Here is a 72,089-nt window from a genome sequence, read left to right as displayed (position 1 = left end):
GGAGACAAATCGTGACCAGTCATCGTCGGGTCTCCACAAATACATTCGGCTGGACGCGCTCAGCCAGGCTGGGACGGAACAGCGCTGCGCCGGCCTTGCAGTTAAGCAGCCATGAAAATCCAGTCTGCGCGTGCTTGGCAGGCGTACTGGGACAGTCGGTGTCTTCGGCTGCTGGACCACGGTGGCACGCTACAGGGCCCCCCTCTAGCGATGAAGCCATGCTCTAGCATATGCTCAAATTCCTGTTTGGCGACAGCGAGGCGACGAGCGCGAGCAAACACGGGAGGCCCAGTCGTCACAATATGGTGAGTCACGTTGTGAGCGACTGGCGCTTGGAGGGACTGGGGTCGGAAGTCATCTGGAAACTCAGCAAGGATGCTGGACCAAGGGTCGGAAACGGTGTTGTGCGCCTGGAAGAGCCGGAGTGGTGGAGCGCGGCAAGAGACACCTTGGACGACTAGGCTGAATCCAGTATTCTGTTTTGCCGCATGTCAACTAGGAGCCTGTAGGGTGGTGGTGGTGAAAACATTTATTAAATCATAGGGAGAGGTGTTGGGGGTCGTGACTTGAAGGGTCACGCCCTTACAACCACTAGGTGGGATGCCTAGTCAGGTACCCCATTGGCGTTTGCCGCAGCCCGGGCGCGCTGCGTTAAGGCCCTTTGGGCCTCGAGGGTGCAGCAACCAGACAGGGTCGCCTCCCAGTCCTCTCGGGTGGGGTTTGGGATAGGGGGTAGGGATGGGTTCTGCTGGCAGGCCCACACCATGTGGTAAGTGTCAGACACCTCCCCATAGTGTGAGCACCGCCCGTCGAATTGAGGATCGAAATGTTGCAGAGTTGCCGGGCACAACATCGTGTTGGTGAGCAGGCGCAGGAGTACCCGCTCGTTGACCTTCCCCAGCCCTTTGCACGGGGTGGGAAGAGTTTGGTGCGTGAATTTGTAATACTCGCATATTTCTTTAAAAGTATAAATCGGATTGAAATCAGTGTCCTGGTCGGCGTCGGGTCCCGTGGGAAATGCCCGGAGAGAGAGCGCGCGGGTGGCGGCGTCGGCTGCCTCATTTCCGTGGACGCCTTGGTGACCTGGAGCCCAAACGAGAGATCGGTGCGCGGGATCCGAGTCTCGGCTACAATTTTGGTAAATGCCATAAGCACCCTTGCGTGACGTTACGGGAAGCCCCTCGCGAGTCGGCGATTATGTATTTGGAAGAGGTGTAGGGCCATAGGAAGTCGGTGCCGATGATTGGCGTGCGCACGTCCGCGATAACAAATACCCAGCGAAAGGTACGGCGGAGTCCGAGGTCAAGCGTTACCGACTTCTGGCCGTATGTCCGTATGGTGGATCCGTTGAGTGCGGTCAGAGGAGGAGAGTCTAAAAGACGGCGCCGCTCAGCCAACGTAGGCGGAAGAACACAGATCTCGGCACCAGTGTCGACGAGGTAGCGGACTTTGGTTACACGGTCAATGACGTGGAAGAGGCGACTGGATCGCGGGCCGAGAACACCGGTCGCCTTCAGTGTTCGGCCGGACCGTTTCCCGCGAAGGAGCAGGGCTGGCGGCAGTGGCGTGCGCGAGAGCCGTATGGGCGGTGGAACCAGCAAAGGGTCGTCGGGGGCAGAGAACGATTGCCAGAAAAACTGGGGCTGCTATGGCGTGGTGGATACGACGAACGCGGCCGGCGAGCACAAAGGGCTGCAACTTCAGCTGTAAGTTGCGCCACCTGCCGGGCTAGCTCCTCTTGAGTAGCAGTGAGACGGGACAGCCAACTGCCAACTGGGACAGGTTCCGCTACCGCCTTGCGCCGACACTACGCTGCACCTGACGACGACGAAGTTATGCGCCGACACTACGCTGCGCCTGACGACGACGAAGTTGCCGCGCTCTCTTGGTGCTGGCTACGCCCGTCTACACTGCCAGATCCTGCACGGCGGTTCGGTCTCTTGAGGACGCCTAATAAACGCACCCCTACAACCGCAACACGCGACACATTGAAACTACAACTGAAACCCCTACCCTCGACACACGCCTAGCCCACCTCTGGCAGACTTATCACAGCCTCGTGGAACGCTGGAAAGGCAACAAACACAGCAGAACACTTAAAAAGCAGCTGGCCGCGCTGCAGACACAAATCCAACAGCATTCTGAGGAGCTCTGCCGATCCAACTGGGGATAGATATGTGACGGCATCGCCGGAAACCCGTCCAGCAAATACAATATACAATACAATACAATACAATACAATACAATACAATACAATACAATACATCTTTATTTTCCAGAAAACAACTGGATGGTCTCTTGGGCTAAAAGCTACACAAAAGCTTGACGAGGCCCAAGAGACCATTACAAGGCAGCAGCGTAATGAATAGATACATAATAGATGAATAGTACATAAGTAGACAGTAATAAGGAAATAATAAAACAGTTACTGTGACAAGTAATAATGATTTCAATCACATAAAGCAGCCAGTAATGAACTGAAACCAAAATAAAATAACTGAAAACCACATACGCGGAAACAACAAACAAAAATTAATGGATCGCAACAGCACGAAATAGGAATGTAATTGTTTTTTGTTCAAGCCCTATGTGTGTCCATATTTGTTCAGTATTGTAGGGAGGTTATGGGTAAGTGACTGATATTTATAAAATGTACGAAAATGAGGAACTGCCCACGCATCAATGCAATGCGCATGGCAACTTCTCCGACGCCTCACTGACCCAACACGCACCAAATCAGCAACACAGCACCACGTGACACACCCCACACATGAACACATTGACGATCCCGACACCCTTCTAGACACACTTCAAACCATGTACACATCTCCAGGCGCCCCCACACCACTGCCCTACCACACAGGACAAGCAAATCCCACACTCGACACCGGCATCACGGAGAGGGAAGTCAGTGTGGCCCTCCTGATTCTCCGCGCCAACTCCGCACATGGTGCAGACCAAATCACAAACTCCATGCTCCGTAATCTGGATGACCAATCGATCACCCACATTACGAAATAATGCAGGGGGCACTTTGGCTTTCTAAAGTGCTGGAAGGCGAAAGCGTTTCCTGGCGCACTGTTTGTTTTTATTTACTTTTTATTTTTCATATTTTGTTTTTCTTTATTTTCTATTCTTTCTCCTTTTCTTGTCTTTATTGTTTTTTATTTTTATCTTCTTATCTTGTTTTTGTTTTGTTTATATTTATGTTTGTTTTCTTATTTTTATTTTTTATTTTACCTTTTTCTTGACTTTATTCCTTTTATTTTATTTATGAAACCCATGCATTCATTAGATGCGCCTTTATTCATGCTCGAGCCTTGAGCCTTCGTAGCGGAGTGGTAGCGTCTCCGCTTCAAATGCCAAAGGCCCTGGTTCGATTGCCACCCTCAGCGCAGTTTCTTTTTAAGCACTGATGCCGAAAGGCGGACAAATCTGCCGACACGGCTGCCGACACGGCTGCCGACGCACCTGCTAACGACAGTATGAGGCATAAAGGCTTTCGCCTTAATACTCCAACCAGTGCTGGAGGGGGGGAGGGGTAACCTTCCGCAGTCTTGGCGCCAAGCGAAGGTAATATTTATACCTAAACCCATTTACACTCTAGAACCTTCGCACGATTTCGCTAACCTAATGCCTCGGGAAGTTCCTCGAGCATATTGTGTTAGCGAGACTCACAAGTCACATGGCGGACAACAATCTCTACCCGCATAGCATGGTGGGATTTCGCCCCCATCTATCCGCACAGGACGCCATGCTGCAACTCACACACATTTTCGACCGGCTTAGCTTTAGATCTCTCCAAAGCTTTTGATCGCATTGAACATCAGGCCATCATGACTCCTCTGTTCCCATTGAATATGGGTGTGCGCACGTACGCCTACATTCAAGCATTCCTCACTGACCGCACGGCTGAGATACACTTCGGCCGTCTGACCTCCCCCTCCTACACGCTTCAGAGTATCGGCACCCCTCAAGGGTCCGTCCTTCAGCCTTTTTGTTTAATATGACCCTCATTTCCCTAGCCGGAAAATTGGCCACTATTCCCCACCTGAAGCACACTCTTTATGCCGACGCTTGCACCCTGTGGAACACCCACGGCAGTGACGGTGGCATAGAGAACACCTTACAGAGAGCAGCCCTCCTCACCCAAAATTACGCACGGACCATCGGGCTGTCTTGCTTCCCAGAGAAGTCCGAACTGCTCCTCATCCGGCCTAAGAACCACCGCTCTCCCCGCTCTCCCATTGCCATTGAAATGAATGGTGACCCGGTACCTGAGATTGGCACCCTCCGTGTATAGGGACTGCACATTGAAAAACACCACCACCCTCAAGAAACTTAGCAGGTTGTAGGCGCGATATCGCACCTCATCCGCAGGGTTTTGGGACATCATAGAGGCATGAAGGAGCGCGACCTCTGTCGCCTCCTTCATGCCTTTGTCCTCAGCTGTGTGCTGTACACTACCCCATACCTAGAACTATCCAAACATGACATAAACACTTTGGATGCCTTCGCCCGCAAGGAATTCATGTTAGCACTTCATCTTTTCCTCAAACACCCACAGACAGATTACTATGCCTGGGCCTCCACAATACGATTGGGGAACTGGTGGAAGCACACCGACAGGCTCAATACATCAGTCTCACACAAACCTCCACAGGCCGGTATATTCTGGACTCCCTCGCAATCAGAATACCGGCCAACGAGACCCAACCCTCCTCGCCATCCCACGACCCCTTCACCGGGAGCTCCTCATCAGGCCGCTCCCGAGGAATATGCACCCGTCCCACCATGAGCAGCGCCGCAGAGCCCGTGCGAAGGCACTCCATCGAGCGTAAAGCCTCGAGCTGGACGCCGTATGGGTGGACGCTGCCTGCACGGGTGATGAAGCGACAGCAGCTGTGGTGGACTCCTCTGCATCCGCCCTCCTCACAGTACCTCTCCCTCCAGACACCTCCCCAGAGGCTGCAGAGGAAGCCGCCATTGCACTTGCTATCACCCGCACGGAAGCGCGGTACATTTTAACTGACTCTAAAACTGCGATTCTAAATTTTGCTCGAGGCCGAGTCTATGCCTCTGGTTTTGGCGTACTGGACTCGCCCGATGCACCCCTACCCCGCCGAGTGGAGCTGATATGGGTGCCTGCCCACTCCGGGAATCCCGGAAACGAGGCCGCCGACCTTTTAGCGCGAGGTTCTTTAAACCGGGCTCAGGTGGCCTCAGATTGGGGATTCCCGAAGGAGCGCATGCTCTCATTCAGCGAGCTGACCCAGGCATACAGAGCCTCACGCCAGCTCTACCCGCCGCCCCACCCCTCCCTAGATAACAAACACGCAACGATCTGGGGCAGACTACAGACAAACACTCTCCCCTCACCCCTTACCCTAGCCCACTATCATCCCTCCTTCCCCACTCCTGCTTGCGCGCTATGCCCAGAACCGTTCGCTTCTTCCCTCCACATCCTTTCCCTCTGCCCGGCGGACCCTCCCCGGCGGGACCTAGATAACCTCAAGACCTGGGAGGACTGGGAGACCCTGCTGCGCTCGGAGGACCCAGCCGTGCAGACCATCGCCACTGGGTGGGCTGCCAGTGTTATGGACCTTCGGAACATAAGTACTTGAGTGCAGTGGGGTCGTGCGGGGACCCTGGGGCGTGCCCTGAATTCCTGTTACAATAAAGTTTTTCTCTCTCTCTTCAAAACACGCCCAGAGCGTGTTCTAGACAAGCGTTTTGCCCTCTGTACATCTATTACTATCGTGACGTTACGTAGCTTAAAGCATGATTGAGGTGCCCGCTGTTCCAAGAGAACAGTTATGTGCCTTCCCTCTAGTTCAGGTGACCACCGCCATGTATGAGACAGATACTGCTCGATTTTCTTTGCTCAGAAACCAATTTACCAATTTTACCCTCTGCTTTACAAGCTCCCGCTCCGTTGGTTTCGCAGCTTAAAGCGCGGGTAAGGTATCCACTGCTGGTTACAACGGACAACAGCGTCGCCTCGAAACCAAGAAACGGGCGCCAATGAGCTACGCTCTAAAATCAGGGAAAATTGGGAAGTAATTAAACGATGCCACACCCCCGGCGTGTGAGACAACGTGACTGGATGATGAAAACTTTTAGATTAATGACGGCACACCCGAGCTGCGTGTCAATCGCTGCCACAAGCAGAGAGGACACACAAAAGTATCGTTACCCAGGCGCGGCGCAAAACCGCGTCCACCCTTTTAAGAGAATTTATTGTTTACCAAAAAATCTACAATTCAACAGATATGTTCAACAAGTTCACAATATGGACTGCGGTCAAAATCACATCACAAGTGTTCAATTTTTGCGGTTCAAGATAAGAAGAGCTGGTTTTGTGTAGCTCCATCGCGTACTTATGTACAAACAGGCAAGGGGGAAAAAGACAAACGAAAAACACAGTACTTGCCAACGTTCCTAGTATTGAATGGTGGTGGAAAACATTTATTTACAGATAAACTTCGGGAGGTGAGGTATGAGCTGACCCAGAGGGGGCCAGCCCTCACAAGTACTAGGTGGAGGTCCCTAGTTCGGGACCCACGTGGCGTCGGCCGCTGCCCGGGCTCGCGCGACCAGGGCGCGTTGGGCCTGCAGGTCAGAGCAGCCGAGCAGGGTCGCCTCCCAGTCCTCCCGGGATGGGTTAGGGTGAGGGGGGATAGCAGGGTTGGAAGGACAGGCCCACACCATGTGGTAGATGTCCGAAGACTTCTCCGCACAGTGCGGACAGCTGCCAGAGAAAGAAGGGTGGAAGTGTTTGAGAGCTGCAGGGCACAGCAAAGTATTTGTATATAGGCGAAGCAGAAGCCGCTCCTCCGCCTTTGAGAGACCTTTACACGGGCGGGGATAAAGACCATGGCCAGATTGATAAAGTAAAGAAATGTCTTTAAACGAGTAAGCGGGAGTGAATTCAGGTTCCTGATCGTCGGGGTCGGAGGGGAATGTGCGGTAAGAGAGCGCGCGGGCGGCTGCGTCAGCTGCCTCATTTCCCTCAAGGCCCATGTGAGCAGGAGCCCAAACGATACGCCGGTGAGCGGGGTCCCCGGTCTAGACGCTGTTTTGGAGAATGCGGTAGGCTAGATACGGTACCCAGCCCTGCTCGACGTTCCGACATGCCCCTCGCGAGTCGGAAATAATTGTTTTTGAAGTCGGATCAGATGCAGCCAACGCAATGGCGACCTCCTCCGCGTGTGTTATGTCACGGGCTCGGAAAGTAAGGCCGTTCACTGTTTTGGATTCGTGGACGACTGCGGCCGTGAACCATCCCCCATGGTGGGGGCCGGAGGCATGCACGTAGAATACGCCGGGTTTCGATCCATAGTGGCGGGCCAGGGCTTCCGCCCGTGCCAGGCGCCGGCCATTATGGTCCTCACGGTTTATGTTCGCGGGAAGAGGGCGCACGTGGAGGGCGCATCTCCATTGGGATGGAATACGTACGCGCTCTTCCATGAGAGTGGTGTGTTGGATGTGTAGTCGGGCAAGGAGGCGGCGACCCGGCGATGTCTTCGAGAGACGTGTTTATTGGTTGGTCAAGTGGGCTTCCCGGAGCTCCCAAAATGTGTTCACCATGCCCAGGCCCAGGAGGCGCTCGTTGGAGGTGTTCACGGGGAGGTCCAGAGCCCGTTTAATAATTTTGCGGAGGATGACTTCGAGTGAATTCTCGTCTTGCTGGCGCAGGTGGAGGTATGGAGTCGAATATAGAATTCGACTGGTTACAAATGCATGCGCCAGCCGCAAGGCGTCCTTACATGGTAACCCCCGGCGCTTGTTAGAAACCCGGCGGACTAAGCGGCCAACCTGGTCCCCAACTGACGGAGTTTTGCCGATGTTGTTTCTGACCGTGTGTCTTGATGTATAAAGAACCCCAGTACACGGACGTCGATTTTTTCAGGGATTGGACCTGTCTCAAGGGACAATGAAATTTTGGCCGTGCACTTTGGTGAGGGGCGTATGTGCACAAATTCAGACTTTTGGGTGGAGCATTGGAGGCCGCAGCGGCGAGCATAACGGTCCACTATGGTCGCCGCCTCCTGCAGGTTGGCCTCAATGTCTCCAAGGCAACCCTGTGTGGCCCACAGGGTGATGTCATCGGCGTACAGCGCATGCTGTAGACCGGCGACAGCGCCCAACTGGGCCGGTAGGTGCGTCACAGCCAGATTGAATAAAAGGGGAGAGAGCACCGCGCCCTGTGGTGTACCCCTGGTTCCTAAATGAAAAGGGCCATGTTCCTTATCCTGGATTCGAACGTAAGATTGTCTGTCTGTCAAAAATTGCCGAATGTATTGAAAGGTGTTTCTGCCACAGTTAGTTTGAGAGAGGTGGGTGAGAATGATCTCGTGGGTAACATTGTCGAATGCTCGCTTCAAATCCAAGGCGAGTACGACCTTGTCATTGTGAGGGCATTCGATGGGGTTGAGGACAGCCCGATTTAGTTGTAGCAGGACATCCTGTGCAGATCTGTGTGGGCGAAACCCGAACATGGTGTCTGCGAAAAGATGTTTGGATTCCATGAACTCGGACAACCTGTCGCGTACCATCGTCTCCATGAGTTTTCCCACACAGGAAGTCAGAGAGATGGGGCGGAGGTTGTCCGTGTTGGATCGGGGATTCGCGAAGGATCTCATGCACTCATTCAGTGAGCTGACCCAGGCATACAGAGCCTCTCGCCAGCTCTACCCCCCGCCCCACCCCTCCCTAGATAACAGACACGCAACACTCTGGCGCAGATTACAAACACATACTCTCCCCTCGTCCCTTAACCCACTATCATCCCTCCTTCCCCACTCCTGCTTGCGCGCTATGCCCATAACCCTTCGCTTCTTCCCTCCGCATCCTTTCCCTCTGCCCGGCGGACCCTCCCCCGCGGGACCTAGAGAACCTCAAGACCTGGGAGGACTGGGAGACCCTGCTGCGCTCGGAGGACCCGGCCGTGCAGGCCATCGCCACCGGCCGTGCTGCCAGTGTTATGAACCTTAGGAACATAAACACTTTAGTGCAGTGGGGTCGTGCGGGGACCCTGGGGCGAGCCCCGAATTCCTGTTAAATTAAAGTTTCTCTCTCTCTCTCTCTCTCTCTCCGTGTTGATGACCTTTCTAGCTTTAGGAATGAAGGTGACCAGGACGGTCTTCCAGTCGATGGGGAGTGGTACTTCCCCAAGCCAGATTGAGTTAATGTAATTCAGTGAAGACAAGTATGTCGGGTTTGGGAGGTTGGCTAACAATTTGACTGCAATTTAGTCCCGACCCGGAGCGGTGCCACGTTTCATTTTTGCCAGGGCCGCCCTCAGGTCATGGAGCTGGAGCAGTTGATCCAGCTCAACGTTCTCAGAGCCTGCATAAGAGTACGCCGGCCCGCGGGGGTCCTGGGTGGTGCACAAGCACTGATCCCGGAGCTTGTGCCCCAACTGAGTTGTGTTGCCCTGAACCTGTGTGTGGCTCTTTGGAGGTGTTTTTGAGTTTCTGTGCGTGTTTGCGTGGGGTCAATTAGGACGCGAAAAAGTCGCCACGTGTTCCGGCTTGACATTTGCCGCGCGGCCGTGTTGCATCGTGCCACCCAGTTGGAGTCGGCGAGTTGGGCCGCATACTCAGCCGCTCGTTGAGTGAGCTCGGCGATGCGAGCTTTCAGTTTCCGGTTGTGCTTCTGCCGACGCCACCGATGGACGAGGCGATGCCGAGCCTCCCAGAGGTGGAGCAGGTGGTTGTCCACATCAGAGACCGCCTCTGAGAGCTGAATTTGAGTTTCGGAGGAGCGAACGCTAGAGACCAATTGTTCTGACCAAGACTGGTAGCCTTGTTCATATATTGGTGTGGCAGTGTTATAATTTTGCCTGAACTTGGTCCAATCTGAGAGTCGGTTTTGCGTTGTTGGTCGCGCGAAAGCATAGGTACTAATCGTAATGTTCAGGAGGCAGTGGTCGCTGCCGAGGGTTTCCTCGGTGTTGACCCAGTCTGCATACTGATTGTTGTGGGTGAAGGTCAAGTCCGGACACGTATCCCTAGTCGCGGAGTTGCCTATACGAGTTGGATGGATGGGGTCAGTGTGAAGAGTGAGGCCCAGCGTTGACGCAAGCTCCGCCAACTTGCGTCCCCGCTCTTCTTCACGGCAGTAACCCCACATCCGAGAGGGAGCGTTGAAATCGCCCACAATCAGGAGGGGGTCCCGACCCGCAACTCTCAGCGCGCGGCTAAAGAGGTCCGCGAATGATACATTCGGCAATTTCGGATTGCAGTATATATTGAGTATGTGTAACGGTGGGTCCTGCTTGCGGAGTGGGAGGAGGGTCACCATTACATAGGATTATTCAAGTTGTATGTCTAAGTCGACCTGGTTGGCTGTATAATTTCTATGAACGCACAGACAAGACGAGGGGTCCTGCTGGAACGTCGTATAATTTGTTAGTGTGGCGCCTTTCCCTGGCTCTTGGAGGGCAACCACCGCTGGCAAATGCTCAAAGGTTGATAGAAAAAACCGGAGGTCGGCGCGCTTGGAACTGGACCGGAGCCCCCGACAGTTCCATTGAGTAATTGTAATGGGGGCAGCCGATTTGGAAAGGGGGGAGCGCCTACACCGAGGGTGTCCCGCCATGCTCAGATTTTGACGTGAGGTGGAAGTGAGGCTGCCCCTACAACACCGCTTTGCATCAGTCTCCCCTCGGGACCGATCTGGGAGTCCAAGGAGATCCGCGTCCTTGGTCTCTTCATACAACATCAACGCAGGGTCGACACTACCCTAGCCAAACTTCGCACAGTGGGAGATCAGGTGGGCCGCATGGTCCGCCGGGTCTCCAACAAGCGGGGCGGATTACGAAGCAAGGATGCACTGCGGCTTGCCCATGCTTTCGTGACGAGTAGAATCCTCTACTCAACCCCCTACTTGCACCTGCGCAAACATGATGATGACCAACTGGAGGTCATCCACCGGAAAGTCATCAAGCGGGCTCTCGACCTTCCGGTCACCACGTCCAACCAGCGACTTCTGGCCTTGGGCGTAGTAAACACATTCCGGGAGCTTCGAGAAGCCCACTTAGTCAACCAATACACGCGTCTTGCACAAACCACGTCCGGTCGCCGCCTCTTGGACCGGCTACACATCAAACAAGACTACCATATTGAGGAAAGGGAGAGAGTGCCAGAACCCTGGAGACGCGCCCTCCGGGTCCGACCCCTTCCCCGCAATATGTCCAGAGAAGACCATAGCGGTCGTCGCCAGGCGCGCGCGGAAGCGTTTGCGCGATACTATGGTAACCAACAACATGTGTATTACGTGGACGTTGCCGGCCCACACCACGGAATATGGCACACGGCCGCAGTCGTACATAACACAAACACAGTAAACGGGCTCACTTTCAAGGCCTACAGCGCAACACACGCGGATGAGATTGCCATTGCTCTGGCTCTCACTACTCCCAAGTCGAAACACATCATCACCGACTCGCGAGGGGCCTGTCGGAATTATGAGTTGGGCTGGGCTCCCCCGCTTGCCTGGCGCATATTGGAATATAGCTGCCGATGCGAAGATCCAACTCCACGCAACCTGATTTGGGCCCCCGGACACCAGGGCCTACAGGGAAACGAACAGGCCGATGAGGCCGCCCGCGCACTCTCTCCCCGGGCTATTTCCCTGTCCTTGGAAGCCTACTCCCAATCAGACAATCTGGCCCTTACATTCAAACACATCACCGATTACTACAAGGAGGAGCACCGGCGCTACCAGTCCCCTTGTAAGGGACTGGATCGCGCTGACGAGCGCCTCCTCATCAAAATTCTTACTAACACTGTACTGTGCCCGGCGGTACGTAAACATTTCAACGAATCCTTTGATGGCACGTGCCAGTTCTGTGGGGAGGTGGCTGACACCTTCCACATGGTTTGGGCGTGTCAGTCCAACCCATCTATCCCCCCCCCCCCAACCCCAACCCCACCAGAGAGGACTGGGAGGCGGCCCTGCTCGGCTGTCAGGACCTAAAGACCCAAAAGGCCTTGGTTCACCGGACGCGGGCGGCGTTGCTTGCCAATGGGGCCCCGGAATAAGGGCTCCACCTAGTATTGTTAGGGGAAAGGGCCAATAGGGCCTACCCCAATCACATCTCTGTAAATATTTATTGCACTATAAATGTTTTTCACCACCACCTACACCGAGGGTGTCCCGCCATGCGCAGATTTTGACGTGAGAGGTGGAAGTGAGGCTGCCCCCGGGCCATATACCAGGGGCTGAAGATCAGCACCTGGAAGGGGGCAGCTGTCTTCGTCATCGTCGAGGTCATTGACTCGGCGGGACAATATGGAGGGCCGACCAGATACGTCCTAAAGGGGACCGGCTCTGCGAGAAAGGCAGGTGTTAGTCACGACGTGTTAAGCGATCATAGAGGGGATAGCCTCCATGACTCGAGCGATGAGGCGTTCCATCGCTGTCTCCATCAAGTTCTCAAATTTGGCATTGAGACGTGCTTCGAGTTCGGCAAGGAAAGGTTCCAGAGCCGGTGTCGCCGCCGTCTCGCTCTCCATAGCCTCCGTGTCGGGGTTACTGGGGGGAGGGGGAGTTGTTCTAGCCTCGAAGGCTTCAATTTTGGCAAGTAGCATCTCGTTTTGGGCCCGGAGAGAAGCTACAAGGTTGTGTAGCTCAGCGTCAGCCGCCGAGCGAGGAGCAGGGGAGAGGGGGTGGGAGGAGGAGGCAACCCTGCCTGAACCGCTCACCTGTTTGCCATTTTTGACAGCGTTGGCCCAGGAACCGGCCGCGCCATTCTTGTCTTGGGAGCGGGCTTGCTTCTCCTGGCTGCCGTGTGGGGGCGGTGGTGGCACTTGACAGCCCTTGACGTTCTTCCCGCTAGTTGGCGTCTGTCGTTTTGAAGCGTCGCTGCCGACGTTCCCGGGGTGACGTGGCTGACTGCCCGTCACGCTGGATTTCCCGCCCTTAGGGGCGGCTGGCTTTTTGGGACAGTATTTTGCAGTGCACTCCCGCGAGTTCGTGGCATGGCCACCACCACAAACTGCACACTTGGGCATACACTGGTGAGGGGCCCGCACCCCCTCTTCTATGGGTGCCTGCTGTCCACACAGGCCAAACTTATCTTGTGCTGGGTTGGGGCAAGAGTCTGCCCGATGGCCGACAGTTCCACAAAAGCTGCAGGCCGGAATAGTGAGCAAATACGGCTGCACTGAAACGATTTCAGAGTTGTAGTGGACGTATTTCGGCTTCACCGTGCCGGCAAAGGTGAGCCGGGCCTTGTTGGAGTTGCCGAACTTGCGGATATCCAGTAGAGTGCCGCTCCTCCACTGCACGCTAGGTTGAAGAGATTCGGACGTCTCATGGTTGGCCACCGTAGTGACTCCATAGGAGACGTCCTATTCATGTTCTTTGAGATGGCCGGCGAGAGGCACATCTCCTTTGGTCGATTTGGTGGAAAAATCTCCCAGCAGACGGTCTGCGACGTGGGCGTTACGGGTGCTGGCGAGGATCAAATTTTGGTCCTTGCATAAAAGGAGGCTCAACTCGGACGCCTTAGGCGCCCCGAGGAAAGCGCCGAATGCGGCACCGAGCTCGCCGTATTGAAAGACGTCCCGGATGGCCAATGACTTCCGGGGCTTTATGACGATGACAAAGTCGTCTAGGTGAAATTTTGGTGAAGGCTTGGGCCTCCACTTGGTAATTGGGTTGCGGCTCTTTGGGCCGGCGTCTTTCGCCTTTTGCGAGGCGGGAGCTTGGCGGGTAGCAGCAGCCTTGTCGGTGGTTGGCGTGGCGTTCGCCGCTAACTTGGCCTCGCGTCTGGAGCGGCGCTCAAGCAGACGCAGAAGATTTGCATTGCGGATCCAGTCCGCGGGTGCCGATTTGAGTTCCACAGTGACGGGAACGGTCGACCAAGACATGGCGTCCGGATCATAACCACGTTGCAGATGCATTTCTGCCATCTTGCCGAAAGAAGCGGCTCCCTCGCAGCCGAACGCCGGCGCAGCGGTTAGACGGCGTGGGCGCCGGAGGTGGGAAGGAAAAACCGCTTTAAAATTTTTTTAATGGGGCCCACCTAAATGAATTTGATGTCCACGGCTGCCGATGAACTTGCCGAATCCAAAGGGAGCGGAATTGATGGGATCCGATGAATTGATTGGCGGCTCCTGTCAGAAAATGACGGAGCCGAAGCGCCACACGTCTTGCAGACGCGATACGCTGCCGCGTTTCTCCTAGTATGGAAGGATAGGAGTGGTCACTCTTTTGTTCACAACAACAATGAATCTGGTGGACCAACACAGGAGGAAGGCTTCCTTCCCCAGCACGACAAATTCCTCATTCAAATGTTTGAAAAGCAACGTTCGGAGGCGATGCAACAGAGGCAACATGGCTTTCTGCGGGCGTCCCCGCAAGAGAGCCAGTCCTCTCCGTTTCAAGAGCACATAGTTGCCGATGCCCATTATTAGATAAAGAAGCGTCACGGTTGCGCCTGTGCCACTGTACACGAATTTCAAACACGCGTGACACTAGTCTCCAAAAGTTTCGTGCGACTGGGCATTCATAAGTGGCATGATTTAAGGTTCCCGTTCGACCGCATTGCGGGCATGAGGCGGAGGGCGCCACGACCCACGTCGCAAGGCGGTCGGCTGTGGGCAACGCTTCCCATTTTTTAAGCCAGGGAAATTATGTACATCTGCAGGGAGGGAGGCAGCAACACTCTGTTTCCGCTTTCTTTTCCGTGCTTTCCTGCGCTGGTCTTCATTGAGAGTGAAAATTCAGGGGGCACTTTGGCTGTCTAAAGTGCGCAGAGGCGAAAGCGTTTTCCGCACCACTTTCGCTACTTCTGTGGCACTATAGTGGCGTCACATATAATTGAGTACTAATTACTAAGTGATGACAAATCACTAATTAAACACTAATTACTAATTCACTGCTAATTAATGACGCTTAAGTTTCGCCTTTACGAGTGGAACGCGACAGCGTGTTGTATCGCTGCCAGGGAGTCCACGGAACACCACCACCCGTTCGGCGCGATGCCTTGCCCTGTGAACGCAAGGCTTTTTGAGGAAAGGAAATGGCGCAGTAATTCTCTTTCATCTCGGTGGACACCTTAACCGCACCGTAGAGGAAGGGAGAAAGTGGGAGTGAAAGAAGACAAAGAGGGCCCGTAATGATGAAAATGAAAATTGTATTTGAGGAAAGGAATTTACGCAGTAACTGTCTCGCATATCTCGATGGACAGCCGTCAAAATTCAGGGGGGGGCACTTTTTTCACCTAAAGTGTGGTCACTGATGCGTGGTTAAGATTTTAAGCTTCTCCTCTAAGAGTGGAACGCGACAGCGTCTTGCAACGCTGTCCATCGAACGCCATCGCCCATTCGGTTCTACGCCTCACTCGTCGGTAAATTGGTTTTTGAGGAAAGGAAATGTATCTGGTTTGGTTTGGTTTGGTTTATGGGGTTTAACGTCCCAAAGCGACTAAGGCTATGAGAGACGCCATAGTGGAGGGCTCCGGAAATTTCGACCATCTGCCCTACTGAAATATCCGGTATGAATTTTAAACCGGAACCGCATACCGGGTTATTGTACAGGATTTGCGATACCGGATTACCGAAATATCCTGTATAAAACAGGACAGTCCTGTATAATACAGGACTCTCCTGTTTCGTACAGGATACTCCGGTAATCAGGTATCGCAAATCCTGTACAATAACCCGGTATGCGGTTCCGGTTTAAAATTCAGACCGGCATACAGGACAGTCCTGTATTCTACAGGCTAGGCCTGTATTATGCAGGAGGGCCCTGTATCACAGAAAAAAGGCAGGAATAAAATGCTTCAAATATATCCCACTTGGACTAAATCTGCCCGAAAACTGGGGCCATAAGTGTACATGCCAAATGCTGCAATATACAGAGCCTCAGAAACTGGTAATCTGCAATTATCAGCGACTCGTATTGCAGTCGATGTGCAATTGTGTTATTTGCTCCCAGCTTTTACCAAGTATTGGTAGCTTGGTGAGTATTATAATGCATCAAAAACTCCAAAAGATGTTTATTTTTTTCGCATGTCTTGAACCAGCTCATTGAGGTAATAATTTAACTCTTCGCGACGATCTACCGGCGCTGGGGTCTCTACAGGGTGCTGGCCAATGAAGTAGTCAAAAGCACCTGCAGAAAAGAAAATATGATTGGTAGTACATAACGCCCCCAGCTTATAATTTAATTGGGCACTGACACACAACATAATGCATTGAGCACTGCGGCATGCAACTTACGGCCAATGGCTTGTAGCTTTTCAGGGGTCATTGGCTTTCTGCTCACTGTGGAGGCTTCTGACTTCAGGTTGCGATGGCAAGCTTGCCCTGTAACGCTCCTTTCCAGGAGTTGTGGAGTCGTCCAAAGGCTGCGTCCTTGCAGAAACGCGAATCTTTGTGCCACCCTAACTGCTGCCCACGTTGCAGAAGGAATAAAAATCCCATTCCCGAGGTGGACCTGTATGCAATAATTACAAATGCATACCCCAGTAGCACAAACCATGCTCTGAATTGCGGGCCCTCGTGGGCCCAGACAAGCCACAGACAAGCCAGGCGTCTCCAGACGCCAGGGCCTGAGCATTGGCAATGCTCAGTATCGTGAATGCACCTCACGCCTTCCATATTTGAATCAATAATGTATTGCAAATCTGCGTCGTGACATCGTTGGTGTGTAAACAGGTTGCTCGGACGATTCCGGTGCTTGCGTGGTCATCCTCCATTATTTACGGCACATACCGCAGCATCGATGCGATGCGTGATGTTTTTTCAAGATCTTGAGCCGCTCCCCCCCAGGACGCTTATCGCTGATTGCTCTCGCACGTATACACGACATGCCTCTGTAAAGAAAGAATACAAACCATAAAACTAATTTTAGTCGCGTTATCATGAAGGACAAGCAATTTCGGTATGTAGCTGAAAGAAAATTTTGAGCTATTTCGTCCCTCTACGCTGTGCAATCCACAAATTGCTAGTTAAAAAGACACTGGACAGTTAGAACGTTTCTGTTGACGCCGAGCATATAACCGAGACGGAGGTAGTACTTAAAAAACAGGGTGATTTGAAATGCGTACTTACGTCCTAACAGCACGACGTCGCCGTCATAAAATCCGCCTTCACCGCCGTGGCCTCCACCGGTCAAATGTCTAAATGTCACGGTTCACCACTCAAGTCTTTCGGAGTGAAGTCATTCAACACTGAGAGAAGGACGATAGGGTTCCACCATATTTGCACTGGACGTAAGCATGGAAGGCGATGTCATCTTCGATCGTGGATTGATCAAGCAACACGATGAAAGGCACAAAAAACTGTATAACACAAATTCACCGAGGACTAGCGAGTGCCAGCGTGTTTTCGCAGCTACCTTCATCCCTTGACGCTCAACCCAACCGCAGGAAAGAAAAACCTGTTCCAAACAAATGCGACCCGACACAGTGAACAACAAGTAGAATCGGAGCCCCCTCTCCACTTCATGGAGCGTCGCGGGGAGTGTGGTAGGGAGGGCGGCTTAAAATGTTCGGTAGTGGGCTGTAGAGTGAGTGCCTCCTCGCCATTTCGGGAAAGGGGGCTGGGAGGGACAGGACAGACAAAAAGGAGACCTCGGGGAAGGAACAAAGGCAGACAGAAAAAAACAGGGTTGAGCAGGTTTTTTTTTTTTTTGAGAGTGGACCCAGGAAAAGCAGGGAAGGCGCTGGTGAGAGGAAAGAAAAAAACTTGAAAAAAAAAGTGCGCAAAGACAGGTTACTCGTGTGACGTTTCTATGGGAGTTTGTTTTTATTTTGTTCTCTCTAGCACTGTACCTTTTCACTAGCTAACCTTTTCTTGTTCGTCGATAGAAATGTTCTCGGCGATTTGTGTTTAGTATCTCTTCCTGATAGAGTGAAGGGTGGGGCCGCTCGCGATGGCGCTTGGACAAGTTGAGTTATCAATGGGCAATCACTTGACGAAGAAGAAGTGCAAAGAATTCCTGCACGAAAACGAAGAATTTTCTTTCTTCATCGATGCGTCGCTACAGACTGCCGCTAGCGAACAGCTGCTGCAATGAACGCGACAGTAACAGACCTTTTGGAGCCTCTGGCGCAGTCACCGGAGGCTCGCCATGTTTATCAGCCAGTCGTGAAGTTCTGCACTGTGAAATCCAGAGTAATCTGCGCAGGACTTAGGAAGGCTGCTGGCGGATGTATACTAGCCGTTTGCCCGCACACAGCCGCCCTGGCTTTGTCAGGGTGCTGCACGGGAAGCCAATATGGCGGTTTCCCGCAAAACCCCTTCATGCAGCCCCCGCCTTTCATGAACAAACTGCATGTTTTGCCACTGAGAAGCTCACGCTTAGCCCTTTTCTTTTCCTAGCCCTTTCTACAAAACCGTGTATGTGTTGATTATCGCACTTATGCGCACGCTGACCCCCCCCCCCCTTCCCCTAAAAAACATCTGCTGGCGTACAACAGTCAATCTGCAGACCAAGCACCAAAACCGCAGCACATATCGCTCTGAATACAGGCTGGTATGTCCGGTTTAAGCTTCGAACCGGGAATGGACTGTCCGGTATGAGCTCCGTACCGGAGCGGTCTGTCCGGTTTGGGATCGATACCGGACCGGTATGAACCGGTATAGCCATCAAACCGGACGGGTCTCGCCGGTATGAGAGTGATACCGGACCGGTATGAAACCGATATGTTCCGGTAAAATCCGGTTTGCCGCGATACCGGATTTTTCAATAGGGTGGGGTTCATTAACGTGCATTGACATCGCACACTACACGGGCCTCCAATTTCTCCTCCGAAGAAATTCAGCCGCCGCGGCCGGGATCGAACCCGCGTCTTTCGGGCCAGCAGCCGAGCACCATAGCCACTGAGCCACCGCGGCGGCGGAAATGTATCTGTCTCTCATACCTGCATGTACACCTTGCAGGTATGCCGCAAGGGGAGGGAGGAGGATGCGAGTGAGTGAAGACACCGTATTCACAAGACGCGCCTTTGTTCATTCCAAACCATCGCGCTGGCGTGGCGGAGTGGATAGCACGCTCGTCCCGCACGCCGAAGACCGGGGTTCGATTCCCGAGGTCGACCAATTTCCTACTCGGTTTTATTTATTTATACGGCCTGACTAAAAAGTTAATTAGGCTAATTGGGTAATTAAGCAATTAACTAATCCTTCAATTGGTTGCATGGTTACTAGCCAAAGTACAATTGGCCCCGTTTGAAATTCGCGCACGGTGACTTCACGACCGTTTCGACCAATTGAAAAGCGTGACATTTCTGTCGACAACTGCTGCTTGCAACGATGAGACATCAAAGGCTTTCGCCTTAAAAAAGCTACATGTTCACACGTTTCACTCGCGGACAATTCTTTCAATTCACATTCCGGCACGGTGGTTTTTAGAAAGTGCAGCGATCTCACCACACATGAATAAAATGCTGGTGGCTTCTCAGCCGCAGGGCCCTTCCAATTTGATAGGTCAAAGAAACGGCGTCATGTCCCCATTAGATACGCAGAGAGCCCTCTGCCTCGTTACGTTGTGTTGGAAATAAGATCCCACATGGCCCTTAAGGCCAACACGCGACACATGACGACCAAATAACAGGCTCTGCATTGCGGTACAGATATCGCAGGAACAGCCAAAATCCCAGGGATGTCATCACTGGTACACCATAATGCGATGGCAGTGTTCCCGAGTACATTCACCAACATTTTGAGCAACCGTTCGTCACGGAGCATTTCGGGTGGTGTCATAGCATTTCTCTTAGCATATAGCTCACATGTTTTAGTAAACTTTGGAGGCTATCTTCGGAGAGGGATACGGACCAACGACATATGCTCCTTCAGTTGCATGTTTAAGGCCTGGCTGAGGGTCTCCGGAAAGCAGCCGATCAGCGCGTTTCGATGGAGGCAAAACGCAAGAAGCGCCTGTGTGCTGTGCGATCTCAGTGCATGTTAAAGATCCCCAGGTGGTCGAAATTATTCCGCAGACCTCCACTACGGCACCACTTCCTCGTTTTCTTATCTCACTCCTACCTTCCATCCTTCCCTTACGGCGCGGTTAAGGTGTCCGCCGAGATATGCGAGACAGATACTGCGCCCTTTCCTTTCCTCAAAAACCAATTTGCCAGCTGCTTCTCTAAATTTTTACAAAGAAATTCAGGGGGCATTTTGGCTCTCTAAAGTGCTGCAAAGCGAAAGCGTTTCCTGGCGCACTGTTTGTTTGTTATTTATTTTTTTATTTTTCATAGTTTATTTTTCCTATTTTATTTTCATTTATTTTTCTGATTTTTATTTTTCGTTTTATTTTTTATTTCTTCATTTTTGTTTCTTCTTATTCTTATAATTTTTTATTTTTCTTTCCTTATTTCATTCCTTTTTATTTTTTTCTTGTTTTTATTTCTTTATCCCTTTTATTTCATTTATGAAACGCATGCAACCACTAGATGCGCCTTTATTCATGCTCAAACCTTCAGCTTCGTGGCGGAGTGGTAGCGTCTCCGCTTCAAATGCCAAAGGCCCTCTTTCGATTCCCAGCCTCGACGCAGTTTCTGTTTAAGTAGTGACTAGAGATGTGAAGGCCTGAAAAAAACACTGCAATTTAGGAAAAAAAGCGGTTTTTTTTCGTTTTTTTCAGACGAGGGAAAATGGAAAGAAACATCGAAAATTTCAATTTTCAATTTCAAAATGCAATTTGAAGGTTTTATGGCTGCTTGCTTTCAGTTGAGGTTTTTGTTTTTGCTTTGAAAACCATTACAGCATGCATCGTTAAAAGATTGGAGAGCAGTCGTCATCGCCGGTGCCAGGTAGTGCTTTTAAAACGTTCGTGCTGCGAGTACGCGGGTTGAAGGCCAGGTCACATATAAGCTCCAGGCTTGACTTAAAACACACTAATAGTTTGAACAAAATGGCTGCAAATTCTACAGCGCTACACACACGACATAAATAACATAGGCTGCTGTGCACGTAAGCGGTTTTAGCCAAATACAAGCCTAGCTTCTTGATTTCCAACGTAGCAGAGTACAGGACATCCGCAGGAATTTGGTCCAGGACAGGGGTCTTCAGCGAAGCACGTGGCCCCATCTACCTGGTGGCAAGACCTTTGCACCAACCAGCCGCTAACTCGTCTGGCTTGCCGGCTGCTGCAGATACCTCCACCATCCGTCAGCTGCGAACTAAACTAGTCCCGTTTCGGAAACGTCCATACAAGGATTCGCAACAGGCTTTCAGGGGAACGCGTTTGAAAGCTTGTGTATGTGCAGTCGAACGTAGCTGTGGACACAGCTTCAATCCATGCTGCTTCGCGTAGTGCCGCATCCAGTGACACTGACTCTGAGTCCGATATGGAGTGACTTGTAGATCAGCTTTCATGTTCCCTTTCTCGGTGCAATAGAACAAGAAGTTCGTTCCACAAATATGATATTTATATTTCCATATTCGCCTGAAGTGCAAATCATTATTTATCTTCTCGGTTCAATAGAAAAAGACTTTTGTATCACAATATGACATCTATAACTACATATTCGACTGAACTTCGGAGCATTATTATTGATCGTCGTGCTGTTGCAAATAAATCTGCTTTTGTCATGTTTTGCAAAATTTCCAATTTTTCATGAAAAAAACCCTGAAAAAAACGGTTTTTTTTCATGCCATTCAAAATTTCATGAAATTTTACATCGCTAGTAGTGACGCCGAAACGCGGACAAATCTGCCGACACAGCTGCTAACGACAGTATGTGGCATTAAAGGCTTTCGCCGTAATAAAATGCTGTGCCCGGCACTATCGAAACACTTCAATACAGAATTTGATGGGGGCTGCGGCCTGTTTGGAGCGGCGTTCTCGGGTGTTCTTCACATGGTCTGGGCCTGCCCTTCCAATCCCCACCCATCCCAATCCTTCATATTCAGCCCTTCTAGGGAGGCCTGGGAGGCGGTGCTGCTCAGCTGCCATGACCTGTAGTCCGAATGGACCTTGGTCGCCAGGACGCGAGTGGTGTTAGACGCCGTTGGGGCTCTGGAATAGGAGCTCCTCCAAGATTTGTGAGGACCTTGGTCCTGGGCCTGGGGCCAAACAGCGTCTTGAAAACAGCCAATAAATGCTTGCTATTCCCACACCATCGAAACGCGGCCGCCGCGGCTGGTTTTAAACCCGGGTTGGTCGGTCGGTCGGTCGGTCGGTCGGTCGGTCGGTCGGTCGGTCGGTCCGTCGGTCGGTCGGTCGGTCGGTAAACGTTTATTATAGCAGTCAAGGGGCCAAGGGCCCAGATCTAGGGGTCGGCCAGGACTCCTTCCAATCTGCCAGCCTCTAGAGCGAGACCGATGAGCGCTCGTTGGTCGTCCAGGGTAGAACTGCGTAGACGAGCCTCCGATGTATATTGTGTGGGTGTTGGCATGTGTTGTCGTGAACAAGCCCAGACCATATGAAGGAGGGCTGCTGGGTTATTGCAGTGTTTACACATCGGCATGTACCATTCAGGAAATATATTATGGAATCTTTTGGGATTGGGGAAAGTGTCCGTCTGGAGTTGGCGCTATATGGCGGCCTCTGTCTTTGTAAGTTCTTGGTGCGGACCTGGATTGAGTTGGCGAGAAAGACGATAGTGCTGGAGCAGGTCGCGTGAAGTGATTATAGTGTCCTTCCTGACCAAGGCGGGCATGTTGGGGGCGGGGTGATAAGCTGCTCGGAAAGTGAGCCCTCGAGCTAGCTCATGTGCTCCCTCATTACCCTTCAGACCCATGTGGGCTGGAGCCCATATCAGTAGGGTCAGGTGTTTAGGAGGATTTGATACGAGTACGCAAAACGCTTCGACTGAAATACGGCCATGAGTAAAAATCTCTGCCTCTCCCGTAACCGAGAGTAGAGTAAGCATGAAATGTTTACGGGCATAACACATTGGTTGTAGATGGTACTAATGAAAATCTTGAAATGGGTCTAGTGTTCAACACACCACACCACACATACTGTGCACTGGTCCATGTGGACGCAATCGTTTCCTGTGTGTGTCTGGGGAATCTCTTCCGCTCTGCCTCGTCAGCTGTATCCGGTTTCTGTTTGCCTTTCATCTTTGTAATCGTTGTTTTCATTCCTCGGTTATTTGTACCACTTTGCCAATGTGACACCGGTGACGTCACCACTGGATTACGTCACACATAATTGATGACGAAGTAATGACAAATTAGTAGCTAGTGACTAACTACAGAGTAATGACTAAATACTAATTACCTGCTAATTAATGACGCTTAAGCTTCGCCTTTAGGAGAGGAACGCGACTGTGTGTTGTAGCGCTGCCAGGCAGTCCATGGAACGCCCCCACCCGTTCGGCGCGATGCTTTGCCCTTTGAACGCGACGCTTTTTGAGGAAAGGAAATTACGCAGTAATTCTCCGTCATCTCGGTGGACACCCGAACCGCACCGTACAGGAAGGGAGGAACGCCACCACCCGTTCGGCGCGATGCCTTGCCATTTGAACGCAAGGCTTTATGAGGAAAGGAAATGGCGCAGTAATTCTCTGCCGTCTCGGTGGACACCCGAACCGCACCGTAAAGGAAGGGAGGAACGCCACCACCCGTTCGGCGCGATTCCTTGCCCTTTGAACGCAGCACTTTTTAAGGAAAGGAAATGGAGCAGTAATTCCGTCATCTCGGTGGACACCCGAACCGCACCGTACAGGAAGGGAGGAACGCCACCACCCGTTCGGCGCGAAGCTACCGGCGCTTGTATGCCGGTCCTGTAGGAGGGCTTACAGAGTCTCATTAAATCTCGTTAAATCTCGTACGGTGCCCGGATGCTCTCGTTTCAGCTCCCGGATGTGTGGAATTCAGTGCCCGTATGAGTGGAATTCAGTGCCCGGATGAGTGGAACTCAGTGCCCGGATGTTGGCTCTCGGTCTCGGCGTGCCGTCACCACACTGCCGACAACGGGAGCTAAAAGCATTTCATGCTTAAAATTAAGAATGGCTTGCTGTGAGTCACTTATGACTACTCTAGCTTTAGAAGTGGAGAGCGCGAGAGCAGTAGCTACTTCCTCCGCTGTAGCATAGTCCTTCAATGCTTTTTTCGAAAAAAGCATTGAAGGACTATGGTACGGAGCAGGAGGCACGAAAAGTCATGTTCTCATCTGTGGCACTCGCTGTTGCAGCAGTCCGTGTAGGATGGTCTGCCGCGTCTGTGTAAAGCACGTCAAGTCGGCCAGCATATCGCTGCAGTGACGCAGCCCGAGTTTTTCTGCGATCTTGATGATGAGTTGGATGCATATTGCGGGGTAGAGGGAGAGTCTTGATGTTGGCCCTGATGGCAGGTGCGAGATTGACCACCGAGGATGGCGGACGGAAGGGAGCGATGCGAAGTTGTTCGAGTTTAGAGCGGCCTGCGGAAGTTAGGGAGAGGCGTTGGCGCTGGGCCAGGAGGGCCGCCTCAATGAGCTCGTCAACCGTGTTGGAGACACCAAGGGCGAGGAGCTTGTCGTTGGGAGTGGAGAGAGGAAAGCCAAGGGCTGCTTTGACGTCGATGCGGATAAGGCAATCCAGGCGGTGCTTCTCCGTGAGCGTGAGACGTAAATATGGAGCAGTGTAAGCAATACGACTTACTACGAAAGAGGTGAAGGAGATTACCCTCCTTCATGCCTGCCCGCTTCTTGGCAACGCGCCGTATGAGACGGGCAGTCTGCTGTGTGTATCGATGCAAGCGTTGTATTGTGTTGGTTGGTTGGTTGGTAAACATTTATTAAAACAGTCAAGGGGCCGAAGGCCCAGATCTAGGGGTCGGCCAAGACTCCTTGAAATCTGGCAGCCTCTAGAGCGAGACCGATGAGCGTTCGTTGGTCGTCTAGGGTAGAGCTGCGTAGACGAGCCTCCCAGGTATCTTGTGTGGGATTTGGCATGTGTTGTCGTGGACAAGTCCAGACCATATGAAGGAGGTCTGCTGGGATATTGCAGTGTTTACACATCGGCATGTACCATTCAGGAAATATATTATGGAATCTTTTGGGATTGGGGAAAGTGTCCGTCTGGAGTTGGCGCTATATGGCGGCCTCTGTCTTAGTAAGTTCTCGGTGCGGACCTGGATAGAGTTGGCGAGAAAGACGATAGTGCTGGAGCAGATCGCGTGAAGTGATTATGGTGTCCTTCCTGACCAAGGCGGGCATGTTTGGGGCGGAATGATATGCTGCTCGGAAAGTGAGCCCTCGAGCTTGCCCATGTGCTCCCTCATTACCCTTCAGACCCATGTGGGCTGGAGCCCATATCAGTAGGGTCAGGTGTTTAGGAGGATTTGATACGAGTACGCGAAACGCTTCGACTGAAATACGGCCATGAGTAAAATTAAGAATGGCGCGTTGTGAGTCACTTATGATTACTCTCGCTTTACAAGTGGAGAGCGCGAGAGCAATAGCTACTTCCTCCGCTGTAGTGATATGTGAAGTGCGTACGGAGCAGGAGGCATGAAGTGTCATGTCCTCATCTGTGGCAACCGCTGTTGCAGCAGTCCGAGTAGGATAGTCTGCCGCGTCTGTGTAAAGCACGTCAAGTCGGCCAGCATATCGCTGCTGGAGTAACGCTGCCCGAGCTTCTCTGCGATCTTGATGATGAATTGGATGCATGTTGCGGGGGAGAGGGATTGTCTTGATGTTGGCCCTGATGGCAGGTGGGAGACTGACCACCGAGGATGGCGGACGGAAGGGAGCGATGCGAAGTCGTTCGAGGATAAAGCGGCCTGCGAAAGTTAGGGAGAGGCGTTGGCGCTGGGCCAGGAGGGCCGCCTCAATGAGCTCGTCAACCGTGTTGGAGACACCAAGGGCGAGGAGCTTGTCGTTGGGAGTAGAGAGAGGAAGACCAAGGGCTGTTTTGACGCCGCTGCGGATAAGGCAATCCAGGCGGTGCTTCTCCGTGAGCGTGAGACGTAAATATGGAGCAGTGTAAGCAATACGACTTACTACAAATGCTTGAAAGAGACGGAGGAGATACGCCTCCTTCATGCCTGCCCGCTTGTTGGAAACGCGCCGTATGAGACGGGCTGTCTGCTGTGTGTATCGATGCAAGCTTTGTATTGTGTTGGTGTTGGCTCCGTTGGCTTGGAGGTGGAGGCCAAGAATTCGGATGGTGTCGACCGTAGGCACGGGAAGGTTGTTAACAGTGAGGCGGATATTTGGAGATGTGGGGGGTTTCCGGGTGCCGGGATAACGCACAAAGAAGAGCTCAGATTTTGCTGCTGAGCACTTAAGTCCTTTGTCCGATAAGTACTCTTCAACTGTGTTGATCGCAGCCTGGAGAGTCCCTTCAATGTGTCCGTCACTGCCGCCAGTCATCCAGAGGGTGACGTCATCAGCGTAAATGCTATGATGAAGGCCCTCGTGGCGAGCGAGTCGAGCCGGAAGGCCCATCATAGTGATGTTGAAAAGCAGCGGAGAGAGGACGGAGCCCTGCGGCGTGCTCTTGTTGTCCAGGGAGATATCCTCGAGGGAGTGTGGACCGGCAACGAGCGTGGCAGTGCGATCCGTAAGGAAAGCACGGATATAGTTGTACAGAGTTTCGCCCACCTGCAGATTCTGGAGGTTGGACAGGATAGCAGTGTGTTGAACGTTGTCGAAAGCTTTAGCGACTTCGAGGCCCAGGATGACCATAGTGTCTCGAGTCTTGTGGTCCAGAAGTTCATGCTTGAGCTGGAGCATAACATCACACGTGGACAGATGGGGCCGAGAGCCGACCATGCTTGGCGGGAAGAGAGAGAGAGAAAACTTTATTACAAAAGGAATTCGGGGCACGCCCCAGGGTCCCCGCACGACCCCATTCCACTCAAGTGTTTATGTTCCTGAGGTCCATAACACTGGCAGCCCGGCCGGTGGCGATGGTCTGCACGGCCGGGCCCTACGAGCGCAGCAGGGTCTCCCAGTCCTCCCAGGTCTTGAGGTTCTCTAGGTCCCGCGGGGGAGGGTTCGCCGGGCAGAGGGAAAGGATGTGGAGGGAAGAAGCGAAGGGTTCTGGGCATAGGGCGCATGCCGGAGTAGGGAAGGAGGGATGATAGTGGGCTAGGGTAAGGGGCGAGGGGAGAGTGTGTGTCTGTAATCTGCGCCAGAGTGTTGCGTGTCTGTTATCTAGGGAGGGGTGGGGCGGAGGGTAGAGCTGGCGTGAGGCTCTGTATACCTGGGTCAGCTCACTGAATGAGTGCATGCGCTCCTTCGCGAATCCCGCATCCGAGGCCAACTGAGCCCGGTTTAAAGAACCTCGGGCTAAAAGGTTGGCGGCCTCGTTTACGGGATTCCCGGAGTGCGCAGGCAACCATATCAGCTCCTCTTGGCGGGGCGGGGGTGCATCGGGCGATTCCAGTATGCCAAAAGCAGGGACATGGATTCGGCCTCGAGCAAAATTTAGAATCGCAGTTTTTGAATCACTGAAAATGTACCGGGCTTCCGTGCGGGTGATGGCGAGTGCAATGGCGGCTTCCTCTGCAGCCTCTGGGGAGGTGTCGGGAGGGAGAGGTAGTGTGATGAGGGAAGATAATGAGGAGTCCACCACAGCTGCTGTCGCTTCATCACCCATGCAGGCAGCGTCCACCCATACGGCGTCCGGCTCGGAGCCGTACGCTCGATGGAGTGCCTTCGCACGGGCTCTGCGGCGCTGCTCATGGTGGGACGGCTGCATGTTCCTCGGGAGCGGCCTGATGAGGAGCTCCCGGGGAAGGGATCGTGGGATGGCGGGGCGGGAAGAGATCACGATCCTCTATGTACGTCGAGAGCCGCGCCAATATAACGTGTTCCATGGTCGTACCCACGCAGGACGTAAGTGATATCGGACGGAGGTTGTCGAGGCTTGGGGGCTTACCTGGCTTGGGGATAAGAATGATTTTTGCATGTTTCCAATCCTTTGGGAGAACGCCGGACTCCCAGCATTACTGCATGTAGGCTGTGAGTGCATGAATAGAGCGGTCGTCGAGGTTACGGAGAATCTTGTTATTGATGCGGTCTGGGCCGGCTGCCGAGCTCGGACGTAACTTAGCTAGGGCAGCCCGGACCTCTGCCACTCTGATCGGGGCGCTGAGGGAAGGGTTGTCGGGACCCGAATAGTCTGGGAGGTAGAGTAGGGGGCTGCGGATTGATGTATTTGTCCCTCAGCTGGGCGAGTAACTCATCTGGAGAGCCCGGAAACTGATGTAGGAGGCGTTCCAGTTGTTGGGCGTTCTCTGAACGAGTGCTAGAGGGGTCTATGAGGTGACGCAGGAAGCGCCACGCATCTGCTCTTGAAATGTTGCTATCTAGTTCGTTACATACAGCATTCCAATTTTGGCGATCGAGCATTATCGATCTCGATTATCGATCTCGATCGATCTCGATCTCGATTATCGATCTCGATCGATCGAGATCGATCGAGATCGACCGTTACGTGCATAACGGTCGAGCTTATGCCTGCGCGTTTGGAAAGTGAGCTGCTGCTTGCGACGCCAGAGGGCGAGCAGGTGTGAGTCGTAGGGGGTCAGAGGATCGTCCGGGTAGACTGATTCCGTGGCGTCTTGTACGTCTTGGAATAGCTCAGAGGTCCAGAGACCAATATCGTCAATCTTGTGAGGCGGGGAGCGGCACTCTCGGAAGCGATGTATTGTGTTGGTGTTGGCTCCGTTTGCTTGGGGCGGAGGCCGAGAATTCGGATCCTATATACCGTAGGCACGGGAAGGTTGTTAATAGTGAGGCGGATATTCGGAGATGTGGGGGGTTTCTGGGTGCCGGGATAACGCACAAAGAAGAGCTCAGATTTTGCTGCTGAGCCCTTAAGTCCTTTGTCCGATAAGTAGTCTTCAACTGTGTTGATCGCAGCCTGGAGAGTCCCTTCAATATGTCCGTCACTGCCGCCAGTCATCCAGAGGGTGACGTCATCCGCGTAAATGCTATGATGAAGGCCCTCGTAGCGGGAAAACCGAGCCGGAAGGCCCATCATAGTGATGTTGAAAAGTAGCGGAGAGAGGACAGAGCCCTGAGGCGTGCTCTTGTACTCGGGCTCGGTAGACGAGCGCCTTAATCATTGAGCCACGGCGGCGGGCGAAAGATTCGAAACTTATACACGCAGAAGTGTTAAACGAAAGGGGCGTGGATTTTTTGGCGTGATTGCGCGTTCACTGCTCCATTTGAAGATCTGATTTTACAGCGAGGTATATGATTCGTCTTTATGAGGTTCGCGCAGCAGCCCCACTCATGTGGCATCGATGTCGGAAAAATGTAAAAATGAAAACTCAAGCTCGAGCGTTGTATTCTCAGCAAAGCCGGCCGCGTTTTAAAGCCTGAGTAGTGAAACCGCTCCTCATCCTCGTTTGGAGTGAAATATAGATGCAGATAAACTCACGTGGTCGAAGCTTACCCCCCGAGCCATCGACTATACGCGGTTTATAACATGTGTGTAGCATTTATCAGTGCGACCAGACACGGTTATAGGATAGGATAGGATAAACTTTATTTACTCTATTTTACAAGTTATTACTGTCGACTGAGGTCGGCGCCCCTATTCCAGGGCACCGCTGAGCTTGGCTGCTCGCTGGGCATGGACGACCAGTTCTCTGCGCACTCCGGGAATCCCGGAAACGAGGCCGCCAACTTTTTAGCCCGAGGTTCTTTAAACCGGGCTCAGGTGGCCTCGGATCGGGGATTCACGAAGGAGAAGCATGCACTTATTCAGCGAGCTGACGCAGGCCTACAGAGCCTCACGCCAGCTCTACCCTCCGCCCCACCCCTCCCTAGATAACAGACACGCAACACTCTGGCGCAGATTACAGACACACACTCTCCCCTCGCCCCTTAGCCTAGCCCACTATCATCCCTCCTTCCCTACTCCGGCATGCGCCCTATGCCCAGAACCCTTCACTTCTTCCCTCCACATCCTTTCCCTCTGCCCGGCGGACCCTCCCCCGCGGGACCTAGAGAACCTCAAGACCTGGGAGGACTGGGAGCCCCTGCTGCGCTCGGAGGACCCGGCCGTGCAGACCATCGCCACCGGCCGGGCTGCCAGTGTTATGGACCTTAGGAACATAAACACTCGAGTGCAGTGGGGTCGTGCGGGGACCGTGGGGCGTGCCCCGAATTCCTTGTACAATAAAGTTTTCTCTCTCTCTCTCTCTCTCTGGAGAACCGGGTTGCATTTTCTGTTGCGGAAGCAACACTACGCTAGGTGTGAGCGATTTCGCGGAGCCCTAGAGAGCTCCACTGCGCATGCGCGAGGAGCGAGTGTGCGATAGTCGCTGCGCAATTTCCTTTCCTCGAAAACAATTTCCTTTTTCTTTATTACGGCCCCTCTTTCTCTTTCTTATTTCACTCCCACTTCCTCCCTTCCTCTACACAACACCACCTAGACGAACTTGTCTAGGTGGTGTTGCTCTACAAAAGGATTACGGGTGTCCACCGAGATATTCGATACAGTTACTGGGTAATTTCCTTTCCTCCTTTCCTCAAATGCAATTTTCATTTTCTTCATTACGGCCCCTCTTTCTCTTTCTTCTTCCACTCCCACTTCCTCTCTTCCTCTGCAGTGCTGTTCACGTGCCCACCGAGATGACAGAGAATTACTGCACCATCTCCTTTCCTCAAAAAGCGTTGCGTTCAAGGGGCAAGGTATCGCGCCGAACGGGTGGTGGTGTTCCGCGGACTCCCTGGCAGCGCTACAGCACGCAGTCGTGTTTTACTCCTAAAGGCGAAGCTTAGGCTTGGTTTTATGGGGTTTAACGTCCCAAAGCGACTAAGGCTATGAGAAACGCCGTAGTGGAGGGCTCCGGAAATTTCGACCACCTGGGGTTCTTTAACGTGCACTGACATCGCACAGCACACGGGCCTCTAGAATTTCTCCTCCAAAGAAATTCCAGCCACCGTGGCCGGGATCGAACCCGTGTCTTTTGTGTCAGCAGCCGAGCACCATAACCACTGAGCCACCGCGGCGGCGCGCTTAGGCGTCATTACAACAGATAGAAACGATGAGCATAATCACGGTTCACTTAGTCGAACCAAACTCAAACAGCATCGCTGTGTCATCAGTCTTACACGCGATTGTAATCCGCCCTACAATTCTTTTTTATTGCGGAGATATGGCCTTAACATAACAGAGTTATTTATACATGAGCAGACCGGTGGCAGCTACATATGCACTCTAAGCCCGGTATTGGGCCCCATGGGTCCAGATTCGAGAGCCTCGTGTTCGGCTGGGATGGCAACCCTGAATTCCGAGGTATCGCTCGCGTGCCTCCCGAAGTACAGGGCAAGTTAGCATGAAGTGAGCTAACGTAGCCTCTGTAGCAGAAGCGGGGCAGAACGGGCAGTTCAGAGGCGGGGTCTGTGAGTCCAGGAGGCCCTGACCGCAGACGTCAGCGCAGCATCCACCTGACTTCTCCTGAGAGCCACTCTCATGGCGAGTTAAATCACTGCCCAATCTCTCCTTACAATTCATAAATCGCGGCGAGTCCTCGTGCCACTGCCAGCGCAGTGGCTCAGCGGTTAATCGATTGGCCACTGCACTGGCAGGTGGGTGTTCCCATCACAGCCACCGGTAGGGATTTTACGACCCATGCTGCTCATCCCGAGAAACCTCTCGCGACCAAGACAAGGCAACAAGATTCTTGGTCGAGGTTAGTGCGTCTGAAAGAGTTCTTTCGTGCTGAAGCCAAGGGTCGAGGCAAGAGATAACCACGTTTATTTGGCGGTTCCGTATTCATACAGTGCGAGACGCACGTGACACCTCAGAGATCAGCACTGGCCAGAGACACACACGGCACAGCGCTTCTCTCGCCTTATGGGGTGAATAGGTATTATCAGCTCCCGCGGTGGCTCACTGGTCAAGGCGCTTGGCCTATTTGGGCATGTAAGAAACCTAGTACGGCCCGTTTGAGATGGGAATGCGGGGCGCACCACAAGGTACTGCGTTGTCCCTACTTCTCTTTAACCGCGCTTAAGGTAAGGGAGCAAGGTGGGAGTGAAAGAACAGAGAAAGTAATACTACAGTGGAGGGCTCCGGAATAATGTCGACCTCCGGGGGTCTTTAATGTGCTCTGATATCGCACAGCACATTGAGACCATTTGCGTGTCTCTTCCATCGAAACACGGGCGCCGGGGCCAGGTTCAAAACCGGGGCCGAGCGCCCTAGCCACCGGGAAACCGCGGCGGGTGAAAAGGTATCTGACGAATAGCCGTTTCAAAGCATGCACATGCAGAAGTGTTACAGGAAAAAGGTGCTAGTTCTGTAATCGTGATTGCGCGTTCTGTGCTCCGTGTGCAGATCTGATTTTAGGCCAAAGCCTTTAATGCCTCACACTGTCGTTAGCAGACGCGTCGGCACCCGTGTCGACAGACACGTCGGCAGACGGGTCGGCAGATTTGTCCGCCTTTCGGCGTCACTGCTTAAAAAGAAACTGTGCCGAGGGTGGGAATTGAACCAGTGCCTTTGGCATTTGAAGCGGAGACGCTACCACTCCGCCACGAAGGCTCAAGGTTCGAGCATGGATAAAGGCACATCTAGTGAATGCATGGGTTTCATAAATAAAAAAAAGGAACAAAGTCAAAAAAGGAAAAATAAAAATAAAATAACAAACATAAATTAAAACAAAATAAGATCTGAAAACAAAAATAAAAGCAATAATGATAAGAAAAGGAGCAAAAAAAAACAAAATATGAAACATAAAAAGTAAATAAAAAATGGCTGTGGCTTAGCTTGGTTAAGCCCGGTAATTGCGAAAGCAATATTCGTAGCTACGCCATGGTTCAGCTGGTAGTGTAGCTGGTGGTGGTGCTTGTGGTTAGACTTGTGGTGATGCATCGGTTATACAGTGATTCAATCTGGATATGGCATGGTGTTTTAATTAAAGGTGTTACCTGGTTATTCTATGTACAATTAGTAGCGAGGCGAGAAGTGCTGTGGCTGCAATGATGTACTTGGTTGCACGTTAAAGAACCCCAGGTGGTCGAAATTTCCGGAGCCCTCCACTACGGCGTCTCTCATAGCCTTAGTCGCTTTGGGACGTTAAACCCCATTAACCAACCAACTAAACCAACCAATTAAAGGTGTTACCTGGTTATTCTATGTACAACTAGTAGCGAGGCGAGAAGTGCTGTCGCTGCAATGATGTACTTGGTTGCTGGTCAGGTTAATGCAGTTTGACTTCAGAGTCATCCAACACTTTACCGTCGCCAATTTTGGTCAGGTGGTGGTGGTGGAAAACATTTATTTACAGATTACCTTCGGGATGTGAGGTATGAGCTGACCCAAAGGGGGCCAGTCAGGAGGCTGGAGATCAGGCTGCACGTTAACGCTGAGCTAGAGATACACTGCTCACTTCTGTATCGTCATCCATGGCGTTGAGCATACTCGTAAGAGTAGGACGTTCTTCCATAGCTTCTTGCACAGAGGCTGTACGTTGTCGGCGAGCTGCATACTGGGCACGCCGCTTAGAAAGTCTTTGTTCACGCTCTTGTTCGGTCTCCGTAGCTCGCTGTTGCTGCGCACTCTCTCCCCGGGCTATCTCCCTGTCCTTGGAAGCCTACTCCCAATCAGACAATCTGGCCCTTACATTCAAACACATCACCGATTACTACAAGGAGGAGCACCGGCGCTACCCGGCCCCTTGTAAGGGACTGGATCGCGCTGACGAGCGCCTCCTCATCAAAATTCTTACTAACACTGTACTGTGCCCGGCGGTACTTAAACATTTCAACGAATCCTTTGATGGCACGTGCCAGTTCTGTGGGGAGGTGGCTGACACCTTCCACATGGTTTGGGCGTGTCAATCCAACTCATCTATCCCCCCCAACACCAACCCCACCAGAGAGGACTGGGAGGCGGCCCTGCTCGGCTGTCAGGACCTAAAGACCCAAAAGGCCTTGGTTCACCGGACGCGGGCGGCGTTGCTTGCCAATGGGGCCCCGGAATAGGGGCTCCACCTAGTATTGTTAGGGGAAAGGGCCAATAGGGCCTATTCCAATCACCTCTCTGTAAATATTTATTGCACTATAAATGTTTTTCACCACCACCACCACCTCATTGCATTCTGCCGAGCGGCTTTCGCGGTAGGCGACATTGCAACGTCTGGCCGCCGGCGCGCTGCGCGCCCGGTTTTGCAGCAGATGGCATGACGTCAGACCTCTAAGCGCGCCGCGCGCGGCAGGAGCGGGAGTTAGGCCGCGCTTGCTAGCTGCGGCTTCGCTACGCGACGGCGCAAGTTGGAGCCCCGCTCTTGCAGCTGTGACGTCCGACCAAAAAGCGCCCCGCGCGCGTCAGGAGCGGGAGTTAGGCCGCGCTTGGTAGCTGCGGCCTCGCTACGCGACGGCGCAAGTTGGAGCCCCGCTCTTATAGCTGTGATGTCAGACCGCTGAGCGCGCCGCGAGTGGCAGGAGCAGAAGTTAGGCCGCGCTTGGTAGCTGCGGCCTCGCTACGCGACGGCGCGAGTTGGGCCCCTGGTTTTGGGGGCAGATGGCATGACGTCACAGCAGTGGGTCATGCTAAAGGTCATTGATAGCTATCCGGCCTCGCTACGCGACGGGCTGAAAGTACAACTAGTATTGCTTTCGCAATAAAACAATATATAAAGAAAATTACCGAAGACGCTTTGAGTCGTCGCCCTCCCAGACACACCCATCGCAGACATCGACGCATGGATGCAGTCACTCAAGCTTGACGTTCACCACATCACCCGACACATTGAAACTACAACCGAAACCCCTACCCTCGATACACGCCTAGCCCACCTCTGGGAGGCTTATCACAGCCTCCTGGAACGCTGGAAGGGCAACAAACTCAACAGAACGCTTAAAAAGCGGCTGGCCGCGCTGCAGACACAAATCCAACTGCACTCTGAAGAGCTCTGCCGATCTAACTGGGGACAGATATGTGACGGCATCGCCGGAAACCTATCCAGCAAACGCGCATGACAACTCTTCCGACACCTCATTGACCCCACACGCACCAAATCAGCAACATGGCAGCACGTGACACGCCTCACACATGAACACAATGACGATCCAGACACCCTCCTAGACAAACTTCAAACCATGTACACATCTCCAGGCGGCCCCATACCTCTACCGCACTACACAGGACAAGCAAATCCCACACTCGACACCGACATCACGGAGACGGAAGTCAGAGCGGCCCTCCTGACTCTCCGCGCCAACTCCGCACCTGGTGCAGACCAAATCACAAACTCCATACTCCGTAATCTGGATGACCAATCGATCAGCCACATTACGAAATACTTCAACCAGTGCTGGGGGCAGGGTAACCTTCCGCAGTCTTGGCGCCACGCGAAGGTAATATTCATACCTAAACCCAACAAACCACTTACATTCCACAACCTTCGTCCGATTTGCTAACCTCATGCCTCGGGAAACTCCTCGAGCATGTTGTGTTAGCGAGACTCACAAGTCACACGGCGGACACCAATCTTTACCCGCATAGCATGCTGGGATTTCGCCCCCATCTATCGGCACAGGACGCCATGCTGCAACTCACACACGACATTTTCGACCCGCTTCTTCCAAGTCACACCAAGGCAGTCTTAGCTTTGGATCTCTCCAAAGCTTTTGATCGCATTGAACATCAGGCCATCATGACTGCTCTATCCCCTGTTAAAGACGAGGTAGCAGCACCCCACCGCTGCCACCAGTTTGTTAAATACGAGGTAGCATGGTCGTGTGCCGGAGAGGGAATGAGGGACGTCTGAGACGAGGCTGCTGGAAAAAGGCAATGAGAGAGGACTTTATACAGGAATTTACATATTTACAAGTGAGCTGCAGGAGCGCTGCATGACGACAGCTCATCAGAAGACCATGATGACAAAAAGCTCCTCGGCCGTGCCGCTGCCGGGGTTTTAAAGAGTTCCCTTCCCTAGGGTCCCTAGATGGGGGCCGGGCCTGCAGGGGAAGGAGGTTCTCACTGGCACCAATCACAGACACACACGCACTCACTCACTCCCGAGAGATCACACCGCCGTCACGCGCTGGGAGAGGGGGGGGGCGATGCCATCACCGTAGCGTAGACGCCGGAATGTCCATGAGCGGCGTTCCCGCGCATTACGAACGCGCGTTCACACTCGGTGTAGGGGAAACGCTCGCTCAACCGGGCAGACGGACGCGGCTTCCATGGCAATCCAGGCGCTCACCCAACGCGCGTCTCGGGGTTTGTCGGTGTTTCGCTGCTGCCATGTCGTTGTATTCCCCAGGACGAAGGCGAGACGTAACACCCCCTTGAATGTGGGTGTGCGCACGTACGCCTACATTCTAGCATTCCTCACTTACCGCACAGCTGAGATACACTTCGGCCCTCTGTCTTCCTCCTGCTACACGCTTCAGAGCATCGGCACCCCTCAAGGGTTCGTCCTCTCCCCCTTTTTGTTGAACATTACCGTAATCCCCCTTGCCCGAAAATTGGCAACTATTCTCCACCTGAAGCACACTCTTTATGCCGACGATATCACCCTGTGGACCCCCCACGGCAGTGACGGCGGCATAGAGAACACCTTACAGGAAGTAGCCACACTCACACAAAATTACACACGGACCATCAGGCTGTCTTGCTCTCCAGAGAAGTCCGAACTCTTCCACATCCGGCCTAAGAACCACCGCTGCCCACGCTCCCCCATTATCATTGAACTGAATGCAGACCGGGTGCCTGAGGTTGGCACCCTCCGTGTATTGGGCCTGCACATCCAGAACGATGGCAAAAACACCACCACCCTCAAGAAACTCAAGCAGGTTGTAGACGCGATATCGCACCTCATCCGCACGGTTTCGGGATCGCATGGAGGCATGAAGGAGCGTGACCTATGTCGCCTCAAAAATGCCTTTGTCCTCAGTCGTGTGCTGTACACTACCCCATACTTACAACTATCCCAACATGACATAAACGCTTTGAATACTTTGATTCGCAAGGCATTCAAGGTAGCACTTCATCTTCCCCTCAACACATCCACAGAAAGATTGCTGAGCCTGGGCCTCCACAACACGCTCGGGGAACTGCTGGGAGCCCACGGACAGGCTCAATACATCAGTCTCACACAAACCTCCACAGGTCGGTATATCCTCGACTCCCTCGGAATCGGAATACCGGCCATCGACCCAACCCTCCTCGCCATCCCACGACCCCTTCACCGGGAGCTCCTCATCAGGCCGCTCCTGAGGAATATGCACCCGTCCCGCCATGAGCAGCGCCGCAGAGCCCGTGCGAAGGCACTCCATCGAGCGTAAAGCCCCGAGCTGGACGCCGTATGGGTGGACGCTGCCTGCAGGGGTGATGAAGCGACAGCAGCTGTGGTGGACTCCTCTTCATCCGCCCTCCTCACACTACCTCGCCCACCAGACACCTCCCCAGAGGCTGCAGAGGAAGCCGCCATTGCACTTCCTATCACCCTCACGGAAGCCCGGTACATTTTAAGTGATTCTAAAACTGCGATTCTGAATTTTCCTCGAGGCCGAGTCCATATCCCTTCTTTTAGCATACTGGACTCGCCCGATGCAACCCCGCCCCGCCAAGTGGAGCTGATATGGATGCCCGCGCACTCCGGGAATTCCGGAAACGAGGCCGCCATCCTTTTAGCCCGAGCTTCTTTAAACCGGGCTCAGGTGGCCTCGGATCGGGGATTCACGAAGGAGCGCATGCACTCATTCAGCGAGCTGACGCAGGCCTACAGAGCCTCACGCCAGCTCTACCCGCCGCCCCACTCCTCCCTAGATAACAAACAAGCAACACTCTGGCGCATACTACAGACACACTCTGTCCCCTCACCCCTTACCCTAGCCCGCCATCATCCCTCCTTCCCCACTCCGGCATGCGCCCTATGCCCAGAACCCTTCGCCTCTTCCCTCTTTCCCTCTGCCCGGCGACCCTCCCCCGCGGGACCTAGAGAACCTCAAGACCTGGGAGGACTGGGAGACCCTGCTGTGCTCGGAGGACTCGGCCGTGCAGACCATCGCCACCGGCCGGCCTGCCAGTGTTATGGACCTTAGGAACATAAACACTTGAGTCAGTGGGGTCGTGCGGGGACCCTGGGGCGTGCCCTGAATTCCGGTCACAATAAAGTTTTTCTCTCTCTCTCTCGCTTTGAGTCGTCGCGCAGCGGCGGCCGGTAGCCACGCGTGACCTGTAGACGCGGCGCAATGCGTTCCTTCAGTTGGATGCGCTGCGCTTTTGCTTTCGCAACCTACCAGGCTTAGCGAAAGCTAAGCCCACGCCAATTTTTTTCTAAATATTGCATTTAAAACTTTACGCTAAACCGGATATGAATAGCATCTGTTTTCTTTAAGGTGAGATATTAGCAGGATTAATTAAATATACGCACAAACACTTTAACTAACCTAGTCCGGCATTGCGCTTCAGCGCTGGTACCACGACGACAGTGGTACTTCAATCAACCGGCTCCGTTTTCAGCGGTATTAGTGTCTTCTAGAAGCGTGCTTCCCCCGCGGCATCTGGACACTGTGGACATTATTACGTGCAGTGAATGACTTCTATTTGCAGGGCGACAGGAGTCGCCGTCGTGTCTTGAGTGATCGCTTTTCCGTAATCGAGCGACACTAGTCGCGAACTGTACTCTTGTAATTTTTGAGGGACTGTGGTCCCTTATCGTTTAACCATGGGGTCCAATAAAATTCTCTTGAGAGCGTTAACCTGTTCAGTTTCGTGCGGTGTCGGCGTCGTTTTTGTCAATAGTTCCCTTCGCTCTGGCGCGCATTGCACCTACGGCGTGGACGGCCGCACCCTCGCGGTCGACTTCTTCCAGGGTGGAATGCGCGTCAGAGCGTTGGTGGTTTACGCGCCAGCCCGCCACTCCGACTCTTCTAGCTTCTTTGATTCACTAGATTCTTTTATGTTAGATTGTTACCCTTGCTTTCTCGTTGGCGATTTTAACTGTGTTCTGGATCCCGTACGAGACGTTCGCGGTCGAGGCCAGGGGCGACCCTACGCCGGGGCCCGGTCTCTGCGGGATATTTGTATTCAGTTTGGTTTGACCGACGCGTGGGTTGAGCTTCACGATGGTTGTTTCGGTGGAACTTGGGAGCGGGGCAGCTCAGCGAGCAGAATTGACAAGTTCTTGTTCCCTCGAGAGCTCGAGTGTTTATTGGTGGCCTGCAATGTGCTCGCGTTCCCCCCTGGTACACCGCGCATTAGCGACCATCGACCACTGTCAGCAGTACTGGACATAGGCGAGCGCGCCCCACGTTTGGAAGCGTGGCGTATGGACCCATGTCTGCTGACAGATTGGTCTAGCGTGACAGCCCTTGAACATGCGCTGGGAAACCCGGGTGGACGCGACGCGACGCGCATTACCTGGGACGAGCGAAAAGCGGCATGGCGCGCGCTCCTTATCACCGAAGGGCGCCAACGCCGTAGGCGAATAACGGGCGAAATTAACATCACCCTCGCGCGTATACGCGCCGTGCAGCTCGGCGCGCCGCTTACTTTCGCCATGCGCGATTACTTGAACATCTTGAAGGCGCGCTACCACACACTCCTGCGGTAGTCATCGCGTACAGCAAGTAGGGCGCTCGTACAGGGCCGACCGGTTTCCGATCCGACCGTATTACGCCAAGTACGGGCAGGTAGCCTTGACGAGGAGCGACAGGCCCGCGTGGAGGAGGTAGTTTTGCCGGACGGTACCAGGAGCAGCAGCGCGGCTGACATCTCTGACGCATTTACGCGTCATTTTTCGCATCTGTTTGCTTCCGAGGCCGAAAGGCGGGACGACGCCTCTTTCAAAGACTCCCTCCGTAGTTTCTGCGCTACGCTACCGCAGGTCCCGAGCGATCTCGGCGCGCAGCTGAGCGCTCCCGTAGGCGCGGAAGAGGTCTTCGCCACCGTTAAGGGCATGAACGCCGCCTCAGCTCCAGGCCCTGACGGCATTCCCATCAGCTTTTATGCTAGGTTTTACACCGTCCTGGAGGATCACCTCCTCCGGATGGTGAACGCCTTCGTCAGGGACAGCGAGAGGCCGGAGTCTTTTCGTGAGAGCCGCGTAGTGCTCATCCTGAAGCCCGGAGGGTGTCGATCTGACCCGCAGGCGTGGCGCCCGATCACTCTGCTAAACGCAGACTACAAGATCGTGGCGTCACTGCTGGCTAAAAGGTTGAGTAAGGTTTTATCGGTGCTCGTAAGCCCTGCGCAGACCTGCAGCGTGCCTGGACGCTCGGTGTTCTCGTCTCTCGCACTAACGCGTTACTTGTTCACGTTCACCTCGAGAACAGGAATTCCGGGTTGTTTTGTCTCCCTCGATCAGGCTAAAGCCTTCGATCGGGTCGAGCACCGATACCTTTTTGGAGTTCTCGGGGCTTTCGGCTTTCCGCCGGAGTTCGTAGAGCGGTTGGAGCGGCTGTACTCCGATCTTACAGCTTGCTTGCTCTTCAACGGGGCGTTGACCGCACGTTTCGGGATAGAGCGCGGTATTCGCCAGGGTTGTCCCCTGTCACCTATGCTCTTCGTGTTATGTTTAGACCCGCTCTTGCGTCGCGTAGCAGAGTCTCCATCGATTCGCGGTTTCCCTTTGCCTGGCCAGGGCCAGGTGAAGGTGTCAGCGTACGCTGACGACGTGTCCTTGTTTGTGAGGGACGCGGACGGCTTCGTAGCGTTTGTACGGCTTTTTTCCAGTTACAGCGAGCTGTCCGGCGCCCTCCTCAACAGGGGCAAGAGCAAGGCTCTGCGTTTCGGGGCCTTTGCGTCGGACCTGTTGGGCGAGGAGGAGTGGGTCCCGGCTTGTAAGGTGCTAGGAGTCGTGTTCCTCTCCTCGGGGGAGGTAGCCCGCGACTCGTGGACCGAGTTGAGAGCGACCGCTGAGCGACGCCTGACAGTAGCAGCGCGTTTCCGCCTGTCGCTGTCGGAACGCGCGTTTATCATCAGGTCATCGGTGTGCGCGCCGCTCTATTATATAGCTCGCGTCGCTTGTCCGCCGCGCACCTTTACGCGCCGCTTGGCCACACTCTGTGGCAGTTTTTTCTGGGCGGGAAAAACGGAGACCGTCGCTCGCGCGCTCCTCCGTCTTCCCACGCGCATGGGCGGGTTCAGCCTGCCCAACCTGCGCACAATGTGCAGCGTGCTTGCTGTTCGAGGCGTCCGCGACCTGGTCGACGCCACCGACTACCCGGGCAGAGGTCTCCTCGCCTACCTTCTCGGGACTTCGCGGCGCCTCTTTTTTGGTGAACTCGTAGGTCCTTCAGCCGAACGGCAGCCGGCGTTCTTCCGGTATGTCTGTCGGACGGCCGAGTCTCTCACCGCCACCCTGCCCGAGGTCGACGTCTCTCAGACGCAGGCCTCCCGCGTTTGCGAGCTCCTTGCCATCCAGGAGGCTACACCTGAACAGCTAGAGCGGAGCAGGCGGGTACGGTGGCTAGACTTGACGTCGCAATGGGTACCACCAGACGTCCGCGACTTCGGCTGGCTGCGAGGCTGCAGAGTCCTCCCAACGCTCCCAAACGGGGGTCCGCATCGCCACGTGGGGCATCGCTCCTTCTTCTCGGTGTCCCCAGTGCGGTGCGACAGAGACCCTCGAACACGCGCTTTTATGCGAAGCATACTACTTTAGCTACCACTTCAGCCTTCACCGTGGTTATGCGCCTCCAAATCACGTGATACATGACGTCACACCACGTGACACGATGACGTCACGACAGTAGAGAAACGGGGGCCCACCTCGCGCCGTCGCTGTGGTTGTGCGCCTCCAAACGACGTGATACATGACGTCACACCACGTGACCCGATGACGTCACGACAGTGGAGAAACGGGGGCCCACCTCGCGCCGTCGCTGTGGTTGCACGCCGTGTGAATCACGTGGTATGGTGACGTCACACTCCCGCGCATTTCGAACGCGCGTTCACACTGGTGTAGGTGCAACGCTCGCTCCACCGGGCAGGCGGACGCGGTGGTGGTGGTGGTGAAAACTTTTAATTACTGAAATAGAGTTTGGGAGCCACAGAGTGGCCCCGCTACATGGTCGGCGTCCCTAGTCCGGGACACCGCATGACAATGCCCCGTCTCTCGCCCGTTTCACCAGAGCCCTTTGGGACTCAAGCGAGGAGCAGTTGAGAAGAGCAGTCTCCCATGCCTCTCTGGAAGGGGTAGGGGAAGGGGGGAGGTGGGGATTTTGAGTACATGCCCACACCATGTGGAAGATATCACAGGTCTCCCCACAGTGTGGGCATCGCTCATCCGTGTTAGGATCGTAATGCTTTAAGATTGCAGGACAGAGTAGAGTACCTGTCTGCAGGCGCCTTAAAGTTCGCTCCTCCGTCTTACTCAGCCCCTTTGCAGGGGCCGGGAAAAGGCGGTGGATGTCGCTATAATGCGTTATAATTTCCTTGAATCGCAGCAGCGGCTGGTTAGTCTCCGAGCGAGAAGAGCTGGGATGAGGAGCCCGGTGAGTAAGCGCTCGGGCAGCCGCGTCAGCGGCCTCATTACTTCGTAAGCCCTGGTGGCCAGGATCCCAAATGATTCTTTTGGGTGTTGGATCAGTGGCAGTCCGTCTTAGAATGCAAGCAGCTAAGGGGGAGATCTCCACTGCCAAGTAATGATCACATGCTTTTCGGGAGTCCGTAATGATGATTCTCGAATTGGCGTGGGCGGCAGCAAGCGCTATCGCTACTTCCTCGGCTCGCATTGAATTCGGGGCTCGAAAAGAGAGTCCATCAACGTGCATTTCCTGGTGAACGACAGCGGCCGTGTAAAATCCCGTGGGCGATGGGCCTGCTACGTCTACATAATATACACCGGGTCGGGAGCCGTGTTGTCTCTCAAGATCCCGAGCCCGCGCTTGTCGCCTGTTTACGTGCATGTCGGTGTCCATGTTACGGGGGAGCGGGGAGACCCAGAGCATATGGCGCCACAGTACTGGGATACGCTCCGCCTCCTCTGGAGTGCAGTCGTGTTGGATGTGTAAGCGGTTTAGCAGGCGGCGCCCAGGGGCCGTCTGCATGAGCCGCGTGTATTGGTTCACGAGGTGGGCCTCCCGCAGCTCCTGGTAGGAGTTTAGCACCCCCAATGCCTTGAGTTTGGCATTAGAGGTAGCCACCGGGAGATCCAGGGCTCGCTTAGTTGCCTTGCGGATGACGGCGTCTATTCGCGCCTCGTCTTGCTTAGTAGTGCGGAGATATGGCACGCCGTAGAGGATCCGGCTAGTCACGAAGGCATAGACGAGCCGAAGCGCGTCCCTGCCCCGCAGACCGCCCCGCTTGTTGGAAACGCGGCGGATTATGCGCCCTACCTGTTCGCCTACTCTCTTGAGTTTCAGAATGGTGGAGTCCGGTCTGAGTCTGTGGTGAATGAAAAGGCCCAGAATACGGAGCTCCTCTACCTCTCTAATAGGACCTCCTGACAGAGAGATGTGAATTGCTGTCCTATCCTTTGGGTTCGCTCTGACATGCAAAAGCTCTGATTTCGCTGGAGCACATTGGAGCCCACAGTCAATAGCATACGCATCGACTATGGAAGCGGCCTGCTGAAGGCGGGCCTCCATGTCCCCAAGGCTCCCCTCAGTGGTCCAAATTGTAATGTCATCTGCAAATAACGCGTGTTGAATGCCTTCCACCCGGGACAGTTGGCTTGGGAGACGCATCATAGCTATGGCTTCCGTGGCAATCCAGGCGCTCACCCAACGCGCGTCTCGGGGTTAGTCGGCGTTCCGCTGTAGCCATGCCGTTGTCTTCCCCCACGACGAAGGCTTCTAGTGGTTGTATTAAAATGACGAAGTATTCAACCAAGTAAAGCCATGTATTACCAAGCCTAGCCATCAATATGCTTCGCATCTGACCAGGGTTAACCAAGTTAAGCCTCAGCCATTTTTTTTTTTTAGTGCGTCGTAGCGCGCACTTTTTGGAGGCTAATGTCACGCATGTTTTTTTGTTAGCCTCGGCTCGCACACCAGGCCGCGCGACGCATTTGTGCGGCTCTTGCTGTGTCGGGGCCTTTGTTTTGTGGCGCCAGAGAGGCGTCGCTTCCTTGCAGGGCCGGCCTCAACGCGCCATGTTCCCCATGCTGCAGAGGGTTCGGGCGCGCCTGTTTCAACAGGCGTGTTTAGATCATGTGACCCTAGATCATGTTAGATCATGTTTAGATCATGTGACGAGTTCCTGCGGCGGTGGAGCACCCGCTTCATCGCCGCCAGCGGGCATGCAGCGGGGGCCGCGTGACGGTGCGGCTCCTGCCGTATTGAGTGTGTGGTGCGCGGTGTCGGTGCGCGTTCATCGTATTTAGTGAGCGTGCTTCCCCCCGCGATGCCTGGACATTATGGACCCTTTGAACATTCTGTGCTGTGAATGATTTTGTGTGAACGGCGACAGCAGTCGCCGTCGTGTTCTTGTTTCATAGCTTGTTTGTACCGAGCGACACTAGTCGCTGCCTTGTTGTTTTTGTCTTTGTGAGGGACTATAGTCCCTTTGTATGAATAATCAGTCCAATAAACTTCTCTTCAGGGCGAAGGGCGCAGACATTCGACCTGCCTCTGCTTGAGAGGCACTACCTGGTCCAGTCAGTCATTGAGAAGAATGAAAAGGAGATTGCACGGGCCTGCCAGCTGGCTCCAACCGAGCTCCCACCGCTGCCACGTGCAGACAGAAGAGAGTTAAAATATCAGAGGAAAGAGAAAAAGAAAAAAAAGACGCGCGTCGCAGCAACATAGTCCTTCAAAAAGCATTGAAGGACTATGGCTTGGTTAAGCCAGGTAAGTTGCGAAAGCAATAGCCCTGGCTGCACCTGGTTTTCCTTGTGGTGTGTCTTGGTAGTGCTCTTAGTAAATCTTATTTATGAAAGTTTTGCCCATTTGTTTTACATGGCGTTATACTCACCACATGAGGGCCCCCACGTGCTGGGAGATTTATGCGTGCCTCGGTCGCCAAAACGAGCGGCTGACGCTAACGGATGATTGTCTAGAAGCTTCCCTCTTCTTTCACTCCCACTTCCTCCCTTCCTGTACGGTGCGGTTCGGGGTTCCACCGAGATGACAGAGAATTTCCTTTCCTCAAAAAGCGTTGCGTTCAAAGGGCAAGGCATCGCGCCGAACGGGCGGTGACGCTCCTCCCTTCCCGTGGTTCGGGTGTCCACCGAGATGACAGAGAATTACTGCGCCATGCCTTGCCCTTTGAACGCACCGCTTTTTGAGGAACGAAAATGGCGCAGTAATTCTGTGTCATCTCGGTGGACACCCGAACCGACCGCTAAGCGCGCCGCGCGTGGCAGGAGCAGGCCGCGCTTGGTAGTTGCGGCCTCGCTACGCGATGGCGCGCGTTCGGCCCCTGGTTTTTAAGGCGGAAGCCTTTAATGCCTCATCGTTGTAAGCAGCAGTTGTCGACAGAAAATGTCACGCTTTTCAATTGGTGGAAACGGTCGTGACGTCACAGGGCGCGAATTTCAAACGGGGCCAATTGTACTTTGGCTAGTAACCATGCAACCAATTGAAGGGATCGTACAGTGATGCTCCAATTAAGTGGGACTGAGCTTAGTTAATTGCTTAATTATCCAATTAGCCTAATTAGCTTTACTAGTCAGGCCATATAAATAAATAAAACCGATTAAGAAATTGGTCGAGCTCAGGAATCGAACCCCGGTCTTCGGCGTGAGAGACGAGCATGCTATCCACTCCGCCATGCCAGCTCGATGGTTTGGAATGAACAAAGGCGCGTCTAGTGAATACGGTGTCTTCACTCACTCTCATCCTCCTCCATTCCCTTCCCGCGAGGTTTAGTTGTCCACCGACAAATGAGAGACAGATACATTTCCTTTCATCAACAACCAATTTACTGACAAGCGAGGCGTAGAACCGAATGGGCGATGGCGTTCTATGGACTCCTTGGCAGTGTTGCAAGACGCTGTCGCGTTCCACTCTTAGGGGCATCAGTGACCACACTTTAGGTCAAAAAAGTGCCCCCCCTGAATTTTGTGAGACAGTTACTGCTTAATTTCCTTTCCTAAAATACAATTTTCACTTTCTTCATTATGGCTCCTCTTTATCTATCTTCTTTCACTCCCACTTCGTCCCTTCCTCTACGGTGCGGTTTAGCTGTCCACCGAGATGACAGAGAATTACTGCGCCATTTCCTTTCCTCAAAAAGCGTTGCGTTCAAAGGGCAAGGCATCGCGCTGAACGGGTGGTGTTCCGTGGACTCCCTGGCAGCGCTACAACGCGCTGTCGCGTTCCACTCTTAAAGGCGAAGCTTAAGCGTCATTAATTAGCAGTTAATTAATATTCAGGCATTAATCAATAATTAACCATTAATTAGTGATTTGTAATCACTTGGTAATTAGTACTCAATTATATGTGACGCCACCGGTGCCACAGAAACAGCGAAGGTGGCGCGGAAAACGCTTCCGCCTCTACCCACTTTAGACAGTCAAAGTGCCCCCTGAATTTTGGGGCAGATGGCATGACGTCACAGCAGGGGGTCATGCTAAAGGTCATTGGTAGCTACCGGCCTCGCTACGCGACGGGCTGAAAGTGCAACTAGTATTGCTTTCGCAATAAAACAACCAGTGTGCCAGAAAACGCATTCGCCTTGCAGCACTTTAGAGAGCCAAAGTGCCCCCTGAATATTTACAGCTAGGTATACACTAACAATTACATGTGAGTGCGCTTGAGAGCCACCCATGTCACCCAGTAGAAAAAAAATATACAGCCGTGTTCTCGTCTTTGAAGAGGTTCGCCCTGCAGCCTCTCTCATGTGGCATCGATTTCGCGAAAATGCAAACATGAACTCCTCCGGTGGAATTCCTGCGCTTGGGTTCTATTGTGAGCGAAGCCGGCCGTATTTTGAAGCATGAATAATGCAACTTCCTCATCCTTGTTTGGAGTGCAAAATTCAGGGGCACTTTGACTGCCTAAAGTGCGTAGAGGCGAAAGCGCTTTCCGCACCACTTTGCCTCTGTGGCACTGGTGACGTCCCCACTGGATGACGTCACACCTAATTAACGCCTAATTTCCAAGTAATTACAAAGCAATCATTCTTTGCTAATTACATATTAATGAATAGGTACTAATTAACTGCGAATTAATGACGCTTAAGCTTCGCCTTTAGGAGTGGAACGCGAAAGCGTGCTGTTGCGCTGCCAGGGTGTCCATGGAACGAACGCGGCGCGATGCCTTGCCCTTTGAACGCAGCGCTTTTTGAGGAAAGGAAACGGCTCAGTAATTCTCTGTCATCTCGGTGGACACCTTAACCGCACTGTAGAGGAAGGGAGGAAATGAGACAGTTACTGCGTAGTTTCTTTTCCTCAAACACAATTTTCAGTTTTTTTTCATTACGACCCCTCTTTCTCTTTCTTCTTTCACTCCCACTTCCTCTCTTTCTGTACGGTGCGGTTCAGGTGTCCACCGAGATGACAGAGAATTACTGCGCCATTTCCTTTCCTCAAAAAGCGTTGCGTTCAAAGGGCAAAGCATCGCGCCGAACGGGTGGGTGGTAGTGTTCCGGCGCTAAAACACGCTGCCGCGTTCCACTCCTAAAAGCGGAGCTTAAGCGTCACTAATTAGCAGGTAATTGGTATTTAGTCATTAATCAGTAATTAGCCATTAATCAGCAATTTGTCATTACTTAGTAATTTGCCATTCATTTTGTGTGATGTCATCCAGTGGTGACGTCACTAGTGCCACAGAGGCAAAGTAGTGCGGAAAACGCTTTCGCCTCTACGCACTTTAGATATGCAGTCAAAGTGCCCCGTGAATTTTTTGAGGAAAGGAAATGGCGCAGTAATTCTCTGTCATCTCGGTGGACACCCGAATCCCACGGTACAGGAAGGGAGGAAGTGGGAGTGAAAGAAGAAAGAGAAAGAGGGGCCGTAATGAAGAAAATGAAAATTGTAGTTGAGGAAAGGAAATTACGCAGTAATTGTCTCACATATCTCAGGGGACACCTGTGATATCTTCCACACGGTGTGGGCATGTACTCAAGATCCCCACCTCCCCTCTTCCCCTACCCCTTCCAGAGAGGCATGGGAGAGTGTCCTCCTCAACTGTTCCTCGCTTGAGTCCCAAAGAGCTCTGGTGAAACGGGCGAGAGACGGGGCCTCGTCATGCGGTGTCCCGGACTAGGGATGCCGACCATGAAGCGGGGCCACACTGTGGCTCCGAAAATCTTTCACTAAATAAAAGTTTTCACCACCACCACCACCACAACCGTCATCGTCGATGAGTGACCAAAAGGGCCGTATTTAACGCGGTACGGACGGATGGGAGTATGCGCCATTAAAGGCTTTCGCCTTAGTATACATGCAGATATACTCACGTGGTCGAAGCTGGCCCCCGATCCTTTACTCTACGCGCCTTATAGAATATGCGTACTCTTTATTCCTAAGTACAAGCAGACACCGCAATCTTTCTTTTTCCTTTTGAACGTACAGGGTGGCCTTCGAGAGGCGAAAAGCCAGCCGCCTGCATGGATCACGGCTGCTGTTGTCTTGCTGGACGCCCTGTGTGCCTCGGTGGGCTGCTTAAGCTTAATGCACTGGATTAGTGTGAGGCACCGGGACTTAGTCGGCCTGCGACAGTCTCATGTGCACCACGCGAGCCTGCCGTTTTCCTCCCACTGTGACAAAGGGACGTGCCAGAAATACACGGCAACCACTGAATCTTCCATCAACCGATCCCAAGACTCGTGTACCGATTTGTGTGCGGGGGCTCGATGCAACACCGCGTCATATTTTCTGTGCTAGCGTTGTCGAAGTCGCGATTTGCGATCGTGCTTTGAGTGCCATCGAGCCGGAGACCTCGAACATCAGCAATCACGGTACCGCATCGTAGTCAACATCGAACATACAAAGCATCGTAGCCACCTTGATTGCATCGTGAATAAAACTCTTACAAAGCGGCCTTGGCAGCCTTAAGAAGTTTCTGGCCCAACAGTACTTGCTATGGCCTGGGACGCAAGGACCTGCTGGACATTTTGCTTCCCGGAAATTACAACGCGCACCTGTGGCTCCCGGTTAGCTTAGACCTGTCGCGCTATCGCAGCAGAACGGGAAAGCCCATTTTAAGATGGTCCCAGCCCCAGTTTCGGTGTCTGTGTTGCCTAAATGCGCACGTTTGACAGCCATGCATCCAACTGGTACAACACCGTTGTACCAGTTGGATGCATGTCCCGTTTGTCCCGTTCGTCTTCTGTTCGTTGTCTTTTTTTTTTTGTCGCGCTACAAACGTCCCCTCAAGCACCGTTACCCCAATAGAAGTACAGCCGGCCAAATCTTTAGATTGCGTGCGTGACGGCCACGTTTGCCGTGCTCCTGTAGCTTATGACGGAGCAAACTTGCGACGATATCAAATTTAAGCACAGTCTCACTAAGCCCGTGCTTAATATTGAGCTTTCCGCAAATTACCTTCATCCCAAAGCGCAGGAGCGCAGAAAGAGGGGCCGTCGTGCACGCCAGCTAAAGATTTGGCCGGCTGTACGCCCAAAATATGCTGTCTTTTTGATGCCCTTTAATCGCGAGCAGAGAGTGTACAGGCTATGATTGAGGCACCGTATAGGTTGGCTCTGGCAGTGCTTGGTTCCACAATAGCCACTCAGCGCACACCAGCAACATTCAGAGAGATTCGTAGTATGTACTCCCGTTGCGTTTGTTGAATAATATTCTTGAAAATAAAACACTTTCCTGACGCTTTCAATATTCACTGCAAGGGACGTGCGCAATGGCTGCTCTCATTCACTCATTTTAACGCCAACTATTTCTAATCTTGCATAGATTCCCAGGGACGGAAATGTTATAAACGTTGCTCCCGGCCTTCGATCAAGATCAATAGGCGGGTCAGCCGTGCTCCATGCTGCCGCTGCCTAACGTATAACCATCTTTCACAATATGCGTATGAATGAATGAATGAAAAACTTTATTGTATAAGGGTTCTTTCTCGAAGCGTTGGTGGAGCCCTCAGTCCAGGGCCCCAGCGGCCTTTGCAGTCTTGCAAGCCCTGTCGATCAGCTTGAGCTGCTCTTCAGGCTTCGAGCTGGACAGCGCAGCCTCCCACTGCTCCGGTGTTGGTGTGTTGTTTATCGGCGCTGCCTACATTTTCTGACAGGCCCATGTAACGTGGTAAAGCGTTGGGTGTTCACCGCACAGCGGGCATTTGTTGGCATATGTGGAAGGATAGATTTTGCTGAGTAAACTCAGATTGGGGTATGTATTAGTCTGTAGTTGTCTCCAGGCAACCGACTGCTCTCTACTAAGGTCTTTGTGGGGAGGAGGGTAGGTCCTACGGAGAGCTCGTTGGTGTTCTAAGATGGCTCCATACCGTCTAGTGACTGCGTCCAGTTCGCCTTCGGTGCGCGCCTCCCGGTTGGCGTATGCTCGGGCATTGGCGTCCGCACGTTGGTTCCCTTTGACAACCTCATGGCCTGGTGTCCACGTGATGAAGCATCTCGTAAAAGTAACGCCTTTAGCGACCATGTGATACGTTTTTCCAAGCAGACGCGATTTGTGTCGACGCTGCTTTTGTTTGTGGACGATGCGGGTCCACACCATTCCAGGGGGGCATGGTACACGGCCGCAGTCGTTCACGAAGAAGACAAGTGGACGGCTTCACTTTTAAGGCCCTTAGCGCAACTCACGCAAAGAGACAGCAAGCGCCCTGGCTAAGAGTGGATTATTGCAGTTCTCGCTTAATTTAGTATGGGGTGTGCTAAGTATGTTACAGCAGGGGCGACACAAGACCACAGCCGCATTTTTTTAAGATTTACACTCGTAACTATTCTTGGGTGTGTTAGGTGTCTTTTAAAGTGCAATTCGGAATGCTTAGTTGCTTGTAACATCGTTTAGAAACCTTTCTGATGAACGTTTTCGGCCTTATTCCATTTTGAATTGGTCACACGGTTGGCCAGTTAGCTATGGGCTAAAGCTGAAGATTGCTGGCTGCATAGACTATTTTACTTACTGTCTTCGATTTATAGACGCTTTTAGTAATTCCTTCACTCTTCACTCTCCATGGTTCGTAAATAGGGTGTAAAACGTACCTTAAAGCGCGATTGAGGTGTCCACCGACCCTGGGAGCCCGTTATGCGCCCTCGAGGCAGTTGTCCTCCTCCGGCTAACTTGGATCGCCGGGGAAACTGGTTTTCATTGTCATCTATCCACTGGAGACTCCGCAGTCGGTATGTGTTGTCATTACTAGAAGGCCCAACCAGTCCGGAGACGTCGCAGTCATCGTAGTCTGGACGTTCTTTCACCGTTTGACTGCCTCCCCACTCGGATACTGAGGATGCTGTCGAGGACCTCGGCGGCCCTTTGAGACACTTCGTTCCAGCTTTCCTCAAGAACGGGACATCCCTGGTTCGGGCGTGGAGTGCCATGAGCAGGCCCATTGCGGCAGGCGTACCTCAAAGGTCAGTGCTATTCACCCCTCCGCCCCCTTGGCCCGTCTCCCAGTTGCCACCTCGACAAGGACGCCTCTACCTGCCTGCATGCTGCACTGCTTACGCAGACGACGAGGCTCAATGGATCTCTAGGCCGGCCAGTGGACTCTGTTCATACATACTGTGCCTCTCATGGACTCATTGGATACCCACCAAAACTGAGGATCGCCTTGTTACCCCTAGAGAAAGACGCTCCACAGTTACAATGTTTCACCTCAACGGTAACTACCTCGCATGTACGCAGAAGGTGAAATACCAGGACATACATGGTCATCGACTACAAGCTCTCGTGGATCGCAGCTCCGGTCCACCCGGTTGGCCTTGCTGTCAATCAGCTCCTGGCATGCGGAAGACACTGCATGAGCTACACGGATCTGTCCTGCTGCACACACGCCTTCTCTGATGTTAGCTACCGTTCGTAATTCTGCCAGCCTGATTCGGGAATGCCGAGACTGTCTCTATCCTGCGGAGTTGTCTCCGTTTATTGCAGTACCAGCAGATGACCGGGACCTTCGCTGAGTCGTGAGCACTCCCTCGGTACCCTCTCTTGCTGCAGCGTGACCTGCTCCCCATGGACACGTTATACCACGCCTCAGATGGAGCCAAACTCCTGAGTCGTCTGCGAAGCCGAATTTTCTCGTGAGCAGGGAAGGGCTACCATCTGTGAGAAGCTCATCGTGCCAAGCACTCCTTACTCATTCCCTCCACACTCCCAGTCGACCATCACTGAAGGTGTCCACAGCCCTCCAAGCACAGTCTAAATGCCACACCTAGCCCTGGCGATTAGATACGCTATCAGCACTCCTGGAGGAAGACCTTGGCGGACGCCTGCACCTTTTCAAGGATGGGCCCGTCTTCAATTGCACGGGGGAAGCCACTGCGGCCTGCACCGTCCGCACACTTCTCAAAAACACTTAGATCGCGGGTCTTCACCTGGCCTGGCAGCGCACATCCCGTTGGAGCTCCCACTTCAACCACTCGCTGTACTGCGTGACCCAAGAGGCGCTCTCCTTTGCCTCCAGCGCATGAAAGTCGCCAGCTCACTGTCAAGGTTAATTTAAAGGCCCGTTTTCATGACCCGGAAAAACAATGGTCATCTCATCACCTCCAATTTGCTGCTCTCTCACGTCGGCATCCACGTAAACTAGGAGGCCGATTTAGCCAAATGAAAGGACGCTGGCGCCTCCACCGCAGTCACGCTCCAGGACTTCGCACGGCCTCACATCAAGCTTCGACAACTGCCGACAGAAGATCTTCTTCACGATCCCCCTTCAGCCGTTTGCCGGCACGAACCTTTTAAGGCAGAAACGTCCACTGACGCTGCGAATGCGGGCTGGGTGCTCCTTGATTCCACATTGAAAATTCTACCCCGAGCGAGCCCTCCTTTAAATGTGTCATAATCTGGGGCAAGACGGCTGCGACTCGCAGCGACTGCAGCTCGTGGCCAACCTCCGGAACCTGAGTCTTCCCGCCAACACGGAGTCACACCTCCTCTACCTGTTGACTGCCTTCACATAACTTGTCGACGTTCTTGATCCGACGAGGCTGTCACCGGTTCTATGAGGTGTTTGCCCCCGCTAAGCTCACGACATGTGGCCAACCAAACGTGCCAAGACCCTCCATCTCCATCCTGAATTTGCCGGTGTCAAAATTTACTATAGATGAAGCTCAGGTACACTCAACGCGCATTCGCAGCAGAAGTGAACGTTTCCATCTTGAGGGGTGCTTGCCGGGCAAACACTTTAAGGAGGACGCTGAACCAACTAGGCCTGGTCCCACGGGCGGCACGTCAAATACATTGGTCCTCACTACATTTGACTTTTTCAAGCGTGTTCACAACCAAGACGAAATGACGTTTTCACCACACACACACACACACACACACACATACACACACACACACACACGCGCGCGCGCGCGCGCACGCACGCACGCACGCGCACAAACGCACGCACACACACACACACACCTGGTGATGTGGCCCAACAAATTTTGGCTACATCGTGCCACATACATGCGCTTTTGAGAAGCTTGCAGGCAAAGGAACCTCTCCAGTGGACGTAACTCGTCTGAAAAAGCGAAACTAGTCGGTCCACAGCGCCGAGGGTAACCTCATTTTCGAAATGATAAAGATTGATACGGATGTTACTTGCGGTGGGCTGCACGCCTCTAAATAATTAAACTGCCTAAGAGTAGTAGCTAAAAACTAACTATTCCATTTTAGTTAACCAGCGGGCTGTTAGCACATCTTATCCATATTGTGAGATACTGTACCGCTGAGAATGCTATGCGGGAAAAAGCGGTCCTCTAACTGGAAAAGCCTATTATTAAAAATTTTGTAAAGCCCTAGGTGAAACCTCAGACTTTACACACTGTTGAACAGACTTTTTGAGTTAGAAAGTCCTAGGTGAAACGGCCTGTACACAGGGTGTTTCACCTAACACTTAGCGGAGTGTGGTTAAGCGGAGTATGAAAGGGACGATGGAGAGGAGGACTGTGGCAGATCAGATTTAGGACATCATCATCATCATCAGATTTAGTGGCAGCAGTCATGTTTTGAGAGGGTGGGTGGGCACACACGCTCAGTTCTCCGTAACAATTTGAAACGGTTTGGGCCTTTGCTAAGAATTCTGTCTCTCGAACCGTTGGACCTTTCTTTGTCCAGTTAACCATGCCTGTTTAAACCGGCACCACGAGGGAGGCGACCAATGATGGATTTTGCCCCTTGGGTAAGCGATGCGTAAGCCCACCGAGCACGGTAGGTGTAGTTTCAGCGGTTTAGAAGAGAGCGACTGCGGCCTGCTGAGGATCCCGACATTCAGCGAAACAGGGATATCATTCCGGAGGCATACAGCGTCGAAATGACATTCTGAGAGTGCCGACGACAGGCAGCGTCGTCAGCAGCTAAAGCTGAGCATAAGAGACGCAAACATCGGGCGGACTCTAATGCTAATTACGACGATTACGACCGACTGTCGTAATCGTCGACAGTCGGTCGACGATTACGACAGACGACCCCCCTCACCGCGCTTCCCTTAACCGGACGACGTCAGTGGGCAGAAGAACCAGTCTAAGCTCGCCCCGTCTGCCCCCTGACGTCATCGGGGTAGAGGACGCGCGGTGACGGTGTCTCCCTAAGCGGTTGCGAGCTACTGCGAGCAGCTATTTTTTAAAATTATTTCGAAATTATGGGGTCGACCCAGAGGCTTCCAAATTTGACTCGAATAACCACAAAGGCCACCTCTACGGATCTTTTGCACTAGAATATGCCCATTAATATAATTTCAGCGAAATCGTGGTTTGAGCTAGTTGGTACATCTTCACAACTTCACCAGCGCTGCGACGAGGAACAAAGACAGAGAAGGAAGGACAAGGAGAAGCTTGTTCCTCATCGCAGCGCTGATGAAGTTGTGAATAATATAATTTCAGTGTGTCCATTTAAAAAGATGCCCAGGCTTAGCTTCGTTAAGCCAAGAATGCGTTGCATATTGCGCGGTCTTTTTGCGCCAGGTATTGCTTGGCGGCACTCGATTTTCTCAGCAGCTTTTCCTCCGTGACGTATGGATGGATGGATGGATAGGAGCGCCCCCTTTGAAACGGGGCGGTGGCAACCGCCACCATGCGCAGCCGTCCTTTTTTTCTTTTTTTCCCTTTTTTCTTTCTTGTTCTTTTTTTTGTTTGTTTTCTCTTTTTTGTATTTTTATCTTTTCCTTCTTTTTTCTTTTCTTTTTTTTCACGTGGTTTGATGGCTGCCCGGCCGCGCCCAAGGGCTGAACTGAGTGATTGCAATATGCTACGCATAAAATTCCTTTCGGCGGAAAACCCTGCGTCGTTGTCGTTCAGTCTAAAAGATCCTGACTTGTTCACAGGGTACTGAGTTACGAAAGCAGTTTCGCTGAAAGAAAAAAAGGTGGTCACACGGAATGGGACCGCTTTGCTTCGGGTCGAGAGCCGGACGCGCTAACTCTTCAATGCTGAAGAATGTTTGCTCGGTGGGATAAATGGGGACCTTTCACGAGCACCCCACACCACACAGTAGCCGAATTGCATTACAGAAGCACTTGGTTATTTAGGCTCACTAATTATCATCACCGAGTAATACAGAGAGTGATGTATACATAAATTGGTTTTTGAGGAAAGGAAATGGCGCAGTATATGTCTCACATATCTAGGCGGACACCTGAACCGCGCCGTCTTGGGAAGGGAGGAAGGTAGGAGTGAAAGAAGAAAGAGAGAAATGGGTGCCGTATTGGAAGTCTCCAGAATAATTTCGACCACCTGGAGATCTTTAACCTGCACTGACACCGTTGAGCACACGGGCGCCTCTTGCGTTTCGCCGCCGTCTCTACCCGGCACCTGCCAAGGGGCTGAGTAAGGCGGAGGAGCGAACTCTGCGGCGCCTGCAGACAGGAACCCTTCTCTGTCCTGCAATAGCAAAACACTTCGATCCGAACACAGATGGGCGCTGCCCGCACTGTGGAGAGATCTGCGATATCTTTCACATGGTGTGGGCATGTACTCAGAATCCTCACCTTCCCCCCTCCCCCACCCCCACCCGAGAGGCATGGGAGACTGCCCTCCTCAACTGTTCCACACTGGAGTCCCAAAGGGCTCTGGTCAAGCGGGCGCGAGACGGGGCCTCGTCATGCGGTGTCCCGGACTAAGGATACCGACCATGCAGCAGGGTTATTTTTTTTTAACCCTCAAGCTCTCTTTGATTAAAGTTTTTCACCACCACCACCATAGAAACGCGGCCGCCGCAGTCGGGTTCGAAGTGATGTGTAAAAAATTGCTGAGGCTCAGCTTGGCTAAGCCTGGGGAATGCGAAGCATATTAGTGACTAGGCTTGGCAATACATGGCTTTCCTTGGTTGAATACTTGGTCATTTTAATACAACCACTAGAAGCCTTCGTCGTGGGGGAAGACAACGGCATGGCTACAGCGGAACGCCGACTAACCCCGAGACGCGCGTTGGGTGAGCGCCTGGATTGCCACGGAAGCCGCGTCTGCCTGCCCGGTGTAGCGAGCGTTTCACCTACACCGAGTGTGAACGCGCGTTCGAAATGCGCGGGAATGCGCGGGTGTGACGGCTAGGGGTCCCACGGCGACGGCGCGAGGTGGAGGCCGGCTCTCTCATCCGATGTCACGTGGTGTGACGTCACGGTGTCACGTGGTGTCACAGCTAGGGGTCCCACGGCGACGGCGTGAGTGGTAGCTCTAGCAATATGCTTCGCATAAAAATCAGTATTCGGTGGTAACGAGCGTGTCGGTGTCTGAGAAAGGGGGCGCCACCTCCGAGTTCAAATTCTGCCCGAGATTTCGCCGCTAATAGCCAGGAAAATAAAAAAAGAAAAGGACGTCGCTGGCCAGAGCAACGTGCCAATCCCCGCCGTGGGTATGTGCCATTCAGCCCGAGGACATCATCATCATCATCATCAACACGCTGCGTTCCGAACGTGGCGCGCGGTGCATCAGCAGCAGCGTGTGCCGGTATTGGGAACGGACAGACGAGCTAAAGCAATACCTCCTAGAAAGACTTGCTAGGAGGTATTGGCTAAAGCCGCTGAGACTTCCGAGGCTCTTCTTCCTGGCTGTCACTCAGGTGCGCACAGAGGACGCAGGGACGCCATGCTGAGGGGGACGGGCGACACGGTCCAGTTGGGAGACGCCGCCGTGGCTGAGGACGACTTGGCCAGCTCATCGCAGAGCAGCAGCAGCACAACGAGCTCCTCCTCCCCGGACTCTGAGCCACGGGGGCCAGCAGCGGCTGACTCTGCGCGAGACGGTGCAACTCGGCGAGACGCGTCAGGATGCCCCGAACGCGGCTCACCACGGAGACGCCCATGCTGCTGCGAGTTCTTCATCCAGGAGCCAGGACTCGCTGCAGACGCCTGTATACGCGCATGTGCGGATCACTTTACAGGTACAGTTGACGCATTCCTACCGTTAATGGCCTGCTTTAGTTTAGTTGCCCACCTTGTGTGTGCATTCGCTGGGGAAGGACCGCTACTGCGTCATCAGGAATGCGCTGGGCACTCAAGCCCCTACGCTAGCTAATAAGCTGGAGGAAGCAACGCGTTCATGTTGTGTTGCAGGTAGAGTGCTCAAGCGACGCGCAGAAGCCTTCATGCGCAGTTACCAAAAACTGCAGACCGCACGACCTGCTTTCACACGCACTCTCCAGGGAGTAATAAAAAAATTCAGGGGGGCACTTTGTCTAAAGTGCGTAGAGGCGAAAGCGCTTTCCGCACCACGTTGCCTGTGTGACACTGGTGACGTCACCACTGGATGACGTCACACTTAATTGATGGCGAAGTAATGACAAACTACTAATTAGTGGCCAATTACTGATTAATGACAAAATACTAATTAACTGCTAAATAATTACTCTTAAGCTTCGCCTTCAGGAGTGGAACGCGACAGCGTGTTGTGGCGCTGCGAGGCAGTCCACGAAACGCCACCACCCGTTCGGCGCGATGCCTTGCCCTTGGAACGCAACGCTTTTTGAGGAAAGGAAATGGCGCTGCAATTCTCTGTCCTCTCGGTCGACACCCGAACCGCACCGTACAGGAATGGAGGAATTGTGGGAGTGAAAGAAGAAAAAGAAAGGGGGACCGTAATGAAGAGACTGAAAATTGTATTTGAGGAAAGGAAATTACGCACTTAGTCTCGCATATCTCGGTGGACACCCGTCAAAGCACGGACACACATGTCGACACGGCTGTCGACACGGCTGCTAACGACAGTATGAGGCATTAAATGCTTTCGCCTTAAAAAAATTCAGGGGGGCACTTTGCTGACCTAAAGTGCGGTGAGGCGATTTGGTTGGTAAACATTTATTAGATCTAGGGGTCGGCCAAGACTAAAGCCTTATACGCGCGGTGTTGCTGCTTGTGTCACTGATGATGTTATGCTTCGCCTCTAAGTGGAACGCGACAGCGTCTTGCAACGCTGCCAGGGAGTGGTCAGAACGCCATCGCCCGTTCGGCTCTACGTCATGCACATCCGTAAATTAGTTTTTTAGGAACCGAAAATCTGTCTCGCATATCTCGGTGGACACCTGAACATCGCAGTAAGGGAAGGGAGGAAGATAGGATTGAACGAAGACACCGTATGCACTAGACGCGCTTTTGTTCATTCCAAACCAGCGAGCTCGCATGGCGGAGTGGTATATATGCTCGTCTCGCACTCCGGAGGCCCTGCTTTTCCTACTTGGTTTTATTTACTTGTCTGATGTGATTAGAAAGGTTAATTAGGCTAATTGGATAATTAAGCAATTCACTAAACTCAGTCCCACTTACTTGGAGCATCACTATACGATCCCTTTAATTGGTTGCATGGTTACTAGCCAAAGTACAACTGGCCCCGTTTGAAATTCGCGCGCTTTGACGTCAAGACCATTTCGACGAATTGAAACAAGGTAAGCGTAGCTACGGCGGCCACCCGAGGTCTCCGCTCTGGCTGTCGGAACGCTGCTTTCGCAACAAAAAAAAACGGTCAGCATGCCGACAGGAGGTCCGCGGATATATTGTTATAGCGAAGTCTCACAATATACGAAAAGTTGGGTTTATAAAGAAATTTTCTTTAAAAAAAAATTGCCGACTGTTACGTTACTTCCTAGTGCGAAATTTCAGCTTAGCTCATCAGCTGTTTCAGCTTTTAGATATACTGAGGCAAGGAATTCGAGCAAGTCATGTATGTACAATTACAAACAACTTGTTATTTTTCACCTTTATTCCTTCAAGAAACACTCCACTAACAGTTCTTCATTGGCATGAAGGAAGCTTTGCGGTAGAAGAAATCGGTGGATATGTGCTCGACTTGCTGCACCAATGCCTGTTTCTCAAATACGAGGTCTATGCAAGTATTTCGCGAAGTTTTCAAAGCCGTGGGAGGCGTTACGAGCGAGAGGAGCGGAACAGAAAGAAATTCCTGTTTGTATTAAGTCCCCACCCACCTTGCCACCTCTCGCGATCAACCATTAACTGTCACCTTGCCTCCTGGCAGGTGGCAGTAAATGGTTGGTCGCGAGAGTTCGCTCACCATTGTCACCGCTAACGCATGCAGCCCACATCTCTCTCAGGCTGCCGCGGTGGCTCAGTGGTCATGGTGCTCGGCTGCTGACCTGAAAGACGCGGGTTCGATCCCGGCCGCGGCGGTCGAATTTCAATGGAGGCGAAGTTCTAGAGGTCTGTATACTGTTCGACGTCAGTGCACGTTAAAGAACCCCAGTGGGTCGAAATTTCCGGAGCCCTTCGTTACGGCGTCTCTTATAGCCCGAGTCGCTTTGGGACGTTAAACCCCATCAACCAAACAATCTCTTTTTCATCACCCCAAGTACCTATCAGCGCGATTCAGGCGTCCACTGACCAAAGGAGCCAGTTATGCGCACTTACTTTCCTTAAAATGATTAGAATGTAAAGCTTCGTCAACGGCAACGCCAATGAACGCCGATGGCTTATGGCTTCAGCGCCGCGTCTCTGGCACAACGTTGTCAATGCCTGCAGCGCCGGCGGTAGAAGGAAGGAAGGAAAAACTTTATTTTACTCTAGTCCTTTTTCCTGCGGTTTGGGCGCATCTTCAGAGACGTTTTCTCCTTGATTTTACCCCCAGGAGTCTTCTCTGTCGAAGTCGTCCGCCTCTAATCAGTGGTCGGTTGCCCTCAGTCCAGGGCTCCGCTGGCCACTGCCGCCCGTTGAGCTCGCTGTACCAGACCTTCTTGGTCTTCACAGCGGTCGCTGGACAGCAGAGTCTCCCACTGCTCCGCACTCGGGTTTTGTATTTTGGGGACCACGTCTATCTTTTGGCAGGCCCATGTGATGTGATAGAGAGTAGGTTTTCCGTCGCACCAGGGACATTTGTCCGCGTATATGGTAGGGTGCATTTTGTTTAGTATATGTAGGTTTGGGAAAGAGCCTGTTTGTAATTGTCTCCAAGTGACAGCTTCCTCTCTGCTGAGAGATTTGTGCGGTGGGGGATACCGCAATCTTCTGCCTCTGTAGTTTTGTAGTATGGCCGAGTAATCCCTGGGTGCTGGCGCGAGTTCCGCGGGCTCATCGGATGCTCGGAAAGTAATGTATCCTCGAGCTATCCTGTCGGCCTCTTGGTTCCCTGCCACCCCCGTGTGCCCCGGTACCCACACAATTTTGTGTGGGATCTTGTCGCTTTGTTCTTCCTGGTTTTTAATTCTGTCGCTCGCTGCGAGGAGTATACGGAGCGCGTGACGACCTATCCTGCCATTCATGTAATTTCGGCAGGCTGTTTGAGAGTCGGTGAGTATTGTTAGCGACCGCCCGGTTCTATAGCCCTCCGCCACCGCTAGAGCAACGGCTACTTCCTCGGACTCTGCAGCTGTGCAGCCTCGGAGAGACGCGCTGGTCATTTCGCGTAAAGACGAATCGACCACCGCCGCTACAGCTATTTTGGTATCTCCTCCTCTCCAAGACGCGTCTGTATACACGGTCGTGGCTTGAGGAGCGTATGTTCTTTCGATGAAGTCGGCCCTCGCTTCTCTTCTGCCTAGATGGAGGTTGGGATCCATGTTTTTTGGTATTGGCGCTACCTTGAGGGTCTTGCGAAGCTCGTCGGGGATCGTTGCCGTCCTCGTCATTTCTCGCATCTGCTCACGGTATCCGAGCCTCTGCAGGAGCGCTCTTCCAGTCGTTGTCTGCAACAGCCTGAGTTTTTGCGACTCAAGCTGCGCCTCTCGTAGCTCCTCAAAGGTGTTATGTAATCCCAGGGCCATGAGTTTTTCGGTTGACGTGTTGCGCGGAAGTCGGAGCGCTGTCTTATACGCTTTGCGTAGCAGGGCATCCGCTTGTTGTATTTCGTTTTTGTTGAGGCACTGGTAGGGTAGGCTGTACGTGATTCTACTAACTACAAGGCTTCTGACTAGTTTGAGTGTGTCCTCTTCACGCATGCCATGTCGCCTGTTAGTGATGCGGGTGATCATGCGTGAGACTTGTAGTGCCGGCGGTAGAGTAAAAATTCAGGGGGCACTTTGGCTCTCTAAAGTGCTGCAAGGCGAAAGCGTTTCCTGGCCACTGTTTGTTTTTATTTACTTTCTTATGTTTCATATTTTGTTGTTTATTTGTGTGCTACTTTTCTTAATTTTATTGTTTTTAATTTTTATTTTCACATCATCTATTTTTTATTTTTGTTTATTTTCTTTTTATTTTCCTTTTCTTGACTTTCCTCCTTTTATTTTATTTATGAACCCCATGCATTCACTAGATGCGCCTTTATTGATGCTGGAACCTTGAGCCTTTTAAGCAGTGACGCCGAAAGGCGGACGAATCTGCCGACGCGTCTGTCTACACGGCTGCCGACGCGTCTGTCGACACTTCTGCCGACCCGTCTGTCGACACTGCTGCCGACGCGTCTGTCGACACTCCTGCCAACGAGTCTGTCGACACTCCTGCCGACGCGTCTGTCGACACGGCTGCCGACGCGTCTGCTAACGACAGTATGAGGCATTAAAGGCTTTCGCCTTAACATGATGGGAGTGTAAAACGCCATCGGCAATGAACACAATGAACACCGACGGCGTATTGCTTCAGTGCCGCGTTTGTGACACAACGTTGCCAACACCAACACATGCAGCGCACACCTGTCACCACCGCCACGTAGCTTAAAGGGGCCCAGAAACACAATTTTAGTCAACTGTTTTGCCTGTTGATTGCATACAGTGAGTTATAATGGTGCTATTAGCGTCGGTAATACCGCGTATATTCCGTTTTTTAATATTTTAATGTCCTCCCAAAAACAACTTCATGGCTCTGATGGTGTCGCCACACAGTGGCGGGTTTTTTGCAGCGGATATGACATCACCTGGCGCGAGCTTGATGATCGGACAAACAGTAAATATACTACAAATTGTGCCAATAAATAGAGACACATTTTGTCACCTGTCGGCGTTTTATATTAGATCAACAAAAACAACTTGTTTGTCTTAGATAAAAGCCCTGCAAAGCAAGTAAAATAAAAATACACCACCAGGGGCGCTCTGGCATGGAAACGACGCTGCTAGTCTCAGCAAGAACGAGTTAGAGCACGCAACCACGGAGTACAAACTTCCGCGACGTGCTCTGGCTGGCTGTTTTGATTGGTTGCGCCAGGTGGCGTCATTGGGAGAGCGAAATAGGAGTGGAAAGCCCCGCCAAAATCGAGTTGAGGGCAGCGTTTTGTTTGCTTGTATTTTGAAATTTCTTCACTGAATAACTCCCGTTCCTGTGCATCAATTCCTGTAATTCTTTTTAAGTCAGCATCTGTGTGACATAAACAACCCACCTGAAGTATAGCCGATATCCCCCCAAGCAGTGTTTCGCAGCCCCTTTAAAGCACGACTGAGGTGTCCACTCTTCCAAGAGGGCAGTCATGCACCTTCCCTCTGATTTCCCAGATCCCGCACCATTGGTTTCGCAGCTTAAAGCGCGACTAAGGTGTCCACTGCTGGTTATGGGGAACGGCGACGCCGCGAAACCAGAAGCGGGCGCCAAGGAGCTGCGCTCTAGAAAAATTGGCGGGGGCTCAGCTTGGGTTAAGCCTGGTAGGTTGGGAAAGCAAAAGCGCAGAGCCTCCAACTGAAGGATCACAGTGCGCCGCGTGTACAGGTCACGCGTGGCTACCGGCCGCCGCTGCGCGACGCCTCAAAGCGTCTTCGGTATTTTTTTAAAGCGGAGGCCTTTAATTCCTCATCGTTGTAAGCAGGAGTTGTCGACAGAAATGTCACCTTTTCAATTAGTCGAAGTGGTCGTGACGTCACAGTGCGCGAATTTCAAACGGGTCAAATGTACTTTTGCTAGTAACCATGCAACCAATTAAAGGGATGGTATAGTGATGCTTCAAGTGGGACTGAAGTTAGTTAATTTCTTAATTGACCAAGTAGCCTAATTAACCTTTCTAGTCAGACCAGATAAATAAATGCAACCGAGTAGGAAATTGGTCCAGTTATCGAACCAGGGCCTCCGGAGTGCGGGACGAGCATGCTAACCACTCCGCCATGACAGCTCGATGGTTTGGAATGAACAAAGGCGCGTCTAGTGAATACGGTGTCTTCGTTCACTCCCATCTTCCTCCCTTCCCGTTACGGCGAGGTTCAGGTGTCCACCGAGATATGCGAGAGAGATACATTTCCTTCCCTCAAAAACCAATTTACGGACGACCAAGGCATAGAGCCGAACGGGCGATGGCGTTCTGTGGACTCCCTGGCAGCGTTGCAAGACGCTGTCACGTTCCACTCTTAGAGGCGAAGCTCAACAACTTAACTACACATCAGAGACACAAGCAGCACCACCGCGCTTAAGGCTTCCGACTCACCGCCCTTTAGGTCAACAAAGCGCCCCCCTAAATTTTTTATATTTTCTTTTGATATTGTTGCGACTGAGAGAAAGAAATAATATACAGCTGGTATGACGTCACAGCGGCAGTAGCGCCAGAGGTGCGCAGCGCGGCAAAAAAACACCGTAACTGGAGACGGGCTGTCTGAAGGAGGGAGTTGGTCGCCCATAATCTACAGCTGGTATTACGTCACAGCGGCAGTAGCGCCACAGGTGCGCGGCACAGCGTAACTGCAGCCGGGCTATCTGAAGGAGCGAGTTGGTCGCCCATATTCACTCCGCTATAGGTCAAACGTAACTGCGGCCGGGTCACGCGAAGGCTTGAAAGTGCGAGTAGTATTGCTTTCGCAATAAGATTAGCGAAGATACTTTGGAAATTCTAAAGTGTGCTTGGCGAAACCCTTGTGGTCAACCCACCGCCGCTTTCCCGAACCGCTTGGTGCGTGGCGGAGCTTTCGCATGTGCGGTTTTATTGCGAAAGCAATACTGCCCGCACTTTTAAGCCTTCGCGTGACCCGGCCGCAGTTACGTTTGACCTTTCGCGGAGTGAATACGGGCGACCAACTCGCTCCTTCAGATAGCCCGGCTGCAGATAGCCCGAAAATGGCGTCATGTTTACTTATCTTCATTCAGGCTCCCTCTTACAGCAGTGACAGCGGCGGAAACGGGCAGTAGCTCTGCAGGCCGCCGGCAACCCAACTTGGGAAACTGAGCTGCCCTAGACCCCGCGTCACGCATTCTTTCCGCCGTCTGCTAGCCCAGCGACGGCGTACTCGGCAGGAGTCGTCTGCTTGTCGTCTCCTTTTGCTGTACGAGCTCGTTACGTTGGCCATGTTCGTAGATAAAGGGATGTAACATTATAATCGGCAGTTAAAAACTGACAAGGAGACGCTGGGTAGTTTTCACGGTCATGCACCACGCTATATTTGACCGAAAACCAGAGCAGAAAAGATGAAAATACACCTGATGGTAGTTTGGAATGGCAGTGTTTGCTTTAATATTCACTTCATTAAGGCTTGGATTTTAAACATTGCTGAGGAAAAATGTGGCCTCATGAGCTCAATCAAGAGCTCAGCGTTGACACTCTTTTATCACAGTTCCATGTTCATGCAACACATAATCTGCTGTAACACATTGCGAGGACCACCCTGAAAAAATCCTGTGAAAATTAGGCCTAAGCGGAACTGTAACGGGGTGGCGACACAAACAAAGGAAAGTCAGTTATCGTTAGAGCACTGGAGGCTTCACAGGAGCAATTCAATTATGTACCGTACTGTAGCGGAAAACGGCGATAAGCCGATATCTTGTACCGCGGCAGGCGCCCGTGAAGGAGCAGAAGTCAGCAGAGATCCGGCGACGATGTTAACCAAGCGGTCTTCACTCACCGCCGTTATCAGACGACTGACCAGAAGCAGACGAGACGCTAGGTGGCGGGGTGGATTGCACAAAATGGTGTTTTTTACTCCATTTCGGCACTGGTGGAGTATTTGGCACAATTAACTCCATTTCTGGACTGGAGTAAATCCTGGTAAATTCTCATTTTTACTCCCTTATTCCCTCATGGGAGTAAAATGGAGGACAGTCCACCTTTTTACTGCCCACTCATGGAGTAAATGTTTTCACAAATGGAGTAAAAAGGGTGGCCGCCACCCTTTTTACCCCCTTTTGGGTATATTTTTGTTTACAGTGTAGCCACGCGTGACCTGTAGACGCGGCGCACTGCGTTCCTTCACTTGGAGCCGCTGCGCTTTTGCTTTTGAAACCTACCAGGCTTAACCAAAGCTAAGCCCCCGCCAATTTTTACTGCGAAAGCAATACTGCTCACAGTTTCAGCCTTTCAGTGTAGCGCGGCGGTAAACACGTTTGACCTTCAGCGTGACCGTAGACGTGACGTCATACTAGCTGCGAAAAACCAGGGCCCCAGCTCGGCTCTTCAGTATAGAGCGGCGGTAGACACGGCGGGCGGTAGACACGGCGGTGGACACGGAGAAGCCTCTCGCTTCTCCCGCTAGGAGCGCTGCGGTCGGAGTGACGTCATATCAGTTGTATAAACAGAGCTCCAGCTCGTGCCGTCGGTGCAGGTAGGAGGTGGTGGAGCGATTGCGGCTTTGGCCGCTTGCCTGTTTTTTATGCGAAGCATATTGCTAGAGCTACCACTCACGCCGTCGCCGTGGGACCCCTAGCCGTGGCACCACGTGACACCGTGACGTCACACCACGTGACATCGGATGAGAGAGCCGGCCTCCACCTCGCGCCGTCGCCGTGGGACCCCTAGCCGTCACACCCGCGCATTTCGAACGCGCGTTCACACTCGGTGTAGGTAAAACGCTCGCTCCACCGGGCAGGCAGACGCGGCTTCCGTGGCAATCCAGGCGCTCACCCATCGCGCGTCTCGGGGTTAGCCGGCGTTCCGCTGTAGCCATGCCGTTGTCTTCCCCCACGACGAAGGCTTCTAGTGGTTGTATTAAAATGACCAAGTATTCAACCAAGGAAAGCCATGTATTACCAAGCCTAGCCACTAATATGCTTCGCATTCCCCAGGCTTAGCCAAGCTGAGCCTCAGCAATTTTTTTTTTCAGCAGCGTCCGCTTCGGCGGACGCAGTTGTTGCTGCGACGCGCGTCTTTCATTTTCTTTTCCCCTTTCCTCTGACCGCTCAATTCTCCTCTATCTGCACGCGGCAGCAGTGGTGGCTTGGCTCGAGCCAGTAGGCAGGCCCGTGCAATTTCCTTTTCATCCTTCTCCCAGTCACAACAACATTAACAACAACGTCTGTGGAGAGCGGCGGTAGACACGGCGGAAGCGGGCTGAAGAAACGGATGAAGTTGCTTTCGCAATTTCCGGGCTCAACCAAGCTGAGCCTCTGCCAATTTTTATTAAAGAAAGCCTTTAATGGCTCATGCTCGCGGTGTCCGTCCTTGCTCCCGGTGTCCGTCCTTGCGCTGGAATCGGGCCAACTGTGGCCTCTCCTCCGCGCAGCGGCGCAACCTCCTCCGTGATTTCCTTTCCTCAAATTCATTTTCTTCACTACGGGCCCTCTTTCTGTTCCTTCTTTCACTCCCACTTCCTCCCTTCCTGTGCAAACGGATGACGGGTGTCCACCGAGAGATGCGAGACCGTTACTGGGTAATTTCCTTTCCTCAAATAGAATTTTCATTTTCTTCACTAGGGCCCCTCTTTTTCACTCCCACTGCCTCCCTTCCTGTACGGTGCGGTTCGGGTGTCCACCGCGACGGTTGCTAGGCAACGGATCTTGCAGCCGCAACAACAACACAAAAGCGCGATTGAGGTGTCCACTGATCCACGGAGCAAGTTGTGAGCGCTTCCTTTCCTTAAGTTGATCGGAGTGTGAAACGTCAACGCCAACTCCAATGAACACAAGAACGCCGAACGGGCAATGGCGACGGCGACGCCGCGAAACGGGCGCGAAAGAGCTCGCTCTAAAACGCTGCAATCAAAATAAAGCGCAGCCACCAAAGACAATAAAAACCGCACAAGCGGGAAGCCCGCCATGCGCCAAGCGGTTCGAGAAAGCGGCGGTGGGTTGACCACACGGCTTTCGCCAAGCACACTTTAGAATTTCCAAAGTGTCTTCGGTAATTTTTGTCTTTGGTGACTGCGGTCTCTATTCTGGTAAATTGGTTTTTGAGGAAAGGAAATTGCGCAGTATCTGTCTCAAGTATCTGGGCGGACGCTTGAACCACGCCGTAAGGAAAGGGAGGAAGGTGGGAGTGTTCGTCGCCCGTTTTTCACTATATCGTGCCTCGTAGCATTTGTGCAGCTTTTAGTCGTAAGTGGAAGTAGACAGAACGATACATTTTCTTTTTTGCGCCCCCAGGATGGCCTTCGGCAAGTGAGCTGCCAGCTGCCTCTGTGGATCACGGCTGTTGGCCTGCTGGACGTCCTGTCTGCCTCGGTTGCCTGCTTGATAGCAACGCACTGGAATCGTGTGCGACACCGAGTCTTCCTCCAACTGTCCCGGGTGGACTACGCCAGCCTGCCGTCCTCCCCCTGATGCGACAACGGGACGTGCCAGAAATGCACGGCAACCATGGAATCGTCCGTCAACCGATCCCAAGACCCGTGCAACAATTTCTACCGATCTGTGTGGGATGGCTGGAAGCAAAACCACGGCCTACATTTTGTAGTTAGCGTTGTCGTAGTCGCGATGTACGACCGTGCTCCGAGTGACGTCGAGCCGCAGACATCGAACTTCAGTAAACTAGGTACCGCAGCATAAAACTATCAGAAAGCGGCCTTGGCAGCCTTAAGTGGTTCATGGCCCAACACTACTTGCCATGGCCAGAGACTTCCCGCAAGGACCTTCTGGACATTTTGCTTGGCCTCTCGGGAAACTACAATGAACACCTGTGGCTCTAGATTAGCTTATATGTTCCTCGTTGTTGCAGCAAAACGGGGAAGCCCCATCTGAAGATCAGACCCAGCCCCAGTTTCAGAGTCTGTACTGCCTTAACGCGCACCTTCGGCATCCAAGAAATTGACACTCTGCAAGTTGTCCGTTACAGCGCTGCATGAATTCAGGGCGGCCTTCCAGTATGACGTTCAGAATGACCACAAATAGTTTCAGCAGCGAGTGTTTCTTGTTAAGCCGCGAAATTCACCTTTTTTTGTGACGCGTCAAACATACATGTGTCAGATATAAGCCCGTGCTTTCCGATGTGTGTACTGCATGTTTGCTGCGTCAGTTGCGATGTGTACGCTTTCTGTATTGTCAATATACTTTTCAATGTATTGCGTGAATATATATAAAGCGATTTTGTACCCAACCATCCAAGGCTTCTTGTGCACATATCGTGGACATCTCTCGGGCATCTTTGATTACCTCTCATCATCGACAGAAGTGCGGTGTTGTCTCGAAAGCAGATCGCTAACGATTTTCTCGTGCTCCGTGTGCACGCTTTTCATTTGGTGCGGCGGTTTGACAAGCGCGTGTTCGTCGGCACTGGATGTGAAGCAAAATGAATCCAGATTATCTAGTTTTAACACGCTGCCTATAATGTCGGAATGCATATTACAACCATAACTAGCAGTATTGACTATATAGTGCCCTGCTCAGGACCCCCTAAGCTCGTTTGTGTCAAGTTCTCAGCTTTTCACATCATTAGGAGCTGATGGGAATGATCCTCCTCTGTAGCTTTGGTGTTTTTGACGGCCCCAGCCGTATGGACTGCAAAGAGGCTTCGTGAAAAATGTGGAGGCCGTGTGTTCAACAGAAATGCTATAGAAGCAAGCAGTGTGGGGAGGCAAAAGGGTGGCGTCCGATATCCGGACCAGCCTCAGAACAACACGGTGAAAAACTACGAACGCACTTACTTGCCGGCCCACTTTTAAGGCAAAAGCCTTTAATATCTCATAGTTGTAACCAGGAGTTGTCGACAGAAATTCCACGCTTTTCAATTGGTCGAAATGGTCATGACGTCACAGTCGCGAATTTCAAACGGGGTCAATTGCACTTTAGCTAGTGGCCATGCAACCAACTAGAGAAATGGTATAGTGATGCTCCAAATAAGTGGGACTGAGTGCAGTTAATTTCATTAATTAATCAATTAGCCTAATTAACCTTCCTAGTCCGACCAGATAAATAAAACCAAGAAGAAAATTGGTCAAGGTCGGCAATCGAACCAGAGTCTCCGGAGTTCGAGACGAGCGCGCGCTAACCGCACCGCCAAGCCTGCTCTTTTTTTGTCTTTATTGCAGCTCGATGGTTTGGAACGAACAAATGCGCGTCTAGAGAATACGGTGTCTTCGTTCACTCCCATCTTCCTCCTCTCCCTTACGACAGATAAGGGAGACAGATAAATTTCCTTTCCTCAACAACCAATTTACTGACATGCAAGGCGTAGAGCCGAACGGGTGATGGCGTTCTGTGGACTCCCTGGCAGCATTGCAAGACGCTGTCTCACCTTAACCACATATTATTAAACCCATGATGGAAAACCTCGAACCTGTTTTAATAAGGATGCAATCGCAGGAGATCAGAATTGACCGCAAACTTCAGGAATTATCAGATGTACGTTTCTCACAACAAGGGCACAAAGCTGCAGGGTAAAATGGGAACTCGTCGTCTGCCAAGCGCTCAGCCAGATCGACAACCTGAGGGCGCACCACATGATGAGGCACACGCTTCTAGTGTTCAGCATGGCTCCACAACGCAGACAAACTTACTATCCTACAGTGGAACTGCAGGGGACTAAAACGGAAGGGGGAAACATTACAGCAATACATAGACTCTCATCCCGATACGCCGCAAATAATAGCCCTGCAAAAAGTGAATATGGAGGCTAAGATCAGAGGATACTCAACACATCAAACAAATCCCTCGACATGCATCTTGGTCCACAAATCATGCACGGCAATCACTGTAGACCTTAATCTAGACAGCGACATTGAATATACCTTCATAAAAATACTGCCACAGCACAGAAACAGCAAGGGCACCTATATACTCAATATATATAGTCGCCCCAAACAGCACCGCGTAGCCTTCGACGTGATCTTTCTTAAAGCCCTAAGAGAAGCCCAAAAAGCTCCCCTAGCTATAGTTGGCGACTTCAATGCTTCTAGCCCCATGTGGGGATACCCCAGGGAAGACACAAAAGGCAGAAAACTAGCATCCGCCATCGCTGACATGGCCCTGACCCTACTCACGGACCCGCAGCACCCGACGCGAGTCAGCACCAGCGTAACGCGGGATACTTCCCCCGACCTCACGCTCATCCGCAATGCCCGCAACTATGAGTGGCTCAATACAGGAGAGAACCTAGGCAGCGATCACTACGTGCTGCAGACCATCTTCGAAAGCAACAAGCACAGCAAACCACGAGGGCAAGCCAGAATTACAGACTGGGAGACATTCAGAAAGGACACCAAACTAACCACATCCGAACAAATAACCAGCTAAGAAGATTGGGCGGCTTCCATTCTCGACCTTAAAGAAAAGCTCACAAAGTCTCTTGCCACCACGGAGGACCACCCAGCTGTTGACAACCACCTCCTACACCTTTTGGAAGCAAGACGTAGTCTTAAAAAATGGTGGAAAAAACAAAGACGCAATCGGAAACTAAGACTTCGAATAGCCAAGCTTACTGTTCAAGCAGACCAATACGCATCGGACCTCGCTCGCACCAATTGGCTAACGAAGTGCGAATCCCTCAAAAACCGCCTAGACACCAAGGCTACATGGAACCTTCTGCGATGCCTAATTGACCCTCCGAAAGCGAAGAGTGAACAACACAGAAATTTGCATCGAGCCCTACACAGCTTTCAAGGCACGGATCATGAACTCTTGGATGAACTCACGCGTCGCTATATCTGCACCGCGCGAGACCCACAACCCTAGAATAAGGAGCACCGTGGGGAACCGAACGAAGACCTAGACAGAGATTTCACTTCAGAGGAAATCATTGCAGCACTAGCAGATATGCGCCGAGGCACAGCCCCGGGACAAGACAAAATTACTGTCGGACTTCTGGCCAACCTCGGCACGGAGGCTCTGCAGCAACTCACGGATTACATAAACGAATGTTGGCGTACCGGCACCATTCCACAAGCATGGAAAACAGCAATGTACACTTTATTCCCAAACCTGGCAAGAAAATCAGCATCGAAAACCTGCGCCCCATATCCCTCACGTCGTGCGCAGGCAAACTCATGGAAAAGGCAGTCCACACGCGTCTCTCCAATTGTCTTGAGGACAATGAGCTACTGCCACACACGATGTTTGGATTCCGGGCACACTTGTCCACCCATGATGTGCTTCTGCAAATCAAACGCGAAGTCATTGATCCCGCACGCACAAACAGTAACCGAGCGCTTTAACACTTGACCTCAAGGGAGCGTTTGATAATGTCAAACATTCCACAATCCTCAACAACCTCCACAGCATGAACTGCGGACAGCGAGTCTACTCGTACATCTGCGATTTCCTCACGGACAGAACCCTCAACATCAGCACCGGCACAAAACACCAGCACAAGTGAAGATAGGCACGAGAGGCACTCCGCAATGGGCAGTACTATCCCCACTTCAACACTGCACTCCTAAATCTCCCACCTCTTCTCAATCAGGTACAGGGCATACGCCACGCCCTGTACGCTGATGATATAACCATCTGGACAACCACGGGAAGTATGGGAATGATTGAAGAACCACTACAAACCGCGGCGACAACATTTCAAAATTATGCCCGGGCGTGTGGACTAACGTGCTCACCCGAAAAATCCGAACTCATAGTCTTCCGTCAACGCAAGAATCAAGACACCATCAATATCCGCGTAGACAACTCACCCATCAAGGAAGTTCAGACCCTGAAGATACTAGGTCTGTACATAAATAACAACGGCAACAACCTTCTTGCCCTCCAGAAACTACGGCTCGTGAGCGAGCAAGTCGCCAGGATGATCGCCAGGATAACGACGCGCAAATCGGGGATGCGAGAAGACGATA

The sequence above is a fragment of the Amblyomma mixtum genome, chromosome 9 (genome assembly GCF_055824585.1).
Source record: "Amblyomma mixtum isolate Tamu chromosome 9, ASM5582458v1, whole genome shotgun sequence".
Classification (NCBI taxonomy): Eukaryota; Metazoa; Arthropoda; class Arachnida; order Ixodida; family Ixodidae; genus Amblyomma; species Amblyomma mixtum.
Note: the sequence above shows the minus strand (reverse complement) of the source record.